Source organism: Cnephaeus nilssonii, assembly GCF_951640355.1.
Source record: "Cnephaeus nilssonii genome assembly, chromosome: 13".
Taxonomy (NCBI): domain Eukaryota; kingdom Metazoa; phylum Chordata; class Mammalia; order Chiroptera; family Vespertilionidae; genus Cnephaeus; species Cnephaeus nilssonii.
Window position 1 is genome coordinate 5,141,281 of NC_137084.1, and position 55,915 is coordinate 5,197,195.

Genomic DNA, 55,915 nt, shown 5'->3' on the forward strand with positions numbered 1-55,915 from the left:
AAGCCTGTTTAGGACTTGTAGGTGGGAGGCACAAGGGCTCAGATGACAGAATTGGATCAAAAGCCAAAGTGGAAAGCTTGGCCTTGAAAAAAGGGACCTGCTTTCCTCTGGGTGAGGCAAGGAGATAGAAGGGAGGTGTGGGGAGGCTGTAAAAACTGAAGAATTGAAAGGTCTTGGTTCGCTCCGTCTAGGAGGCAAGGACAAATGTAGAGACCTGACAAGACTGGTTTGTGCCACCCACGTGCAAACGCATGGATACCTGACTAGTTCCCCAGGGGCTTCTGCACCAGGCTGGGCCGGCGTGAGGAGCGGGCTCCTGGGGACGGGGGACAGGGAAACAAGGGCTTGGCTCAGGATGGGAGGGTTTGTTCCCAGGCTCTGGACTAGGGGTCCTCAAACTTTTTAAACAGGGGCCAGTTCACTGTCCCTCAGACCGTTGGAGGGCCGGACTATAGTTTAAAAAAAACAACTATGAACGAATTCCTATGCACACTGCACATATTTTGAAGTAAAAAAACAAAACGGCAAAAACACGCACATGTGGCCCGTAGTTTGAGGACGCCTGGTCTGGACGAAGCTTTTAGCAGCCTTATCCTGGAACTCCCGTTGAGGCAGGTAGCCCAGCCTTGGAAGAATGGTGTGAGCAACTGGATAGAAAGATATGGGGGATGGGGTCAACCCTGTGACACAGCCCAAAGGCTTAGCTTCCTGGGCCTCACACCCTCAGCTCTGCCTTTGACCCAATGAAAGAAACACAATCTCGGAACAGACAAATTCTTCAACCAGGTTTATTTAAAAAAAAAAAAAAAAATTCCCTTAAACTCCACATTCTTAGTTTTTCAGGGAGAGAAGTTTGCAGCAATAACATCAACATCATCTGGCTACTCCTGATTCTACAGGACTAAAACAATTCTCAGGAGTCCTGCCCACCAGCCAGTGAGGAGGTTTCTTCAGGTGTGGCCCAGAGCTCAAGGACATCTGGCCCACCTTGACAAAGGGCTTGCTTGTAAGACCTGACAAAGCACAAAGCGTGGAACAGGTAGTCTGGGACTCCCGGGCCTTGTGAAGAGCTTCATCAATGCCGTGCAGGTAACTGAACAAGCATACCTTCCCTGACACTCTGCTATCCACTAGCCTCTACTTCCACAAACCTGTAAGTGTGCAAAGGTTCAACACGTGGGGGATGGAGCAGTGTGGTTGGGCAGCCTTTGAAAGCACACCTTTTACCAGCATGAGAAGAGAAATGGCGGGAGCGGGGTTCCTTGAAGACAGGAAGATGATCTTTCTCTGCCCCCTAGCTCAACTCCTAGCACCTGCCTCAGGCAGTGTCCTCCTGTGGCAGGGCACTAAGGAAGCTAAAGGTTAACACTGCTATCGACCCCTGCCCCTTCTGGAACGCGAGAAAAGCTTCCTAGAACTTTACATGTGTAGCCGCAAAATGCCAGCGGGACTAGGACTGCTTAACCTATATGTGTAGCTACAAAATGCCAGCGGGACTAGGACTGCTTAACCTATGTTTTTGTTCTAGAGCTGAATAGACTGTGAACTTTAGTTTGTAAGAAACAGATGTGCATGACAAGAGGGGTCACCTCCTGCCATGGGCCCCTTCCCAGCCGAGCCTCAGGTTCTATAGAGGCTGGAACCTGTGGTACCTGGTGCCACACCCCCAAATTCACCCTTTGCCCTACGTGGCCAGCACTCCAGCGGCCTTGTTTTTAACCGAATACCTCAACAGCAGAACACAGAAATATGAAATACAGCTTCTAAGGAGTAAACGCCTATGGTCCGAAGCCAACTAAGGCTTTCCCACTCTCCTTCTAAACCCGATTCTACTGCCTGAGTGTCCAGCTTCTTCCTCAGATAGAACTGTCCCAAATCCACAAATTCTCTCCTGGACCATCTAGAGAATCTAAGAAAACCCAAGCCTTTTTACATAGATGGAACCAGGCCGCCAACAGAAGGCAGCTCAGGAGAGAAAGCCTGCGGCCACTCTGGCTGCGGGTGCCTGTTTCTTTTCTTTTTAAATATACTTTTATTGACTTCAGAGAGAAAAGGAGAGGTAGAGAGAGAGATAGAAACATCAATGGTGAGAATCATTGATCGGCTGCCTCCTGCACGCCCCACTGGAAATTGAACACGCAACCCAGATATGTGCCTCGACCAGGAATCAAACCGTGTCCTCCTGGTTCATAGGTCGATGCTCAACCACTGAACCACACGGGCTGGGCTGGGGATGCATTTCTGTTGGGGCTGGCACAGGGCAGCCACATTCCGCAACAACAGTAGAGATGCTCTCACCCACAATCCTCAGCCCTGTAACCTCCTCCTGCTGGGCCAGTGACTCTCCCTCCCAAGTCTGTAGCCCAACTGGAAACTGGCCAGGACACTGCAGGAAGTAGGGAGGAGATGGGGGGTCACTGACTATAGCCAGGACACCGGCCAGGCGAACCCTATTTCCTACAGCTGCCACCGCACAAACACTCAAGGGCAGACCTCACGTGCAGCAACAGCACATGCACAGGTAACAAGGCCAGGGAAGGGAACCCCAAGTGTCTGTTGCACAGGAAGAAGAGGCTATGTACAGGGGGAAGGAAGTCTGGCTAGGTGCACCCCAGTTCCATCTCATTCAACCAGGAGATCAAACTGCTCAGCAGCTTCAAACTCAGCATTCATGGCTGCAGCCCACTCATCCAGCTCCGATTTCTGAGGGAAGAGAAATGGGAGGCAGGTGAGTGGGGAAGAGGACATGTTGTCTGGAGCATGTCTACCCACACCCTGCACGCAGGTGCTATCTTTCCCCCAAACAACCAGAACTGAGCCCCAGCCCTTCACGTGTCCTGGCATCTCCCAGTATGTCTGCATGACCGCAGAGGCAGGCCCCTGCCCCACTCACCAGGATCTCTGGCACCTTCTTCTTCTTCTTTTTCTCTTTCACGGGTGGGGAAATTCCAGGGAGAGTCGTGTCTGGGACCCAAGGATTCCCAGGGACCCTGGGGACCTCGGTTAACTTTGAACACACCAAAGGTGAGACTCCAGACAGGTCTTCTGTCCCCAGCAGCCTCTCGAAGCCAAAGCAGGATGGGCGGCCTGGGGTGGAGGTGGAGGCACAGTGAAGGGGGTCCAGCCGGCTGTAGGATCGCCTGACTTTCTTGGACATGTCCAAGTCTCTGGTGTCCAGGTCTCCATCACTGGAGTTTGGTTCAACATCTGGGGTGTGCACAGGAGTGGCAGGGACACTAAATTTCTTGAAGAGGTCCTCCTTAGTAGGCTCCTTGGTAGGAGGATTGTTTTCTTTTTCCAAGGAAAACGCAATCTACCAGGACAGAAGAGAGAATGCCTCCCTGTTACTCGGCTATATTACTTCCAGGAAGCCGGAGGAGATTTAGGGTGGAAGGAAAGATCCACTGGACATACATGTTTAAAAGGAAAAGAGGAGACAGGTTGGGTGAGAAATCAGACTAAGATAGACATGGGGAAGGGGAGAAAAGAACAATTGGGCATTGCTTCTGAGGAGTGTGGTTTTGTGCCTCTTTTAAAAAGACTCACCACCGCCTACCGGTGCGGCCAGCTCTGTCTCCAAAATGTGACCAGGGAGTAAAACAGAGCAGCAGGGAATAAAACAGAAAATCCCTGTCTCCATGGAGCATTCTAGTGGAGGAAAACAGATAATACGTGGGGGAGGTGGGTGGGTGGGTGGGAAGAGAGCAACCAAAGATCTTGTATGCATAACCCATGGACACAGACAATAGAGTTGTGAAGGCCTAGGTGGGGGGTGGGGGTGGGCTAGAAGGAAAATGGCAGAGGATACCAGGGTATCAAGACCTAGTAAGTCTACAGGAGGAAGCAAGATTGGCAATGCATACAGATATGGAAAGACAAACTTTCAAAATACTGCAAACAGCACCCTAAGCAGATGTGAGCAGACACCATGCCCCTTCCCAGCTCTAGAATGTCCTGGATTCCACGCAGCAAAGCAGATGAAAATGAACTCACCCTAGGGCTCCTTCGAGGCGAGTGCACAGATGGGATCTGTGGAGACAACACTAATTGATCACATAGCCAGCCCCCAATTTTGCTCCCCACCCACAACCCCTCTCTCAGCCCTCACCTTTACAGTATGAGCCACAATCTTCTTCAAGACGATGGGCTTTCTGACTGGAGTCGCACGAGGTGCCTGGAGAGGAGGGGGTGACCATGAGCTCTATCCTAGCCCAGGGGCCTCCTGGGAAGGAGGCGCCTCTGTGGAAGGAGGCGCCTCTGTGGAAGGACCTGAGGAATCCCGGGCTCACCTTCGGGCAGATTTCAGGGAGGATGTTGGGAAGATCGGAGCCTGATTTCCGCTGAGACCTCCGCAGAGACTGAGTAGGAGGTGAGGCCCTCGGCCCTGGAAAAGAGACACAAGGTTCCCAAACAGGCCCGTCGGGGGCGCCTTCCCGGTCCGAGCCTCTTCTGGCGGTTGGGGGAGGGCCTCCCTCACGAAACTGCGTCCCCCAAACACTTGGGCCCCATCTCTCCCGCGCGCCCTCCGCTCACCGGAGCCCTGGGCGGCCCCGCCGGACCGCGTTCGCCTCTCGGACATATCTTGGCCTCGACCTTCGCCGCGCCGCCACCGCGGGTGGTGGGGCTCGCGCCAACCGCAAGGCTCCTTCGAAGCAGAAACGTTCGAACTACCCGCCTCACCCGTGAGGAAGCGGAAGTGACGCAAGGCGGGAGGGGGAAAGAGGGTCCGCTCTCCACCCGGCACCACGTAAAGCGTCTCGGGGGCGGGGCCAGTGGCGTGCTTGCGTCATCGGCACGCGCCGCACCCGGAAGAGACGTGGCAGCGGAGGGATAGTCGGGGCGGCCGGAGCTGGAAAGAGCTGAGCCGGAGGTCGACGGGGCGCGGTGTCTACCCCTCGGACCAGCGCTCCCGCTCATCGGGACCGGTGCCGCGGTGCATCAGTAACACTGAGAGTGGGGTCTGTGGAGAAAGTGGGGGCGGGGCTTGGAGGGGTGGGACCCAGGAGGGGCCCCTGGGGGCGGGGCCGGTGGTATCTGAGGGACGCTGATGGTGGAGCCTGGCCGGGGCGGGATTCAGGAGGAATGAGGGGGGGTCTTCGGAGGAGGGATTTATGCTGGGGGCGTGGTCCGGAGTGAAGAGGGGCGCTGGGCCGACAATTGGGGCTGGCACCAATACAAGAGTGTCTAGGGGAGTAGAAACGAACTTGGCTGGTGAGTGCCTAGTGGCGGCCACCAGAACCTGGCTCCCTACCAACTCAGGCCCCTTCTTCAGGGTGGACCATGGGGCTTTGCAAGTGCCCCAAGAGGAAGGTGACAAACCTATTCTGCTTCGAACACCGGGTCAACGTCTGCGAGCACTGCCTGGTAGCCAATCACGCCAAGGTGGGGCCTTCAAAAGAGCGGCTGAGCAGGGCACTGGGAGGGCAGGTAGTATTGGCTGCTTCCAAATCCATGAAGGGCCAGGCGCTAGAATGGAAGCTCCACGAGGGCCAGGACTTCATTTATTTGATTCGTTGCTATACCCCTAGCCCTTAAGATATAATCTGGCACACAGTATGTGCTCAGTAAATGTTTATTGATTGAACAAATGTGAGAAGTCTTTGCGATGAGAGATAGACCATTGGGTCTTGGGTAGCTGGGTTGTGGAGCCCCTGCTCAGTTGTGACCTCTCTCTCCCACTCCAGTGCATCGTACAGTCTTACCTGCAGTGGCTCCAAGATAGCGACTACAGCTCCAATTGCCGCCTGTGCAACACACCCCTGGCCTCGCGGGAGACGACCCGCCTTGTCTGTTATGGTGAGTCCTGGGGGTTTCAGGACAGGCCCGTCTTGGTGGCTGGTTTCCACGCCCTCCGAAAACAGCAGGACAGTGAGTCTGCCTAGCTAAGGAGGTTGGAGCCCGAGTTCCCAGTCTTGCTAGGTTACATACATGTTGTGTTAACTCAGGCAAGTCATTTTCCCTTCCTAGGCCTCAGTGTCTTTCCCTAAAAATTAAAGCTGCTAGCCCTCCAATCTTGAGGGTTGAGGGAAAATCAGTCAAACGTGTGGGTGTGTTTGTGTCTGTGAGCAGTAGCTGGCCAGACCAGGCATGAGCTGAAAGCATGGGGCTTTCAGGCATTCAAGATTCATTACTGAGCCCTGGCCATTTTTGCTCAGTGATTAGAGTGTTGGTTTGAGAACTGAAGGATCTTGGGTTCGATTCCCAGTCAAGGGCACGTACCTTGGTTGCAGGTTTGATCCCAGACCCTGGTTGGGGTGCATGCGGGAGGCAACCAATCAATGTGTCTCTTTTTTAAAAATATGTATATGTATTTATTGATTTCAGAGAGGAAGGGAGAGGGAAAGAGCGATAGAAACATCAATGATGAGAGAGGATCATTGATTGGCTGCCTCCTGCACGCCCCCTACTGGGGATCAAGCCCACAGCCCCAGGCATGTGCCCTTGACTGGAATTGAACCTGGGACCCTTCGTCCACAGGCCAACGCTCTATCCACTGAGCCAAACCAGCTAGGGCTCAATGTGTCTCTTTCACATCAATGTTTCTCTCTCTCTCCCCCCCCCCTCCTCCCTCCCTTTCACTCTCTTAAAAATCCTCAGGTGGGGATTAAAAAAAAAAAGATTCATTGCTGATTCCAAGATTGAATAGAGAAGAAAGGAGTTTCCCACAGTAAAGTCTGCTGAAAGAAGTCAGCAGACATGTCATGACATTGACCTGACTCTGGTCTAAGAGTCTTAGTTTCACTTTTTTTGTTGTTAATCCTCATCCAAGGATTTTTTTCCATTGATTTTTAGAGAGTGGAGGGGGAGAGACACAGAGAGAGAAACATCAATGTGAGAGAGACACATCAATTGGTCTTAGTTCCACTTTTTGAAGGAGCTAGTGCAAAAGAGTGAGCTCCACTAAGTTTTTCAGTGTCAGGATGTGGATATATGTGCATGAATTTTATGTGCATGTGTCTTTACATAAGTGTTAGTGTGTTCATTAGTACTTATAGGTGAGTGGGTCAATGTGTGTGAACATGACTACAAGTGTGTTGTGGGGTTGCAGGGAGAATGTGTGGGTGAGGGTGCTCAAGTGTTAGCAAACAAGTGCATGTATAGATGTGTATGTGTGAGTTGGCATTTGTGTTTGATTATGTATATGTAAGCCTATGTATATTTGTGCCCATAGGTGTGTACAAGCACACATGTGCCTCTGTGTGTGTCTAGGAAGCTTTTCTGAAACTGTTCTTGATTGGCAAATTCTTCCCACCCACCCCCACCCCCCAGTGGGCTGGCGAGCTTTGTAGCATCTGTTTTGACTTAGTGAGATGGTGGTAGCCAATAAGGCTGAAGGCTTAGAGAACACTGATGAAATGGACCTAGGGTGAGGATGGGAAGGAGGCGGCTCTGGGCTACACATATGTGTGTGTAGATCCCTGCAGTGTGCTGGGGGCTGTTGCTGGGCGAGAGGCCTAAGTGCCTTCTTCCTCATGCCTCTTCTCTGCTGTTTCCTGGGCCTTAAGATCTCTTCCATTGGGCCTGCCTCAATGAACGTGCTGCCCAGCTACCCCGAAATACAGCACCTGCTGGCTACCAGTGTCCCAGCTGCAGTGGCCCCATCTTCCCCCCAAGCAACCTGGTGGGTCCTGTGGCCTCTGTGCTGAGAGAGAAGCTGACCACGGTCAACTGGGCCCGGGCAGGACTGGGCCTTCCTCTGGTGAGAGTCCCTCTGTGTGTCTGTCCATCTGTCTTGGGCCAAATAAGTGAGTGGGGACAGCACTGAGCAGCTGGTGAGACAGGTTCCTTCCTCCAGATCGATGAGGTGGTGAGCCCGGAGCCCGAGCCCCTCAACACTTCGGACTTCTCTGACTGGTCCAGCTTTAATGGTGAGTGGTGGTCTCCACCTACTGTTGGGGCCCTGGCCTCCCTGCTCTGCTGACAGCTGTCTTCCTGCCACAGCCAGTACCCCTGCACCAGAAGAGATAGCCAGCACTTCTACTGCCCCAGCCTTCTACAGCCAAGCCCCCCGGCCCCCCGCGACCCCCAACCGACCTGAGCAGCACACAGTGATCCACATGGGCAGTTCTGAGCCCTTGACTCACGGTGAGCCAGGGGATTGCCCGGGCCAGGGGAGTGGAGTGGGGTGGAGGGAGCTCAGGGCCCCAGAGACCCACCGGAGGGACCCTTCCTCACTCCAAGCACAGACGTTACCTACCCACAATTCTGAGACATAATGTCAGGCTTCGAAGGGCCAGGATCTCCTCCTCTCCCCTCCCCCCCTGCTGTGGGGCAGTTTCCCTGAGCCTGTGAATGCTCGTGGCTCTGCCCTTGCAGCCTCGGCCCCAAGGAAGGTGTATGACACACGGGATGATGATCGGGCGCCAGGCCTCCACAGGGATTGCGATGATGACAAGTACCGTCGCCGGCCTGCCCTGGGCTGGCTGGCCCAGCTGCTCAGGTACACAGGGTTATGATGCCAGGAAGGGGGAGGAAAGGAAGTGAGAGCCAGAGGCCCCGGGCACAACGATTTCGTGACAAAAGGGGCCTGACCTGGGTACCCAGGTGTTGGGCTGTGTAGAGGCTTCAGCTTGACAAGGAAAGTCTTCTGTCTGCCCCCTCAGGCTGTCCCTTGGCCTTACATATGAGGTTTGGACTCGGGCTCTTTGAGGTCCCTTCCTGCTTCCACACCATCCAATCTATGACTGTCCCCATGCCTGACACATTCCCGTTTCCAGAACAGTCACTGCCTCAGCTGGTTCAAGCTGCACAGTCACCCTTGTAGCGGGCAGGGACAGGGATGATCTTCCCCATGGCACACTTGAGGAACTGAGTGAGGCTCAGGAATGGTGGCGCTGGGGCCAGAAGATGAGTGTCATGATCAGGGCTCTTCTCCAGGCCACAGGGCCACCAGGGACTGGGGGCCTGATCTGACTTTCCCCTCGTCCCCCCAGGAGCCGGGACGGGTCTCGTAAACGGCCGCTGACCCTGCTCCAGCGGGCGGGGCTGCTGCTGCTGCTGGGACTGCTGGGCTTCCTGGCCCTTCTTGCCCTCATGTCTCGCCTGGGCCGGGCTGCAGCTGACAATGATCCCAACCTGGACCCCCTCATGAACCCTCACATCCGTGTGGGTCCCTCCTGAGCCCTTGTTGTGGCTGGGCCAGCCTAGGACCTGGGGCCCTGAAAAGCGGAGATGGGCAGGTCTGCGGGCCCTTTCGCTGCTCCTCTTTCTCAAGTCTGAGACACTAAGATCCCAGACCCAAAGCCGAGTCCACTAGAGTGGCTGTAGGCTGGGCCTGGGGTCCCTGCAGATCAGGTGTCTGTCTTGACCTGCTTCCCCTGGGTCTCTGGCCTCCCACCCCCAACCCATGAAGGAGCTGACAGGTGGAAATAAATGGCAGACTTTATTAAAATTCCCAAAGCCTCCTTTTCCTTCCCCCTTCTCAACCCAATCCCCAAGCCTCAGTGGCTCTCCTCCCGGTACTGCATGGCCAGAAACTCCAGGGACAGGCGGTTGAAGAACATGGCTGTGTTGAGCACTGAGCGGAGGAGAGAGCCCCCATCAGCCTTCCCTGCCACTTTTCAGGGTTCCAAAGGTCCCCATTCCCTCACTCACTCAGGATGACCAGGGCAAAGCACCGAGCAATCTTGTAATCTTCCATCTCAGCGTAGAGTGACCCCATGGCGGCCCAGCAGATGCTGATCACCTTGGAGAACTGTAGGCCCCATCCAGTGGGAGAGTGACCCTCTGGCACAACTGGGGTTTCCATCAGTCCCTGGGCTTCCCCCAACCAGCCCCTGCCCTCACCTACCATCAGGACAACTGTGTAGCGGAAGCTCATGCGGTCGTAGTGGTAGGTGAAGCAGAAGTTGTACACGTCGCTGGCAAAGATGAGCAGGTGTATAAAGAAGAGCAGCATTGCAGCCATGGTGAGCACCATGCCTTTCGGGAAGAAGAGCATCGCAATACGGTCCCGCCACCGCATCCTGGTAGCAGCACAGACGGAGGTCAGTAGAGCTTGAGCGAGCAGACAACACCCAGGAAGAGCAGCTGACCCCTCTGCTGCTAGAGTGCGCTGTGTCAAATAGCAGTGGGATTCTAGAACCAGGAGGACATTTAGGAGACAAGATTCTAGAACACAGGCTGGTTCCAGCCAATAGAGGAGTGTTTCAGGGGTGGCCAGGGGAGCTCTGAATTGTGGAGGGGTGGTGGGCTGAAGGTACAGATCAGTAGGTCTTGTGTTGAAGGGACAGCGTCTCCACATCATCCCACCTCGATACTTGGCATGTCTTCTCACCGAGTCCTCTCAACAGTTCCACTGAGGAGTTAGTGTGGGCATACTACAGATGAAGAACTGCAGCTCAGGAAAGTGTGTGGGGGTGTCCCAATGAGGGGAGGCCTGGGCTCACAAGCTCCAGGTATTTGCTTCAACACCTACCAGAAGAACTAAGGGAAGGGGAGGGACCCGGGACCTTCCCCATGCCCTCCTTAGATGTGGCCCTACGAAAAACTGGCTTTTCAATCCTCTCCCCAGATGTTCAAGGACATGATCTGACCAGCTTCCCCCTCTGCCACCTTCCTGTGCTCGGAGCATTTTCACACCCATTGTCTCTCATTCCAAGAGTCCCATGAGAAAGCTGGGGCTGATGGCATAAATCCTATTTTACACAGGAATCCGGGGTACAGGGAGGGATTGTCAGCTCAAGCTTTCACAGCCAATGAGTGAGAGAGTCAGTACTGAGACCAAGATCTAATTCTACCTGTGGCTGTGGAATGAGAAGGGACAGTTAGAAGCCAAGAAGAAAACATTTCCTCCCTACATGTAAGAGAAAAAAACTCACCTGACCAGCGTGGCTCAGTGGTTGAGCATCGGCCTAGGAACCAGGAAGTCAAGGGTTCGATTCCACATATGCCTGGGTTGTGGGCTCAGCCCCTAGTGGGGGAGTGCAGGCGGCAGCCAATCAATGATTCTCTCTTATTGATGTTTCTGTCTCTTCCTCTCCCTTCCTCTCTGAAATCAATAAAAATATTTTTTAAAAAAACCTCCAAGCCCTAACCAGTTTGGCTCAGTGGATAGAGCGTCGGCCTGCAGACTGTAAGGTCCCAGGTTCGGTTCCAGTCAAGGGCATGTACCTTGGTTGCGGGCACATCCCCAGTAGGAGGTGTGCAGGAGGCAGCTGATCGATGTTTCTCTCTCATTGATGTTTCTCTCTATCCCTCTCTCTTCCTCTCTGTAAAAAACCAATAAAATATATTTCTAAAAAACACACACAAAACTCCAAGACTGTCAATAAAATAAGCCTGAAAAATGGCCAGAAATGGTGTAAAGGGACATGTAAGTTCCCAGCAACTAAAGTTGAAAAGGAAGGATTTAATGTTGAACTTGTCCACCCCCATTGCCACCTGCCTGTCTGCCTGGGACATTAGGACCCAGGTCAGGTCATGGCCCAAAGTCTTCCGCCTCCAATGGGTAGGGTTAGAGCCTGACCTGACCATCCATGCTTGCCGCCCAGACTCATTAATCACAACAGCCCCTCAGAGCTCCCTCCTGACACATTAAAGGGGTGATGTCCCAATGCCCAGCCATGGTCCCACTGTTGAAACAATTGTTTGCACCTCAGTTCTCCTTTGACTACAAATAAACATTTATATATTAGGGCTCCTAGCTCAATGCCATTTAAAGTATAAATCTGCTTTTGTTTATTTTAGAGAGAGAGAGGAACATCAATTGGCTGCCTCTTTCATGTTCCCTACTGGGGATCAAGCCGGAAAACTGGACATATGTGCTGACTGGGAATTGAACCTACAGCCTCTCAGTGCATGGGATGATGCTATACCAACAGAGCGTCCTCCCCTGCACCAAAAGGTCACCAGTTCCATTCAAACTCAGCATGTCTCAATTTGAACTCCTAGTCATCCCCTGTCCTCTTGAGCTCTTCATCTTGGTGAACCGGCACCTTTACCCAAGTCAGAAACCTGAGAATTATGGTCAAGTCTCCACTCAACCCCTCAGCACATCCTATCAGTCACTTAGGATCTGCTGAGTGTGTCTTCTAAACACGGTATATTTAAGTGCACCAGAACTCCTTGGGGACTTTTTAAAAAGGAGCTAGGTCTGGGGGAAGCCCAGTCTTAAAACACACCACAGGGAATTCTGATGCACGCCAGAGAACCAGGCTTCCAGAGGCTGCACTAGAGGCACCGTGTGGCGTACGGTATGTGCATTTAATTCTCACAACTCCCCTGTGAAGAATGTACCCCAATTTTAGGAATAGGGGTGGCAATGGAACCCAGGCAGTGGCAGGAGGCCAGGCACAAGCTCTCTGATTCTACAGAAAGCAGGTCCTTGTCTTCGGGGTGCGGGGGAGCAGGGTTAGGAGCCACTACCTGCCTTCCCTCCACCTGAGAAGCTGGCGGAACCAAGAGCTCTCGGAACCTCTTCGCTCGAGGAGGAAAGAGGCGGGGGAACTCTAATCTCGAAGGACCCAGGACGGCGGAGGAACGTTTCTCCTGAAGGACTACCTCGTTTCAACAACTTTATGATTCCCGGAAGTGCCTCCTCCCAGCCTCACTCCGGTGGGCTGCAGTTGGCGCGATGGCGGCTGCAGCCGCAGGGCCTGGCCCGGGGTCTGGCCCTGGGGACTCCCCGGAGGGGCCCGAGGCCGAGGCTCCGGAGCGTCGCAGGAAGGCGCACGGGATGCTGAAGCTTTACTATGGCCTCTCGGAGGGGGAGGCGGCGGGGCGCACCCCGGGGTCGGACCCCCTGGACCCGACAGATCTCAACGGGGCGCACTTCGACCCGGAAGTGTATCTGGACAAGGTAAGTTTATGCGGGGCGGGCGGGGGGGAAGGGGGAGGGAACCAGGCCCCGATATATTGCACCCCCAGAACATGCCCCCGACTCTGTTACGGAGGTGAAAGAAGCAGGGGCTCGTAAAGGGAAGACGACCCTCGGCCAGGCAGCTGGGACAAAGCTGGAGTCTAAGGGGGCGTGGGCGGGTTCGGCCTGGAGTCTGAGGTCCCCTGATGTTTTGACAGGCCCCGGGTAGTGGGCGTGGCCCCGCCGCTGACAGGCTCTGGACTGGGCCTTGGATGCGTCTGAGGATTTCAAAAGCTGACAAACCCCAAATGTGTTTCCCCAAACCTAGTAACTCCTGAGCTATGCCACTTGTAGACTCCATTTCGGATTCCTGATAGGGATGGGAAAAGGGTTTTCTTGCACCGAAAGCCTTCCAGTTAGGGGCAAGGGTTGGGGACACGAGTACCCTCTGACCTGAGCACTAAACACCCCGTTTCCTCCAGTTGCGTAGAGAGTGCCCCCTGGCTCAGCTGATGGACAGTGAGACGGACATGGTGCGGCAGATCCGGGCTCTAGACAGCGACATGCAGACCCTGGTCTATGAGAACTACAACAAATTCATCTCAGCCACAGGTGATTCCCACTGGGACACGCCCCTCTCCGTCCCACCTCCCCCAGTTCCTTCCCTGAGTTGGAGAGCTAGCAGGGGATTTAGAAGGAGGAGATCCAAATTCCAGCTCTGCCCTGATACTAACCCACTCTCACCTCTCTCTGTCAGAGCTTCTGTGGTCAGATGACTGTAGAGGTAATAGCTGCTCTCAGAGTGTTGTTTTGAGGACCAAAGGGGGAGGAAGGAGAAAATGACGTTAATTTATCTGATGTACTTGGAATACCTGGCACTAAGGATGCCTTAGTAAGGGTTCGTTCCTTTCATTAGTGGTAGCTTTCTTCTCTGGTTCCGGTCTGTCTTGAGGATGGGCTTGCCTCTACCTTCCTTCCTTCCTTCTTTCCTTCATCCCTTCCTTAATTCCAAGAAAGGAAGGGAGAGGGATAGAGAGATAGAAACATTGATGAGAGAGGAACATCATCAATCGGCTGCCTCCTGCATGGCCCCGACTGGGGAAACCAGGAATCAAAGCGGCAACCTCTTGGTTCCTGGGTCAATGTTCAACCACTGAGTCACACCGGCCAGGGCCCTTTCATCTTTTTAATTAAGCAAAGAAACAGAAAATGTATGATATTAAGGGACACAAAGATGCCATGGCTGGCTAGCTCTGTTGGTTAGAGTGTCTTTCCAATATGCCAAGGTTGCATGGCCAATCCCTGGTCAGGGGAGGCAGTTCTTGCTGAGGACAAGGGGAGGGTGGCACAGATGAGGCAGAATGGATGGCATTGAGGCGGTCAGAGAACAGAGACTCAAGGATGTCCCCCAGGCTCACCTATAGGGGTGTTTGAGTCCACAAGGAGGTGACTGATCAGGGACCGAGAGGCATGGAAAGAGGACACAGGGACAGCAACGGGGGAGGGGGATAGTTTGATGGCGTGGTCTTCAAAGAAGCAGGGGTCTTGCAGGGAGGAGGAGTGGAACCTGTCTGGAAGCGTTAAGGGGCCAGGCCCTGAGGTGCCTGGGTGTGAAGGCCGAACAGCCTCCTTGGCCAGGTTTCTGTCGGACAAAAGGGAAAGACCCTTCTGAAAAGATTGGCCGTGTTCTGGAAGGCGGGTAAGAGGGTTTGGGAAGTCTGAAGGAGATAAAGCTGAACAGGCATTTATTGTCTCCCCAGTGCCAGGCAGTGCACTGGGCACAGAGGATGCCCCTGGGGAACAGCAGACAGGTCTCTGCAGGTGCCCTGTGCCCTCCTTTGGCTCTGGGCATCTCCCGAGGGCAGAAACTGAGCTGCCTTCCCACTGCCCCAGGGCTAGGGACACACACGGGGTGCCGGAAAACACCTGCTGCGCTGGCATAATACCCCTCCCCCACTCACTGGGACCCAGCACCATCGCAGCCCTCGGTGCCTCAGGGCAGTGTGGGCTCAGGCCTTTGGGAAGAGGGCGTGTGAGAGCACCTGTGCTGTGTCCTCAGGCTGAGTGCTGCCTGGCACTGCGCCCCTCCATCTCCTTTTCCCTCTTCTGCGCCCTGGCCCTCGCAGACACCATCCGGAAGATGAAGAATGATTTCCGGAAGATGGAGGATGAGATGGACCGGCTGGCCACCAACATGGCGGTGATCACAGACTTCAGCGCGCGCATCAGTGCCACACTGCAGGACCGCCACGAGCGCATCACCAAGCTGGCAGGTGGGCCCTGCCCCAGTGAAGGTGCTAAAGTGGGCCGCCCTTGGGGCTCTGAGGCTGACACCACCTGCCCTCGCCCCCAGGGGTCCACGCTCTGCTTCGGAAGCTGCAGTTCCTCTTCGAGCTGCCCTCGCGCCTCACCAAGTGCGTGGAGCTGGGCGCCTATGGGCAGGCGGTGCGCTACCAGGGCCGTGCGCGAGCCGTGCTGCAGCAGTACCAGCACCTGCCCTCGTTCCGTGCCATCCAGGATGACTGCCAGGTCATCACAGCTCGCCTGGCCCAGCAGCTACGGCAGCGCTTCAGGTGTGGCCTCTGGGTCCCCCTCCTACCCCTGCCCTGCACTTTCTCTTCTCCCCCAGCCCCCCCCCCCCCCCCAAATTCTGACTTCTTGCTCTACCCTGCCATCTTCCTCCCGGTAGGGAGGGCGGCTCCGGTGCCCCTGAGCAGGCGGAGTGCGTGGAGCTGCTGCTGGCCCTGGGCGAGCCCGCAGAGGAGCTGTGTGAGGAGTTCCTGGCACATGCCCGAGGGCGGCTGGAGGAAGAGCTGAGGAGCCTGGAGGCAGAGCTGGGGCCCTCCCCTCCTGCCCCTGATGTGTTAGAATTTACCGACCGTGGAGGCAGCGGCTTTGTGGGGGGCCTCTGCCAGGTGGCCGCAGCTTATCAGGAGCTGTTTGCGGCCCAGGGCCCAGCAGGTGCGGAGAAGCTGGCCGCCTTTGCCCAGGAGCTGGGCGGCTGCTACTTTGCCCTGGTGGAGAGGCGGCTGGCGCAGGAGCAAGGTGGCAGCGACAACTCGCTGCTGGTGCGGGCACTAGACCGCTTCCACCGGCGCTTGCGAGCACCTGGGGCTCTGCTTGCTGCTGCTGGGCTGGCCGACGCTGCCACGGAGATCGTGGAGCGTGTGGCCCGGGAGCGCCTGGGCCACCACTTGCAGGGCCTGCGTGCGGCCTTCCTGGGCTGCCTAACCGATGTGCGGCAGGCGCTGGCTGCACCTCGCTTGGCTGGGAAGGAAGGCCCTGGCCTGGCCGAGTTGCTGGCCAATGTGGCCAGCTCCATCCTGAGCCACATCAAGGCCTCGCTGGCTGCTGTTCACCTCTTCACCGCCAAGGAGGTGTCTTTCTCCAACAAGCCCTACTTCCGGGTATGGCCTGCCCCTGGGCACTTTCTTTTTTTTTCCTGGGCATTCTTTTATTCATTCTGCAGAGTGGTAGCTACCCAGGCACTCTAGATGTGGTTTCAGGCTGTCATGAGGAATACTGGCAGAGCCTGGAGGGATGGGGAAGGGTGTGAGGGCATCTGCAAGCTGGGTCCCCAGTGCTGGTCCCTTCCCTAAGCAGAGCAGCTGCTCTGGGCACTGGAATGCAGGATGAAGCAGTCCCTTGGTGAAGGGCCAGGGCATTTAAGGTTCCAGCAGAGGATCACTAGCAGCGCCTGCCTGGAAGAGGGGACCTGCTGTATGTCCGCCCTTCCTCCTCACAGGGCGAGTTCTGCAGCCAGGGTGTCCGTGAGGGCCTCATTGTGGGTTTCATCCGGTCCATGTGCCAGACGGCTCAGAGCTTCTGTGACAGCCCTGGGGAGAAGGGGGGTGCCACGCCGCCCGCCCTGCTCCTGCTCCTCTCCCGCCTCTGCCTGGACTATGAGACGGCCACCATCTCCTACATTCTCACCCTCACTGATGAACAGTTTCTGGTGCAGGTGAACTCCCAGCTCATGGCAGGGTAGGGGATGGTGGTGCTGGGAAAGCAGGAGGCTAGGCAGTGCCGTCATGGTCAGGCCAGCTGCCTGTGCCCAACCCAACCTCCCCCATGCCCAGCCTGTGCCCAGCTCCTGGTTGGCAGTGCCCCCTGAGCTTCCCCCAGCACCCACTACCTTTTTGTCCTCTGCATCCCTGGCTCAGGACCAGTCTCCAGTGACACCTGTGAGCACACTGTGTGCAGAGGCCAGGGAGACGGCACGACGGCTGCTGACCCACTATGTGAAGGTGCAGGGCCTGGTCATATCACAGATGTTGCGCAAGAGCGTGGAGACGCGGGACTGGCTCAGTACCCTGGAGCCCCGGAACGTGCGCGCTGTCATGAAGCGGGTGGTGGAGGACACGACGGCTATTGACGTGCAGGTGCTGGCAGGGGAGCGCCGAAGGTGCAGGGCGAGGGGGTGCTGGGAAACACCCTCCGAGGGTGAGACTGCAGGGGCCAGGCAGTGCCTGCATCCATGGCCTCATTCCTCCTCAGCCCAGGAGGCATCATCACCCCCATTCCTTCCAAGAGGCCGAGTCACCCAGAAAATAAGGGCCTCAGTATCGTTGTGTCCACCTTTACCCCACTCCACTACCGTAAATAGTGACTGGGTAACAGTGAGGTTCCAAGCCTGGACTACCTGTGATTCTTGTAACAAATGTGACTTATAGTAAATTAGTGTGTAGCTTAGGGCATCCTTAGCCCTTGCCCAGGGCACCTGGTGAGCTGGAGGTCCCCTGTACTCTGGCCTCTTTGCAGTGTCTCCTTCCACCACCAGGTGGGGCTCCTGTACGAAGAGGGTGTTCGCAAGGCCCAGAGCAGTGACTCGAGCAAGAGGACCTTCTCGGTGTACAGCAGCTCCCGGCAGCAGGGACGCTATGCACCCAGCTATACACCCAGGTCTGCTGGTCAGACTAGCCCCTTGGGGGATGGACAGAGGTTAACGGGTGCAGGGTGGGCTCTGAATGCTTGTCCCCCCCACCCCCATCCAGTGCCCCAATGGACACCAACCTCTTGAGCAACATCCAGAAGCTGTTCTCTGAGCGTATTGATGTGTTCAGCCCTGTTGAGTTCAACAAGGTTTGAAGTCACCAGTGAACCCCCCTTCCAGGGTCCCCACACTGGCTCAGGGAGCCCTTAGCATTCTGTCCCCCCAGTTTTTATCCGAGGGGTGTTTCCGGGAATGAGTATCCAGAGCCTCACCATCCCATGGCCCTTTGCCCCGACCTTGGTGTGCTCCCAGCCGGTGTGTGGGTGCTGATCTAGTGTGTCTGGCTCTTGTGCTGTTTCCCACAGCAGTCCTGGGTCCTCCCCAGGGTTCCTGTTCACACCACGGTCTCAGCCCCGCCCAGCCCACACTCAGGGACATGGTGTTCTTCTGACTCCGTAAACCCCCCTCCCCTTGTCATTGCTGACCCCCATCTCTGCCTGTGATTGCTGGGCACTCCCTGTCCGTTTGCCTCCCTCCCTGGGCTTTCCATGCCATCACAGCCTCTTATTGTCTCCCTGGCCCTAACGGGGGTGCCCTTCCCCAACACCTGCTGTCGGGAGCTGCATCCCCGTGTCCCTTCCCGCAGGTGTCCGTGCTGACGGGCATCATCAAGATCAGCCTGAAGACGCTGCTGGAGTGTGTGCGGCTGCGCACCTTTGGGCGCTTCGGGCTGCAGCAGGTGCAGGTGGACTGCCACTTTCTGCAGCTCTACCTGTGGCGCTTCGTGGCCGACGAGGAGCTTGTGCACCTGCTGCTGGACGAGGTGGTGGCCTCCGCTGCCCTGCGATGCCCGGACCCGGTGCCCATGGAGCCCAGTGTCGTAGAGGTCATCTGCGAGCGCGGCTAGGCCCGGCCATGGTCATGCACCGGCTTGCCAGCTGCCCCAACCCGCGCATCCCTGGACCTCCAGCCCCCCTGGCCCTTCCCCTCTTACTTCAACACCCGCAAAATAAAGATGTGCTGTCTCCTCCCTCTCGCTTGCAGGGGCGGGACTTGAGGGGGTGGAGTTGTGAGGCTGAGGCTTAAGACGGCCTATGGGGTGCTTGCGTCGGACTCGCCCCCAAGAGCCGATTGGCTGATGTGCTGGGCCCAGGATGGGCCGGGGGCGGGCCCGTTTAAAGACCTCAGGATGGACATGCGCTGTGTCCGAGCTCCGCCCGGGACAGGTGCAGGCCACAGGGGACGGATTCCTCGCGTCGCCGAGCCCATCTGGGGGATGGGGTGGAGGGTGTTTCCTTGACGGATTTTCGTGAACCCCACCTCCCGGCGGAGCAGAGACCATGGCTCCTCAGGGCTCCCGGGCCCCGCTGGAATTCGGGGGACCCCTGGGTAATGGAGCAAAGAAGGGGGGAGCTACGAACGGGGGTGGGGTAGAATCTTTGACGGGTATCCGGGGGCAGGGGGATGTGAGGGAGTGTCTGGAGAGGGGGCTGCAGAGCGGGGTCTGTGGAGTGGACAGAGTCGGGGAGCAGGAGGAGGGTGTCCCAGGGAGTCTGGAGGCGGGGACCAAGAAGGAAGTTCGGGAAAGGTGCTGAGGCTGGGAACGGGATGCGGGCCAGGGCGAGGGGGATGCTGACGGGGGTCGGCGGGAGTTGGGGAGCGGACACCTGACGCGATCGGCCCCCTCCCAGGCGCCGCGGCGCTGCTGCTGCTGCTCCCGGCCACCATGTTCCATCTGCTCTTGGCGGCTCGCTCCGGGCCGGCGCGCCTCCTGGGCCTCCCCCCGCACCTGCCGGCCCCCGAGGCGCTGTGGAGCCCGGCGGCGCTGCTGCTGTGGCTCACCTGGCTTGGCCTGCAGGCGGCCCTCTACCTGCTGCCGGCGCGCAAGGTGTGGACCTGCCTCCGGACGCGCGTGGGAGGGGGGCTGAGGGTAGGGCTCAGCGAGGAGAAAGGCACCCTCAACCCTAATCAGAGCCCTTTGTGCCTGCAGATGGCCGAGGGCCAGGAACTGAAGGACAAGAGTCGCCTGCGCTACCCCATTAACGGTGCCTGGGGCTGGGCCCTTTCGCGGGAGTTGCGCGGGTGGGCTGGAGCTCCAGGTCTTGGGGTCTCCCTCTCCTGCACACCCCCATCCCTCCACCCTTTCCTGCAGCATTTGCTGCTGCTCTGCACCTCAGCAGCAGCTGACGTGATCTGAAAGCCAAGGTGTCAGTCTAATGGCTTGGGTCGAGGTCTGTGACCTCTTGGCTTTGAGCAGTGTTTGTGTGTTTCGGGGCGGGGGGGGGGGGGGGGGGGGAGACGGAGAGGGGGGGCGTAGTCCCCAGGACTCACCCTGTGCTGGGGTTCAGGCTTCCAGGCTCTGGTGCTGACAGCCCTGTCGGTGGGCCTGGGGGTGTCAGCTGGGCTGCCCCTGGGAATGCTCACGGAAATGCTCCTGCCCTTGGCGTCGGTGGCCACCCTCACCGCCTTCATCTTCAGCCTCCTTCTGTATCTGAAGGCTCTAATGGCCCCTGCCTCCGCCCTGGCACCCGGAGGGAACTCAGGTGAGAGGGTCCCAGTGGGTACAGATGGAGGCAGCTAGGGGTGCTTGCTTGCAATTTCACTCTCCGTCCTTCTCCAGGCAATCCCATTTACGACTTTTTCTTGGGACGGGAGCTCAACCCACGCATCGGTTCCTTTGACTGCAAATATTTCTGCGAACTGCGGCCTGGCCTCATCGGCTGGGTATGCTGGGCATGCTGGGCAGGGCTAAGTGGGACTTGGGCCAGCAGGAGGGGTGGGACGGATGAGCAGTTCCTGGGCAGGGCAGGTGCAGTATTGCCCAGACATCATTCATTCATCCCACAAATACTTGTGGGATCTAATATGTGTCCTAGGGACTGAGATATAAGAAAAAATTACAGAAAAGGAAAACTGTCCTCATGGAACCTACATTCTCATGGAAAAGACAGACAAAAGAATAAGTATATATAGCATGTCAAGGGATGCTGAGTGCTGTGGAGAAAAGCAAGGCAGGAAAGAAGAGGTGCAATTGTGTTTTTTTTTAATCCTCACCAAGGGTGTTTCTATTGATTTTTAGAGAGAGGAGGGAGAAATACTGATGTGTGAGAGAAACATTGATCCATTACCTCCCATTTGCGCCCCGAACAGGCATGGAAACTGCACTGACCCGGAATTGAAATCCAAACCACCTGAGCCACCCCGCAGGGCGAGGTGCAGTTTTAAATGAAGCAGCCAAGTGCAAAAATCTACTTCGAGACGGGAGGGTGGTCCTCTGTTGCCTGCTAGTCAAAGTAGTGCAGAGCTTAGACCTGAGCACTGCGTTTACAGCCCATCCATCGCTGGTGTCTTTGACTGACACGCCAGCTGTGTTTCTTGGTTATACTCAGTGCTGGACTGTGGTCAGGGTTTCCCCAAGGTCCCTCAGGCCATCCCGGAACCCTCACTCAGGGGCAGGAGGAACGCCAAGTGCCACGCTCTGTCCTGATGTATGGAATGGGATAAAGAGCTTCTTCCTAGGCCCTTGCTGGTTTGGTTCAGTGGATAGAGCGCTGGCCTGCGGACTGAAGGGTCCCAGGTTCAATTCCGGCCAGGGGCACATGCCTGGGTTGTGGGCTTGATCCCCCCAGTAGGGGGCGTGCAGGAGGCAGCCAATCAATGATTTTCATCATTGATGTTTCTATCACTCTCTCCCTCTTCCTTCCTCTCTAAAATCAATAAAATATATTTTTTTTAAAAAGGAGCTTCTTCCTAGGATTATTATGAGGATTCCAAGGGGTAACAGCACCTCGCCTACTGCTCCAGGTGGGGGTGCTCAGTCAGGCTGGCTGCTAGCCACCATTGTGAGCACTTCCTGTGTCACCCATCACTCCCCTGAGTCCTCGGGCAGCTCCGTAATTATCTCCATTTCCCACATGAGGGCTTTAGAGAGGGTAAGCAACTTGCCCAAGTGGGGAAGCTGATTCAAAACCAGATGTGTTTTAACTCTAAAGCCTGCAGCACCCGCCTATGCCCTATGCTGCTCTCCCAAAGGGAACACTACAGGATACGGCGAGAGAAAACAGCTGGGAACACCTCCGTTGCAGGCTCTCTGGGAACAGGGGCTGGGTTCATTTGACAAAGAGCTGGAGAGTTAGTGGCTGACATTTAGATGGGGAGAAGCTGGCCACTGCCCTACCCAGTGCTGCCCACTCAGTGGAGATGGGCTAGGGACAGACTGTCCTGTCTCCTCCCAACCCCCAGGTGCTCATCAACCTGGCTCTGCTGGTACAGGAAGCAGAACTTCGGGGGAGTCCCTCCCTGGCCATGTGGCTGGTCAATGGCTTCCAGTTACTCTATGTGGGTGATGCCCTCTGGCACGAGGTGAGGTTGGACTGCTCAGGGGAAGCAGGGGAGACTGCCTGAGGACCTTGTGGGGACTACAAGTGTGTCTGGGTCCTGTCCCTGCAGGAAGCGGTACTCACCACCATGGACATCACACACGACGGATTTGGCTTCATGCTGGCCTTTGGGGACCTAGCCTGGGTACCCTTCACCTACAGCCTGCAGGCCCAGTTCCTGCTGTACCACCCACAGCCCCTGGAGTTACCCATGGCCTCAGTCATCTGCCTTGTCAATGGTCAGTCAGGAACGGGCAGCAGGCTGGGTGCATGCATTTCTCCCTCCCCTTTCTTATGTTTTATATATTTTTATTGATTTCAGAGAGGCAAGGAGAGGGAGAGAGATAGAAACATCAATGATGAGAATCATTGATTGGCTGCCTCCCGCACGCCCCACACTGGGGATAGAGTCCATAACCTGGGCATGTGCTCTGACCAGGAATGGAACTGTGACCTCCTGGTTCATAGGTTGACACTCAACCACTGAGCCACGCCAGCCGATCTCATTTATTGTTTATTCAGCACCCACTAGGTAGGTGCTAAGCCTCACGCTCTTCTCTGAAGCTGGGGTGGGGCCCTGGGGTCCAGGCAGACTGGGTTTAGGCTGTGGGGATGATCAGGGTCAGGCAGAAGCACGTGGTCCTCAACCCTGACTGCCCGCTCACGCTTCCCCTCAGCTGTTGGTTACTACATCTTCCGTGGAGCCAATTCCCAGAAAAACACCTTCCGGAAGAATCCTTCTGACCCCAGAGTGGCCGGTGAGCTGTGTTTCTAGGTTGCCATGAGTGAGGTGGGGCAGCTGGGCTTCCTGGGGGTCACCCATCCTACCGTCTGTCTTCCCCCAGGCCTGGAGACCATCGCTACAGCCACGGGGAGGCAGCTGTTAGTGTCTGGGTGGTGGGGTATGGTCCGTCATCCCAACTATCTCGGAGACCTCATTATGGCTCTGGCCTGGTCGTTGCCCTGTGGTGAGTAGCTTGGGTAGGTACTGCATGTGTGTGGGGGCAGATGGATTAGAAACCACAGGATACCCAGCCTGGGTGCAGAATGAATAGGGGTGTGCCTCATATGAGGGAGTAGTCAGGGGGCTGGAGATGGACTCAGGATGTGACTGGGACAGACAGCACTGCTGGCACCTTGCTGCAGACCCGGGACCTTTCACTACGGAGCCCTAATGCCCATGAGCTATTAGGTGTGGAAACCTTGGTGAACTGGGGGTCTGGTTGAGTGGTCACAGAGCCCCCTCCCCACAGGGGTGTCCCACCTGCTGCCCTACTTCTACCTCCTCTACTTCACTGCGCTGCTGGTGCACCGTGAGGCCCGGGACGAGCAGCAGTGCCTGCAAAAGTACGGCCTGGCCTGGCGGGAATATTGCCGGCGTGTGCCCTACCGAATTGTGCCCTACATCTACTGAGGTGGCTCCCCCCACCCAAGGTCGCAGCACGTGCCCACCGAGCGGCCAGCACACCCTGCAGCAGGAGCCTGGGCACCTCTAGGACTTAAAAGCCTGCACTCCATCCTGCCGAGCTCCAACAGGCGGGGTGACAGCCTCAGAGCGGTGGTTGGGAGCAAGGAGAAAATGAAGGCAGCACCCAAAAACGAGTGGAGAGGGTGCTCTTACTTCTTGGATAAACATCTGGAACCCTTGGTACCACTTCTCTCCCTTTCTGGGACAGGGGTGTTTAAATATTGGCTGGGTCAGCCCTGATTAGGGAGAAGCTGAGGTTTGTGGACCCAAGAATCGGGGAAGTGTGTGTGTGTGTGGGGAACAACAGCTGTGTCTCAGAAATGGGCACTCCCAGCAGGCCAGACCATTCACAGGTTTATTGGTGACCAGGAGCCCACACTTCAGCCAGGGAGTTCCTCAATGAGAGTCCTCGGGGCAGGTGGTAGGGGGCCTCCCCAAAGCCGCTCCAGCTCCCCAGTGAGGGCTGCCACCTCTCCCGCTGCTACGGTGTGAGCTCGGTGGGCCCTGGCACAGTCCAGAGCCAGGGCTGGGAGGGCCACCTCATTTTCGTTGGTCCAAGCCATCAGGAACTGGCACTTCTTTCGGGCCCGGTAGAGGCGGTCTCGCACTTCAGTAGCCTCGGCCTGTTTGCGGGCCCGGCCCAGAGTCTGCACCAAGTGCCCCAGTGCTGCCAGCGTGTAGCCCTTCTGGTTGGCAGGGCCCTCGCCCAGCAGGATGCGGGCGGCCTCGCGCATGGCACCCCGTGTGCCGAGGGGCCCGGGTGGATGCTCGCCCGCTTCCAGCACGTGGGCTGCGGCCTGCAGGGCCTCTTCGGCAGAGGCAAAGACCTGCTGGGCACCCAGGGCTCCCGAAACGCCGAGCAGCGTGGCGCAGAAGTCGGAGAGCAGCGCATCGTCGCCGCCATGATACAGGACAAGCGTGTGCGCATAGGCGAACAGCACGTTGGGCAGCTGGAAGCGTACGAGCGGCGAGACCCTGCCGCGGCTCAGGCTGCCCAGCGTGGGGATCCGGGTGGGCACAGCGGGCGTGCAGACCCCCGGGGCGTCTCCAAGAACCGCCTCCTCGGCGGCCGGGGACTCCGCGGCAGCGGCATCCCTCCCGGGTTCTGGCGGCGCCTTCGCAGGGTCGGGCTCCAGCTCCGCGGCCTCACCGCCCGGGGTATCATCCAGCTCCTCCAGAAGTCGTGGCCCGGTCCCGCTACCCCACCACCACGGCCGCCACGGGGGCAGCAGCCGCCCGGCCTCGCCACGGTTCAGCAGCTGCTCGAAGGCCGCCTTCTCGGCCGGGGCCAGCCGCTCCCAGAGTCCTAAGAGGCCGCCCGGCGCCGGGCCAGGCCTGAGGCCTGCGTCCTGCGGCTCGTCCTCGGTCTCGCGTTGCTGACGCAGCCGGCGGAGGGCGCTGGCCAGGCGGCTGGGAGAGGCGCTGCGGCCGCGGAGCTCTCCCAGCACCTGGTCCCGGTAGAAGTCTTCGGCGCAGGTGCCATGCGCCCGGTAGCAGCGCAGCGAGCAGTAGGGCACGTTACAGCGGGGGCAGGTGTAGCGCGCCGGCTGGGCCTCCGCGGCCGGGCAGAAACCACAGGGCCCGGCCGGCTCCATGGCAACTGGCGCCGCGTGCCACCCGCGAACGCAGAGGCCGCAGCTCGGCAACCTCCGGCGCTCCTCGGCTACTTCCGCCTCTCTGTGGGGCCCACCGAGCGCCTCGTGAAAGCTCCCGAAGATTCTCGGCAACTTCCGCCCTCACTCGGAATCCAAGCCCCGCCCTCACGTCGCGGTCGGGCAGGCGCAGAGGCGGTGGTGAGGTAGGAGCCCCGCCCGCGCAGGGTGAGGTGGGAAGGCGGTACCAGCCCCAGCGCGACTGCTGGGCGCTGCAACGCGCAGGGGCAGAAGTAGGTCTTTGCCAAGCACCCCCTCTGGGCCGTTAATTGTGCCGGGTCCCTGCGCCGTAGGGAAAGCCATTATACTAGAGGACAAAGGGGAGAGAGTGGAAAGGCCAAGGTGGGGTACCTCGCCTAGACTGGGTGTGTGTTGGCGGCCTGTTCCCTCTTCAAAACAAAGCAACATTTAACAAACATCTGAGCTCCTGTTCGATTTCCTCCTCCAAACCTATCGTTCATCCACCTATAAAGTGGACCGCCTTGAGCAGAGATGCGGCCCTATCATAATGGAGCTTACAGTTTGTGGTAGATGAGGATGGTCCATGGCACCCCTGCTAGTAAGCTCTGGTTCTTTAGTCCCTCACCTCTCACATCCAACCCCACCTACAGTCAGTCCTGCCTTCAAAACACCTTGCACTTATTTCAATATCAATCATAGATTTCTCTACCAAGATCTAGATGGGTGTGATGACCTTCAAGTCTGTTTCAAGTGAGTTGAAGAGTGAAGCAGTGAGACAATCAAGTCTGTTCATTTTTTTACATCTCCACCACCACTGGTGCTCCTTGTTCCAGGTCTTCAGAGACCTTTCCTAGGATGGTATGAGTTTACCCAACCCCTGCATTACATACCCTACACTTACTTTCTTTAAGGCTATTAACAATCTAGTTTCCTCACTTTCTCCACATGAATCTAAATTCCTAGAAGTGAGGGCGCCAGGTGTAACTTCAGAGACAAAAACAGCCAATATATTTGTACTTACTATGTGGCAAGTGCTGATCCAAGCACTTTCCAGCCTTTATTTAATCCTCACAGCAACTGTCAAGAGATGATAGCAGATGCCCTGGCCAGTGTAGACCAATAGTTAGACCACCAGCCCTCAGTTCAGTATCCTGTTTGATTTTTGGTCAAGGGTACATTGTACCCTGGCTTGGGATTCATTCCCCAGTCCTGGTTGGAGCAGTTCGAGAGGCAAGCAATTGATGTGTCTCTCTCTCCCCATCTCTAAAAATCAATGGACAAAAAATATCCTCGGTGAGAATATTGGCTTCTTCAGAGATAACGGCAGAAATTAGTTTAAAAATATATATGTATTTTGCCCTGGCTGGTTTGGCTCAGGGGATGGAGCGTTGGCCTGCGAACTGAAAGGTCCCAGATTTGATTACACCTCACACTGGGGATCAAGTCCATACCCCTGGCATGTGCCCTAAATGGGAATTGAACCACTGAACCATGCAGGCTGGGCAATTAGGCTTTTTTAAACTGATTTTAGCGAGTAAGGGAGAAACATTTGATTTGTTGCTCCACATGTTTATGCATTTATTGGTTGATTGCATGTGTCCTGACCAGCGATCAAACCTGCAACCTTGGCATATTGGGCCAATATCTTCCATATCCCATACGATGCAGTGTATGGCTAATTTGCCTACAAACATCAGGTGGTCATAATAATCTGGCCACTCATGTTTTAATTACAAATGGAGCAAGGATCGAAACTCAAGGCAGTCTAAGTCTAGAGCCCAAGGTCTCTTTACCCTGTGGGCTTTATTCTAAGCAGCAGCATGTTCAAAAACCTTAGAATAAACGTGTGGGTATGCATGTGTTGCTAGCAGGGAACCTTAAATCAGTTCCAGAGAACTCAACTTTTGGGAACAGTGAACCAACCAGCTGACCAGCCCAAGTTCTGATTAGATTAGCAAGACCAGTCATGCAATCAGAAGCACAAACAAGGTCCCCACAGCGCCAATATCATCAGTGGTACTTTCCAAAGCTGGGCAAACGGAATTTCTGCACTGAGCCCCACTAAGGCCACAGCTGGTCCAAGTTCAGGAAAAGGCCAGATTGGCATTCCCTGACATTTTTTTCTCCTAGAATTCCTCCCTTCCATTGCTGCCTCTATAAAACACCCACAACAATGACTCCTATCTTCTGTTTAAAAGAATAAGAACAAAACAAACAAACAAACAAAAAGAAAGGATTTGGGGGAATTATCAAGTTATTTGAGATCAGAAATTTCCCTAACTCTACATTTGAAGCAAGAACTGGCACCTGTTTTCACGGGAAGCCTTTTCTTGTAGTTTACCACCTCCCTCTCACCCTCTGCCCATCAAGGGCCTCTGTCTCACTTGGCAATACCAAGACACCAAAATGAGACCTCACTGTTCTAGTGGACATACCACCAGCCCTAGAAGCCTTCTCTCACCCCGAGGCCCTGCAAATTAACATGAAACGAGGTGACTGGGCTACGTGGCTTTATTGGAGAAAACCAGGTTACAAAGGGCTTTAGGAGTTGGCATTGGGGCCCTTCTTCTTGCCAAAGGTGGGCACAACGTTGACAAAACGCCGGTTGTACTGCATCCGTCGCTTGGCCCGACCAGTCTTCTTCTTCTTCTTCTCCTGTTTGGCCACCTGGGAGAAGGGAAGGCAGATCAGACCCTGGTGGACATCTTCCACCTCTTCCCTCAGGCTCATTCCCAGGAAGGGAGAAGACTGGTCAAAAGCCAAGGGTCTTAGCTTATCTGTGATAGTAAAAAACGAAGTCCAAAGACACCAGTAATACTCTCACTTACCTTGGGGGTCTGACCTCTGACTTTCCCAGCACGGGCCAGAGAGCCATGGACTTTACCTGTGGTGGGAAAGGATGGCAAGCGCTTAGGAGAGCAAGGCCCCACCCAGCAGAATTCTCTCCCTCAACTCAAGCCTTTAAAGGTGAGCTGGGCTCAACAGGAAATGAGAACAAAATTGCAGAGATTTGACATCTGACCAGGAATGTTAGTCTAGCATGTTCTAGGTTTCACTTCAGGATTTTCTAGCCCCTGGACTTTAAATAAGAACTGAAGGGGGTCTGGTCTAACCTCCTAATTTTAATGAGGAAACTGGGAAATAGGCAAGGATCTAGTAAGTGACTGAAATACAACTACACTCTAGTTCAGTCTTCCAGGGACCTCTCAAGAGTTAATTCTGCCAAAGGACAGAAAATAAGGAGGTGGGGACATGTGCTGGGGGGGAGGGGAGCAGGCAGGGAGAGGTCAATGGGGGGGGGGGGGAGACATGTGTAATACTTTCAACAGTAATTTTTAAAAAATAGATTTTTATTGATTTCAGAGAGGAAGGAAGAGGGAGAGAGAGATAGAAACATCAATGATGAGAGAGAATTATTGATTGGCTGCCTCCTGAATCGAGCCCACAACCCAGGCATGTGCCCTTTACTGGAATCAAACCCGGGACCCTTCAGTCTGCAGGCCGACACTCTATCCACTAAGCCAAATCAGCTAGGGCAACAACAATAAGAATTTTTAAAAAGAGTTAATTCTGCCCTGGCTGGCGTGCTCGGTGGTTAGAGCGCCAAGCCCGCACACAAAAGGGTTACTGGTTCAATTCCTGGTCAAGAGCATGTACCTGGGTTGCAGATTCCATACTGCGGATATGGGAGGCAACCAATCCATGTGTCTTTCTCACATCAATGTTTCTCTCTTTCTCCCCCTCCCCACCTCCCTCCCACTCTCCTGAAAACCAATGGAAAAAATATCCTCGGGTGAGGATAACAAAACAAAGAGAGTTAATTCTGAGGTAAACCGGAAGGCCCACCCTGGATTAAGGACACTGATCTCCACTCGTTATGTGCTTACAGGCAGTTCTAAGGACAGTCCTCCCCAACTCACCTCCAAGCATGCGGGCGGCTACTTCCAGCGTGGTCAGAGCCTCCACCCCACACTGGCCCAGGGTAGCCTCATCCTCCAGGGGTGTGCCTGCCAGGAGCACGACTTGATCTTCTGGAGCGATGCCCTCCAGCGAGGCGACATGACCCTACACGCAAAAATGAGGCTCGTTAGCGTTCCCGCAGGGAGCGAGGTTCTAGAGCACAACAGTACGGTGCCCGGGGTGCACACGCAGCCTTACCTTGATCTGGGAGACAGTCTCCCCGCCGGTCACCTCGAGGGTGTGTAGCTCCTGGGCGCGGACAAAAAGCTGCATGGCGGCGACTGAGGAAAAGGAATGCTTGTAAGAGAAGAAATACTCTGGGAGAGAGGGCGTCGGTGGCGGGCCGGGTGCGATCGCAGGGCTCACGTGGGTAAGACAGGGCCGGCCGGCCAGGGAGGTCGGGTGGGGACAAGAACCCGGCCCACACAGCAACCCCTCTCCCTCTCTTTTTCCCGCGCCCTCTGCCCTCGCAGCCAAGCTCCTACGAAGCCCTCCGGATTCAGCCGAGCCCCCAACTCTACCTGAACTGCGGCCTGTGCCGCTACCGCGAAGATGGAGTCGAGAAAGAGGAAGGAAGAGGAGCGTACGCGTCCTAAGCGCTTGCTGCGTCTAACGTCACTGCTGCGCGCCGACCATAACCTCGGCTATTTGTACCGCCCACGGCATCGTGACTCCGCCCCCTGGCGCTGCGCGTAGGCGTTCGTTCGGTCTCGCGGGGCGTGAGCAGGAAGCGTGGGACTAGGCGGGTTGCGCGCGCAGAAAGCTAAAGTTGGGGGAGTTCAAGATGGCTGCGGCCCTGCTCCCGGCCGTGCTGCGGCGCTGGAGGATCGGCGTCCAGCCGGGCTGCGCGCTACGGCGGCTGGTGAGAGTACTGAGCATGGAGAGGCGGGCAGAGGGCTGGGTGCGAGGCTCACAGTTATTCCTTTTAGCCCTGAAAATCGCATTCCCGTTTGGGCCTTAGTTTTCCCGTCCGATCCGGGAGACCTTTTCTGTAGCTGAGATACAAGATTGAGAAGGGAGGTGACAGGACCTGGTGCGCGCTTCGGGGTGTGGGGGTTAGAACCTGATTGGAGGACAACCTCGCTGAGTCAGCACTGGGAGGGGCTACACACGATTCTCGCTGCCTAACTTTTTGGAGGGGAAACCAACGGGTCCACAGATCGACCCGGTCATTGGCGACACTGCTGGGAACTTCGAGCTCATGACATACAGGCCACTTCATCCTGCCTCCCTGTTCTCAGTGTCACGCCGGCGCCTATCAGGACTCCGTGGTATCTGTCGGGATAAGGGTTCAAAAAGGATCTTAAAGCTGCAGGATGGGAGGACAGAATTTGGAGTGTGACTTTAGGGTAGATTGCTGAATGTCTTGATCTTCCTTGGATTAAAAATGGGTGTGATAAAAAAATGGGTGTGATAAAATACGCCGCATTATAAGAATTAAATGAAAACAATACCTGTAGAGCACTTAGTATGATGCCTGGCCGTGTGCGTATGAGGCTGAAACCTTCCAGGTAAAGGAGGATCACGTGGGATGAGTGTGAGTGGAAAACGATCAGGGTTGTTGAAAGTGCCTAACCCAGAACTAGAATATTTCAGTAGAATATTTAAAAGAAACTTTCGATACTGAATTATGCCATATTGCTCAGATTTCCAGTTAATTGTCTTGTTATTTGAGTCCAAGGAGGGACTGAGAGGTAGGAGAGGCAGACCTTCAGAATGCTTGAATTTCTTTTCCAGTCCCACCTGAACCCTGACAAACTGAAGTCTGGTGCTTTTCTATCTCCAGCCAGTTATTTATACCATTCTCTCCACCTGTAATGTTTCCTTTCACTACTTATTAAAGTTGTGTTGTGTTGGGTGGGTGGTGAGTACGCTGATGGTTGTTTTTTTTTCCCCCCTCAGAGCCAGACCCAAGGGCCTCCCAATTATCCCAGCTTCGTGGAGTCTGTAGATGAATACCAGTTTGTGGAACGCCTATTACCCCCCACCCGCGTTCCAGAGCCCCCGAAGCATGAACATTATCCTACTCCTAGTGGCTGGCAGCCCCCCAGAGGTGAGCTAGATAATGGGCATGGCTTGAAGGCTACAGGGAAGTACCCCTCCTTGGTGGGTGGCCTGCCCCAGCTGACACGGAACTCAGTGGTTTCAGGACTTGTTTTGACATCTCACAGGATCAGTACCTGTTTCATGTTCAAGGAAGGGCCCAGGAATGGAGCCCTGTTTTACAAGTAACCATCCATCCACACTACTGGGATAAGGTCTCCCCATGCAGGAAAAGAAGCATAGAGAGAAGACCCAAGGGCTTGGACTCCTTCTCTCCCCACCCCCACCCCCAGTAGTCCGTGTACCATAATTGAGAACTCAGCTTCTCCCAACCTCAGTCTCAGTAAAATGGAGATAATCTGCTTGGCACCATAAAGCACTTAGTGCATTGCCCAGCATGTGGTGGGTGTTCAGTACTTGTAAATCTCCATGCCTTTGTGCAGAGATTCATTCTAGTCTCCCTGACCCAGAGGAGAAGAGCAAGAATTGGTCCCACAGGGGGACCCGAATATCCAGGGAGGCTTGGCCCTCACTTAATTTCTTCTTAAGCATCTTCTTGAGGCACCTGTCTGGGCCTTGGGCTACTAGTGCCCTGGCTCTAAACTTAGGGAAAGAGCAGGTCTCCTGATTGAAGTCTGGAGGTGGCTTTGCCGTAGACTTCTGCAGACTCTGTAGGAGAAAGGCCTTGGCTGAGGTGGGATGAAGCCTGGGAAGATTGGGCTTATCACCATCCCTTCCTGTCCCAGACCCTCCACCCAACCTGCCTTACTTTGTGCGGCGCTCTCGGATGCACAACCTCCCTGTCTATACAGACATCACACATGGCAACCGTCAGATGACTGTGATCCGGAAGGTGGAGGGAGACATTTGGGTAAGTGTGTGGGTGGGTCAGGGTCTGATGGTGGTCTTTTCAGGGCCGAAGGGATGGGAATCCTCTAGAGGAGACGGGTCTCCTGACCAGGCCTGATTTGTCATCTTCCCCCAGGCCCTGCAGAAGGATGTGGAAGACTTTCTGAGCCCACTGCTGGGGAAGACTCCTATCACCCAGGTCAATGAGGTGACAGGTACCCTGCGGATCAAGGGCTACTTTGACCAGCAACTAAAAACCTGGCTCTTAGAGAAGGGCTTCTGAGGCCTAGCTGAGCAGCCTGCATGACAGCATCCCCCACAGACTGGAGTCCAGGGGACCTCAGGAAGGAGGCGGTGTTGAAGCAACTAGGATTGGGGTACAGACTAGGGTGAGGGCTTGGGCAAAGTAGAGTGAGGGCTAAAGGGCGTTGGAGCAGACCTTGCTTGCATAAAGGGGGAAACAGGACCATCTGCTCAGATGCCAGCACTGAGGGAGGGCTCTTAACATTGGAGACCCACTAGAAACAGCTGAGCTAGTGGGGGCATTAGTTGCTGCCCCCCCCCGCCCCTGATTTTGGTCTATTCTTGCTTTTTCTTCATTGGAGCTCCTTGGGTCAGTTATTCAAATTCTGGAGGCTGTTGGCTGCCCCTCTGGTGTTGAGGGGAGGGTAGCACAGGACAGAACCATTGGGAACTTTCCTTCCTTGGTCCTTAGACTTACTGCTGCGAACATTCCCAAGCTCTTCCTCTAGCCAGACCTGGCTTGTGGAGGCTGCAGAGAACACCGATGACTGACATGGGTCCTGGAAGCCTTCAATTACATGTGCAGTGCTGGGCATGGGGCACAGCGTGCCCTTGTCAGCCGGAGCTCATCTTTCCTACCCATGGTGAGGCAGAAGGCGCACTCGCCTCTGCTCTATTCCAGACCAGAGTTACGCCTGATTGGGTTTCCAGCTGCAGTAATTAGATTCGCTGTAGCCGATTTGCCCACAAGGGGGTGCTTGGGAGCTCTTAGCAGCCCAGCACATGGCATGCTTCCCAGCTTGATGACCTGGTATCAATCAAGGCTGGACAGGGGGTTTGCAGGCATGAAGATGCTGGCCTTTTGCCCCTGCCATCGCCATCCAGTGAACCTTCACACTTGTCCTGTAATGAGGGCCGAAAACCCACCCCCACCCCGGTATCAGACTGGCTAAGTCAGGGTTCAGAGCCTAGCTCCCTCTGGGCTGAGGCAGGGCACTCAACCTGTTTGGAGCTGTTTTTTCTGATGTAATGTGGGTATATCTTCCTAATAGTTTAATAACAATGCGCCAAGGACAGTGCTGGGTTGTATAAATAAACCCTCATCCCTGAAGAGTCCAGGCCACTCTCAAGTCTACAGCCTGAGCAAGAAAATGGAGCCCAGCTCACTGATGCTTTGACACCGTATCTACCAATTGTTAATGCAAGCTTTTATTTGGCTGTATATACAATTCAAGCTATTAAAATTTGTACAATATTTACAAATTAAATAATCATCTGAAACTCTCCAGCAACTCACTTAACACAAAACCAAGGGGGAAAAGACAGGGACAGGCAGGCCGTGGCTCCCGTTCCCTGCCTGCCCAGAGCCTTTTCTGAACTGGGAAGACCAGGAGCCTGGCACTCCTGCTCCTCTTCCCTGGGGTCAAGCATTCAAATCCAAAGACAAATTTTAAGCCCAAGAAAATACAAGGAAGTCACTCCAATTCTTTAAACGTCAGACAAGTTCTGCAAGTTGAGAAGTGGCCTTCCGAAGAGTCTGGGGCTTGCAGTGGTTCCGGAGCAGACACAAGCCCTCAGCCTGGAGTGAGGCTGGGCAGTGGCTGCTGGGTCAGAGCAGGGACAGTCTCGCTTTAGACAAGCTACAGGGAGAGGGGCCTTGCAGGCAGTGTCCCTCGGTGCTGCCCTCCTGCTTCTCTGCCCCCAGGCACTCCTTTCCCTGAGTTGTGTGGTTGCCAGTAAGACATGGAAATGTCACAGGGCATAAGGGACACAGCCACCACCAGGGCTTCCAGGGAGTTTAGGGTAAAAAATGGACACCGGTACCAGTCTTGGTGGGCCAGGGAGCAAGTTCCTGGCCTGCCCCCAGACCCGTGAGTCCACACTTAGAAATGGGAGCTAATACTGTTCGGCACTGCAGTGTGACTCCACACACGCAAGTGGGGCTCAGAGGGCTTCTCAGAGGCTGTGCTGTTCTGCCTTCGTGGCCCCAGCAGAACACAGGGCTGCAGGCTTGGAGAAGGCTGGAACTGACTCAAGATCCCCTTGGCTGCCCAAGGACTGTAAGGGCTGGAGTCAGCTGGGGCCTTAGGCCTCTTTCCACTTGGCCTAGGGCATGCCACCTCCTTTGTCTCAGATGTGGGGGTTACTGCTCCCTGGTACAGAGAGGAGCTGGCACTTGGTGGCAGGACATGTTCCAGCAAGGGCTGCTCGAGAGGGAGCAGGGGCCAGGACTGGAGCAGTCAATGGGCAACAGGGGACTCCAACTTCTGCAGGCGGCGGCGGCGGAGCTCGGCTGCATCGGGCTCCCCGTCCTCAGGCAGCTCCTCGGTGCCCACTGACTCAGGAGCTGGGGACAGAGAGGTCAGAAGTGCAACACAGAGAAACCCCTTACCCCGCGCCCCTGTAGGCTGACCACAACTACCTGGAGGCTTTTCAGGTTCTGGGGCGGGTGGGGAAGCTCCTGGGGATGGGGTGGTGGCTTCAGAGCTGGGGATGCTGGTGGAGGAGGCAGCAGCAGCGACTGTAGGGGCAGCCTCCTCAGTGGGGTTGACGGAGGTGGCAGGCCGGGGGGGCCTAGGAAGAGAAGGGACAAGAGGTAAGCCCAGCTTTGGCATCCTGGTATGACTGGGCAGATTCTCCTGTCCTTGGCAAGCCTTGCAAAACAGAGTCCAGCACTGCCCTAGCCGGTTTGGCTCAGTGGATAGAGGGTCGGCCTGCGGACTGAAGGGTCCTGGGTTCGATTCTGGTCAAGGGCACATGCCTGGGTCGTGGGCTCAATCCCCAGTGGGGGGCTTCCAGGAGGCAGCCGATCAATGGTTCTCTCTTATCATTGCTGTTTCTATCCCTCCCTCTTCCTTCCTCTCTGAAATCACTAAAAATATATAAAATAAAATAGAGTACAGCACTGACGTGCCTCTGCAGCTCAGTGACCACCAGACACGAGTGAACGCAAGCAGGAATTCTTGTGACTACCTCACAGAGTAACGGAAGCCACTTGCAGGCAGGGACTGCAGGCCTATTCACTTACACTGCAGTCTCCACCCTGGGTACCTTATAAGGTACCAACTAAGACATCCCACTGAATACAATGGAGCACTGGGGTCTCGGCTCCCCTCCACACCTGTGCTGTCATTGTTGGGTGCCAGGCACTTTGTGCATAGGACCTGTGAACAGGAATGAGATCCTCTTCCATTCAAATACGGTAACGGTGGCCACAAAGCACCTGAGTGTTGGCACCAGGACTTGAACTCGAGCCAGGCTGCCTCCAAGTGACTAACTTTATTTGCCGTCTCAGGTCAGGGACACTGATTCCCAATCAGTGTCACCATATGTCAGGAGGGTGCAGGGGATGAACTAAAACACTGAGAATTATAAGGAATTTGACTTGAGGAAAAGATAAAGTAACAAGATGCAAAGTCAGCTCTCTAATAATCCACACTTCTACTGTACTGAGATCCAGACAGGCCTTCTGCAGTAGAGGATAACAAGGCACCAAGAGTTCCTACAGATAAGTGGCCTGAATCAACAGGTAGCTCAGGATGGCACGAGAAAAAGGGCAAGAACCACCCCTGGGAGCCTTCTGGCAGCTCCGTGCCTCTGCTGCCCCCCCGGCTCCCTGTGCAGACGTACCCCAAGGAGGCGAGAACAGTGAGGTACTGGTTGATCTGCAGCATGGCAGCATCTAGCAGCGTGTGGATGTTGCGCAGGCTCTGCAGCCGAGCCTCCAGGTGCTGCCGCTCGTGGCCTTCCAGAGCCCGCAGCTCCTCTGGGGTCAGCCCAGCAAAGCCGGCAGGGGGCACAGGCATTGGGGGGAAGGCTGGAGAGAGGGAGAGGCTCAGCCTGGGTTGCCTGGGCCTGACACCCCTCACCCACCAGAACCACCCCGAGAGTCCCTGTTTACCAAAGGGTGGCGGCAGCGGCATACCCATCCAGGGAGGGGGGAAGGGGAAGCCCGGGGTGGGAGCAGCCTCGGAGGTGGGGGCAGAGCCAGGTGCCGGGACAGAGGCAGCAGAAGCAGCTGTGGTTGTGGCTGCTCCACTGGGCCGAGAAAGGGCTGCTAAAGAGCAAGAACAGGAAGTCGGTGAGTGTTGAGGGGCCTCTGCTTCCACTACTCCCGCCCCCCGGTTGTCGCGGTACCCAAAGGCTCACCTGCGCTGGTGGACGGCGGGGCCGCAGCCTCCCCTGAGCTGGGGGGAGGTGGGACGGGTGGAAAGGGGCCCATAGGGGGCCACAGCGGGAACATGCCTGGTGGGAAGGGAGGCAGGAGGCCCTGGGGGACTGCAGAGAGGACGGGGTAATGAGAAAAAGTCCCAATCACAGGCAAGGGGCTGCTTGTTGGGAGCTATGTCCTCTGCTCCCACAGGTCCTCTCTGAGCTCAGACCTGACTACACATGACAGCAACCATCTATGTCTCCTCCCATGACCTCCCATATCCACACCAGACTAAGCTAGTGGGCAGGGACTCTGATTTCCCATACCCAGCCCAAGGCAAGTACTAGACAGTGTCAGATGGCCAAACGAGGGGTCACTCACAGTTGGGGGGCTGGGGCAGGAGTGGTGGGGGGTGGGGGGCAGGTGGTGGTCCCTGGTCCGCAGGTTCAGGGGGTGGTGGTGACTGGGTTGGCAGCGATGCACGAAGGACATCCATACGGCAAGTAGGGCAGGTCTGCTGCCGCTGGAACCAGGAGCGCAGGCAGCTGGGGGTGAACACCGGGCAATGATGAGCAGGCCCCTAGGGACCTGCCCCAGAGCCTGTCCCCTGATGCGCAGACTCCCCAGGCTCCTCCCACCTGGTATGGAAAATGTGGTTGCAGGGCAGTTTCTTGGCACCAGTCACCATCTCTTCTCGACAGATGATGCATACATTGTCCATTGCCTGGAGTTCCTCTGGGGTGGCATCTGGGTACCTGGTTAGAACAGGCCAAGGACATGTCAAGACCAGAGCTGGGGCAGAGCTTAGGAGAGCACCGAGGCCAGGCCCACTTACAGTGTGTTCATGTTGCGGATAGCTCGGCGAGACATGATGGCGTCTGTCACAGCTTTCTTGAATTGCCTGAAAGGACAGTTTCAGTGAAAGTTGGGAGAGGAAGGGGAGGGATCAAATAGGGGTTAGGGGTGTGGCAGGGCCCGGCTCAGCTGGGCTCACCTCATGGCCAGGTACATAGGCCGGATGGCAAACAGAGGGAAGGTATGCACCTTGATCATGATGGTCATGAAAGCCAGATAGAGCAGAACCTTGATGAAGCCTGCGGAGAAAGGTGTACAGAGAGCAGCAGGTCACAGGGTCTGGGAGGCAGAGCTGGGGATACTAGTCCAGGTCAGGGGAGGCCCAGGCTCCTGTCACCTGTAAACAGCTCTGTGTAGAGCATGTACACGGCCTTATTGTCCCAGGGGTTTTCGCTTTGAAGGTCCACGGAGTGCAGCACGTATTTGATGAAGATGGTGAGCACCATAGTCATCAGGATGGCGTACTGGAGGGAGAAGAGAGGGGGACGCATAAGCATGCAGCCCCTGCTTGCTCCAGCCACACTGCTGTCCCAGGCCTCTGTACAGCAGGTACAAGAGTACAAGCACAGGCTTGGACACAGCCGGGGTCTTCCCAGCCCCTCCACTCACTAGCTGGTCTGGCTTTTGGCAACCCATAGACCTCTCTGAACTACAGTCTGCTTGTCTGTAAAGTGACAGAATTAGCTGTTCCTTTATAACAATGTTACTTTGCTAATTAAAAGAGATGCAGGTCAAGTGCTCAGCACAGGGCCTGGCACGCAATAAACATTCAACAAAGGGAGCTGTTGTCAATGAACACATTTTTCCTCTGCCAGGGACACACCTCCCCAGGTGTCCATCAAGCTAACTCCTTTTGTCCATCAACAGCCAGCTCTTCTGGCATCAGCTTCCAGGGAGCCTTCCCTGAGCACCAGGTCAGGACCCTCCTCCACACGCGCCTCTTTCTGTGCTTTCCCCTCTCCCAGGAGCTAGGACTGACTGCAGGCTGCTCCTTGGTGGCCCGCCTGGGGCTGGCCACAGAGCAGGTGCTCAGTGAAGTTTGTTGGGTTATTCAAGGCACATGCAGTGCCACCTCAGGCTTGTCCTCCCAACTTCCCGAGCCAGTTTACCTCAAAGCCAAACACCAGCTGCACAGAGGCCCCACGGGTCAGGATGCTGTGATAGGCATGGCTGACGAAGAGGAAGTCCAGGATACCCAGGAGGAACATAAGGGCTGTGGGGACCCCCACATGGGGGGGTGGAGGGGTCAGCCCAGGGCCTGGCAGCCATCTCATGCTCTAAGACAGCTCCCACCCTCAAGCCCATAATGGATGGCCCCAGCCTCTAGTCAGGTGGGCACATACCACTGAACCTGGCCCCCTGGGAACGCCAGTTCTGCCTAGTGGGGCCCTGGGGCAGCCCAAGCTCCAGGTGAGGAGGCAAAGAGCTAAGGGGCCAGGCAGCTGAGAAGCTCTGGAGTGGAACAGGGCAGAGACGATGCAAATTAATTTCCTAAATTATCTTTCCTGTACAGCTGGGCAGCCTGTGCTCTAGAGTACAGGTCCTGGCGCCTCTTCCCCCCTCGCCCCTCGCGTGGGTCTCACTCACAGACAATGCGGCAGTGAAAGAGCCAGGAGATATTGGGGCTGCGTTCCATCTGAGGCAGAGCAGAGAGGGGTCCTGTCAGGAAGGCTGGGACTCACCCCATCCCCCCAACCCAGCCCCCCTCAGCCCACAAGCCTGCCCACCGGCCACTCTCTGGCTTCTGTCTGCTCCAGAGAACCCCTGACCCTACTCACAAAATCCACACGGTCCTCAGCCAGCCAGTGAAAACACTTGAGGAAGAGAAGGAGAGTGAAGAGCGCAACAAAGCGGGGGCTGAAGTCATCCCGAAAGACAGTGAAGGCCAGACAAGTCTCCGTGACCGCATACCAGGAACGTTCCAGAAGGTGCTGGGGGTTGGGCAGGGCATGATGTAGAACTCAGACACTCTTCTTGCCCAGCTCCCTGGCCCTCGCCTTTGGGGCCACAACCATCTTACCTCCATCTCTGCTGCCCTCAGCTGTCCGAAGAACACCTTGCCCATCACCTTGCCCAAAAGGAAGACAAGAACGAAGGCCTGGATGTACAGGACCTAGGAGTAGAAAGAGGCAATGGTTTGAGGTCACTTTTGGCTTTGCTCTGCCTGACACTCATCATTCAGGAACACCCCACATCCCCATCACAACTTATTCAAAGTTAGGCAGCTGGTGGCTACTTCACTTCTCTCTTACCTCTAGCCCCGCCTCTGTCTCAAGCAACCTCCTCCTCCCCTCCCAGGAGTTCCTCCCTCCCTGAGCCCTCAACTCACTGCCATGCTGGGGCTGGACTTGGTCAAGTACACCACCGTGGGGTAGAACTGGTGCTTGAGGTAGTAGGCATGAGCCACCACTGCTCCGGTCAGCGCCAGGCTGGCCGCCATCATCACTGCGGTGCGGAACATTGCCCTGGCCTGGACACCTGCAGGCGGAAAGGAAAGAATAACGTGTGTGATGCCCATACGGTGCAATCTAGCCAGTGCCTGGGACGCCCCGTCAGTACATAGAGAGAAAATAAAAACTCATTCCGCCCTTCCAATCATCACATCAAGAATAGCATATATTCCCCCATTTTACAAACAGAAAACTGAGGCTCAAAGTGGTTGGGTCAGTCTTGTTTCAAATCTAGGGCTCTTTCTGCCTGCCAAGCCGCCGCCCCTAGGGAGGAAGGAGGACCAGCATCAACGTGGAGGGGGGCGAACTGCTCCCACTGACTCTAAAGTGAAGCTGACACGGAGGGGTGCAGAAGACAAGGATCTCCAGCAGCCGGAACGGGCGGCGGGGCTGGGAGAAGCCAAGGCGCTGGGGGGCGCAGCCGGGCCGGTGACAGCTCGGCCAGGGTGGGCAGCTCCGACACGCGCCCCGCGGGAGCGGGCGGGTCCGTCAGTCTGGAACCCTGGTGCCCCCCAACCCTCGGGGCAGTGTCCACTCGGGGCACCTGAGAAACGGCCGACCGACAGGATGCAGTGGCGAGACGGAGGGGGGACCCGGGTCGCCCCGCGATCGCGCACCTGTAAGCGCCCGAAGCTGCGAGCGTCGCAGGCGGGCCCGGCCTCAGCGAGAGCGGCCGCGCGGGCGCCCGAGGTCTGCCGGCGGCTGACAGACCGAAAGCGGGCGGCGGGCTGAGGGGCGCCCGACCCCGGAGACCTCCGGGGAAGGTCCAGGTCCCGACTCCAACCACACCCCGGCCCGGCCCCGGCGCACTCACCAGGAGCCCACCGCCGCGAGCCCGCTCAAACCCCGCGACTGCGGAGGCGTCCCGGTTAACAACACTCCTCCACCCCCTGCGAGCCGGAACTTCGAGGGTGAGACACCTCACTTCCGGAAGCGCGGGGCGCGGCGTGGGCCGTACCAAGTGCACCCTTCTCTCGTCCGCATCGCGCGCCTTCCTTGGTGCCGGGAGCCGTCGTCCCACCAGCATGTCTGGGGTTCGTGCCCGTGGTTCGAGCAAGAGATGCAATAGGTGGCCGGTGCGGAATAGGGCACCCCTGGGGGTGGTTAAAGTCCCCCTATTTATTAGTCACAGATGGTATCGTCTCTGCCGCTGAGTGGCCTCTACCTAGCGGGGGACTCGGGCTCTCCGAGTGGCTGGGAGGTGGAGCATTACGGGGGCCGTGCCCCTGGGAGTGGGGAGTCGGCAAGGGACAGACAGGCCTAGGACATGACATGTTTCGAAACTACTTCCAGGGGGAGTCACAATAGTTTGACAAGTAAGATGCTTTCTGGGAAAACTGGATTCAGAAAAGGAAAAACTCGTCTCCTCCAAGATCACCCCAAATTGTGTGGGAGTAAGTTGCCTCCCCGTGGCTGCTACTGATTGGTCGAGATGTAGTTACGCGGACCAATAAAAAAAAGAAGGGAAATGTGCTGGCCTATAGGAAGAGAAAAGCAGGTGAGCGGTTGCTAGGGGCGGAAGGCAGCGTTGCCTAGGACTAGGTCCAACCCCAGCGGGTGGAGAGTGGGGAAGGCGCTCTCGGGGGGCGGGTGGGGATGAGTGTCTGCCTTGGGGGGACATTTGCTGCACTTTGTGGGAGAGGGCAGTCAGGTGTGCCACGGACTGAGGAGAAGGCCGACCTTCAGTGCCGGGTGGGAATGTCCCGTTAAAAGGCTTGACTTCAATGCTGCATTCCCGCGCCTGCAGCTTTCCTGTCCTGGTGGTGTCCAGTTCTGGGCCTGGGGCACAGCTCCCTCTCGTCTCGTGCTGCCCGGTATTTCAGTTTGTGCCAACCCAGTCTGTTCATTGGCAGAATGAAGCTAATGCACCCACTTTGTGCCTTGCAATTTTGTCATCTCACTTAACTATCATTAAAGTTTATGAGCTAGGTGGTGCTATCTTCATTTTATACGTGAGACAATTGAGGTCCAGAGATTTAACGAGACCTGTCCTGGGGTTGGCATTGAGTCCCGTCCTGTTGCCTCAGCCACCTTCACCACCACCTGTTGACCTGGATTGAAGTACTGCTACATGCTACAACATTGACCTAGTCAGTTTTGCTTGTGAACTGTCACTTAGTTGATTCCCCATGAAGCCATCTATGACTTTCTAGCAACTATTAGAGTTAATAAACAAGTCCAGTAAGGTTGCAGGATAGAAGATTAATATGCAAAATTCAATTGTATTTTTATACAGTAGTAATGAACAGTCCAAAAATGAAATCAAGGAAACATTTCCATTTACAATGCACACACAAAATGCTTATGATAAATTTAGCAAAAGAAGTATAAGATTGGTACACTGAATATTACAAAACATAATTGAAGTAAATTAAAGACCTAAATAAATAACTCATATACATAGATTCTAAGACTTAACATTGTTTGATAGCAATATTCCCCAAATTTGATCTAAAAATTCAACAGTCCCTATCAAAATCCCAGCTGCCTTTATTGCAAAAATTGACAAGGTGATCCTAAAATTCACATTGACTGCTCGATTCAGCAGCACATATACTAAAATTGGAAGGATACAAAGAAGATTATCGTGATCCCTGTGCAAAGATGACATGCAAATTCGAGAAGCATTCCATAAAATTCATATTGAAATACACAAGATTCAGAATAGAGAAAACAGTTTTGGAATAAATAAAGTTATAGTATTCATACTTTTTTATTTGAAAACTTACTACAAATCCACACTAATTAACATAGACAAATAAATCAATGGAATAAAATTAAGAGTCCAGAAATAAATACACATTTATGGTCAATTGCTTTTCTTTCTTTCTTTCTTTCTTTCTTTCTTTCTTTCTTTCTCTCTCTTCTCTTCTCTTCTCTTCTCTTCTCTTCTCTTCTCTTCTCTTCTCTTCTCTTCTCTTCTCTTCTCTTCTCTTCTCTCTCTTTCTTTTCTTTCTCCTCACCCAAGGATGTTTTTTCATTGATTTTTAGAGAGAGGGAAAGACAGAGAAATATTGATGTGAGAGAAACACATCGACTGGTTGCCTCCTGCACGAGCCCCGACCAGGGCCCAGACCAGGGAGGAGCCTGCAACCGAGGTACGTGCCCTTGACCAGAATCAAACCTGGGATCCTTTGGGCCACAGGCCAACGCTCTATCCACTGAACCAAACTAGCCAGTGCAGTCAATTGATTTTCAACAAGGTTGCTACAACAATGCAATGGAGGAAAGAATAGTCTTGTCAACAAATGCTGCTGGGGCATCTACCTTACACCACACACAAAAATTAACTCAAAATGGATCAGAGACCTAAATGTAAGACCTAACATTATGAAAGTATTAGCAGAAAACTTAAGCATAAATCTTCATGAGCTTGGGCTAGATAATGGTTTCTTTCATATGACACCAAAAGCACAACAACAAAAGGAAAACTAGATACATTGGATTTTATCAAAATTTTAAAATGTTGTACTTCAAAGGACACCATTCAGAAAGTGAAAAGACAACCCACAGGATGGGAGAAAATATTTGCAAATCATATATTTGGCAAGGAACTTGTATCTATAAAATATAAGGAACTCTTATAACTCTCATAAAAAGACAAGTAACCCAATTTTATGGGCAAAGGATTTGAATAGAAACTTATTCAAAGGAGATATAAAAATGGCCAACAGGCACATCGTGGTTATGCAAATCAAAACCACAATGAGATACCACTTCAGACCCACTAGGATATTATAACTAAACACAATAACAAGTTTTAGGAAGAATGCTGAGCAATTGGTACACTCATACATTTCTGGTAAAATAGTACAGATGCTTTGGAAAACAGTTTGGCAGTTTCTCAAGAAGTTAAGCATACACTTACCATATGACCCAGATATTCCACTCGTAGATACATATCTAAGAGATTTGAAAACATCTGTTCATACAAACACTTGTACATGAATGTTCATATCAGCCAAGCAAGCTTTCAGGTGCCTGCAGCCCTGGCCAACATCTTGACTGCATGCAACCTCATGAATGACTGTGAGTCTCTCCCAGATAAGTTGCTCTTGAATTCCTGACCCACAGAACAGCGAGATAACAAATTGTGTGTTTTTTAATTTAAATCACAAAGTTCTGAAGTAATTTTTACACAATAGACAACTAATACATCTCTTTGACAGAGGAGAACAACTGGAGGTCAAGCTCCCACCTGATTATTGGAGAACCCAGGCTCTTTCTATCTTGTGGCTCTGCCATTTCCTAGGGGCCCTTGGAGTTCCAGGGAGATCTGCATTTGGCTGGAAGTCAGGGATATAAAAAGTGAGGTAGATCATAAGAGAGGGAGGTTTTTAAAGGCCACACCTGGCAATCCTACCTAATAAAAGAGTAATATGCAAATTGACCGTACCCTCACTACACCCACCAGCCACGCCCACCAGCCAATCAGAGCGAGTATGCAAATAAACCCAACCAAGATGGCTACAGCCACAGAGAGCAGGAGGGAGGCTTGGGTTTCCCAGGCAATGGAGGAAGCCAAGCTTTCCACCAGCCCTTGCTGGCCTAAGCCTCCACTCAAGGCTACAAAGTTTCAATTATAGAAGGTAAACAAATCCAAACAGAAATGGCGGCAGCCACGGAGTGGAGAGAGCAGGCTAGGGTTGCCCCCGGCAATGGAGGAAGTCAAGCTTTCCACCTGCCTTGGCCGGCCTAGGCCTCCACTCCAGGCTACAAAGTTTCAATTATAGAAGGTGAATTAACCCCAACAGAAATGGCTGCCGCCACACCTCGGAGCAAGCAGAAGGCTTGACTCCGCTCCAGGCTACAAAGTTTCAATTGTAGAAGGTAAATAAATTCCAGATACCAGGGCCTCCACTTGGGTTGCCAGGGAGCGTGGCTGGCCTGCAAACCACCACAGGCCCCTCGCTCAGGCCACCCCACGCCCCAAGGGAACCCCCACCCTGATCCGGGACACCCTCCAGGGCAAACCAGCTGGCCCCCACCCGTGCACCAGGCCTCTATCCTATCTAATAAAAGAGTAATATGCAGATTTTCCATCACTCCAACACACAATATGGCTGCCCCCATGTGGTCAAAGATCCTGCCCCCATGTGGACACAAGATGGCCACCACAAGATGGCCAGCAGGGGAGGGCAGTTGGGAGGCACCAGGCCTGCAAGGGAGGGCAGTTGAGAGGGACCAGGCCTGCAGTTAAGGGTGATCAGGCCGGCAGAGGAGCGAAGTTGGGGGCAAACAGGCTGGCAGGGGAGCAGTTAGGCATCAATCAGGCTGGCATGGGAGTGGTTAGGGGGTGATCAGGCTGGCAGGCAGAAGCGGTTAGGGGCAATCAGGAAGGCAGGCAGGCGAGCAGTTGGGAGCCAGCAGTCCTGAATTGTGAGAGGGCAGTCGGACATCCCTCGAGGGGTACCAGATTGAAGAGGGTGCAGGCTGGGCTGAGGAACACCCCCACCCCTCTGTGCACAAATTTCATGCACCGGGCCTCTGGTGAAGAATAAAAAAAAAAGCCCTAATCAGTTTGGCTCAGTGGCTAGAGTGTCGGCCTGTAGACTGAAGTGTCCCAGGTTCAATTCTGGTCAAGGGCCTGTACCTTGGTTGCAGGCACATCCCCAGTAGGGAGTGTGCCGGAGGCAGCTGATCGATGTTTCTCTCTCATCAATGTTTCTAACTCTCTATCCCTCTCCCTTTCTCTATGTAAAAAAATCAATAAAATATATATTTTAAAAAATAATAAAAGTGGGATGATGAAGTGACATTTTAGATGAAACCATAAGATGATTAGAGGGTAGGGTGGGTGGAAGGGAGAAAGGAATAGGATCAGTCATCGGGAAGACCCTCTGGCCTGAATGGAAAGTCTAGGTGTCTATTAGGAAGCAAAGAGAATCCCAGGGGGACTGAAGCTTGGTGAGTGAGGCTGGGAATGGCAGAAAATGAGTCTGAAGAGATGGGTGAGCCAGATCCACTGGCCCATGAAAACAGCCTCTTAATGACTTTGGGGTTTACACTAGGGTCAGTGGAAAGGTACTGCCATGGGCTAAGCAGGAGATGGCTGAGCATATCTGCGTTGGGAGATATTAACCTTGGCCTCGGTAGAGTGGGGGACTGAAGGAGGGAGGGGAGTGCCAGTTGGAGCAGGAGGAATGGTCAGGAAGCTGATGCAGCGGCTCATGTAGGGATAAAGACAGCCTGCGCTGGGCTGGACAGGGTGGACGACAGAGGTGCCGAAGGTGTGCAGGGCCAGAATTCAGTATCCGGTTAAGCGTAGGGGAGAGGGAAAGGGAGAAGCAGAGTGGCCCTGTGTGGAAGATGAAGTCTATATCTATAAAAGGTTAAGTGACCTGCCAACTGGCCGACTGGCCCACTGGCTGACTGGCTGACTGGCTGACCAGCCAGTAGGTATGACACGCACTGACCACCAGGGGGCAGACATTCAACGTAGGAGCTGCCGAGTGACAGCAACTTTGCAGAGTGCCCTCTCCCATTCCCAGACGGACCCCTCAGGGATGTTGGACTGCAGGCCAGGCTGAGGGACCCCACCTACTGGAGGGACCGGGCTCACTCTGCAGATGGCTTTCGAGCCCTGGCGCTGCCCCAGGTGCGGCTGGCCTGGGAGAGACTGCGGGAGGTTGGCTCCAGGGCATGTCCAGCACATCTCACCCAGTCCTGCCCCACCAGCCACCTTCTAATTAATTTCCTTTGAATGTGCACGAATCCGTGCACTGGACCTCTAGTTATTCTATAAGAGCCCTAACCGGTTTGGCTCAGTGGATAGAGCGTCAGCCTGTGGACTCAAGGATCCCAGGTTCGATTCCGGACAAGGGCATGTACCTTGGTTGCGGGCACATCCCCAGTAGGGAGTGTGCAGGAGGCAGCTGATCAATGTTTCTCTCTCATCGATGTTTCTAACTCTCTCTCCCTCTCCCTTCCTCTCTGTAAAAAATCAATAAAATATATTTGACCCTGGTTGATTTGGCTCAGTGGATAGAGTGTTAACCTGTGGACTGAAGGGTCCCAGGTTCAATTCTGGTCAAGGGCATGTACCTTGGTTGCAGGCACATCCCCAGTGGGAGGTGTGCAGGAGGCAGTTGATCGATGTTTCTCACTCTCTATCCCTCTCCCTTCCTCTCTGTAAAAAAATAAATAAAATATATTTTAAAATATATATATATTTGAAAAAGAAATTATTCTGTAAGATGGAGAATCCCAGAGATAGCAGGGATGGAGGCAGCATGTTGAGTTAACTTTTTAAAATTATGACCCATGTGCCGAAACCGGTTTGGCTCAGTGGATAGAGCGTCGGCCTGCGGACTGAAAGGTCCCAGGTTCGATTCCGGTCAAGGGCATGTACCTTGGTTGCAGGCACATCCCCAGTAAGGGGTGTGCAGGAGGCAGCTGATCGATGTCTCTCTCTCATCGATGTTTCTAACTCTCTATCCCTCTCCCTTCCTCTCTGTAAGAAATCAATAAAATATATTTAAAAAAAATTATGACCCATGTGATATGTACAAAGTAATTGATGTCAATTATACATAAACTAGAGTCCCAATGCATGAAATTCATGCAAGAGTAAGCCATCCTTTCCCCAGCTGCTGGCACTGGCTTCCCTCCAGCACCCCGGACCCAGGCTTGCTTCCCTCCAGCTGCCAGCAGGCACCTAGGACCCAGGCTTGCTTCCCTCGAGCCACTGGCAGGCACCTGGGACCTGGGCTGGCTTCCCTCCAGATGGCCGCAGGAACCTGAGACCAGGGCTTCCCTCCAGCCCAGGCTTCACTGGAAGAACATCTGGAAGGATGTCCTGTCTAATTAGCATATTACCTTTTTATTATTATAGATAGTGGAATGAATAATTAAATAAGCCCCCAATTTGACAAACAGAACATTAACAGTATCACAAAGTTTCCCTATTTCCTCCTCCCCATCACATCTCTCTGTCTCCCACCCCAAGATACCACACCCCCAATTTTATATTTCTCAATTCATTACCTTACTTTCCTTTTTCTCATAAACTCAGTGGTTATTTCATTATAACTATGCTTATAAAAATGTTCCAGTTCAGAATGGAAAGGATTTGATATTTCAGCGCCAAATGGCACTGCAGGGAAAGCTGCCAGTATCTAGACCCCATTTCAACAACTGGCTCAAACTTTCTGCCCAGCCACGGCCTCTCCTCTTGCTCTTAGCCACCTGTCCCCTACCGGTGTGATGTGCCCTTTGGGTCTGTCTGTCTCACTGGGCATGGCAACATGCACCCTGGATTCAGTGAGGTGGTACACCTTTTCTCCTCTGACCTGTTAAAGGGGTAAATTGCATTCATTACATTTCTCATCTCTAACCTCGCATTTTTAGAATAAATCCCACTTGGGCACAGTGTGTTATTTATTTTATACATTACTAGATTCAGTTTAGCGATCATCTGTTTAGGATATTTATAACTACGTTTATGAGCCTGCAGTATTTCTTTCTCACGCAGTCCTTATTTTTAAAAATATACATATTTTTATTGATTTCAGAGAGGAAGGGAGAGGGAGAGAGATAGAAACAGTGATGAGAGAGAATCATTGATCGGTTGCCTCCTGCACGCCTGCAACCTGGACCTGTGCCCTGACTGGGAATCCAACCGTGACCTCCTTGTTCAGAGGCAGTCCTTGTTAGCTTTTGGTGTCAAGCATGCTACCTTTATGACGTGTAGGGGAAGTTGGAAGGATCTGTATAAGATAGCAGTATTTGTTCTTTGAATGTTTGGGTAATCTCACTGGTGGAGCCATATGGGCCTGGAGTTTTTTTTGTGGTAAGTTTTTTGTCTACTGATTCAGTTTGTTTAATATTATAGGACTAACCAGGGTTTCTATTTCTACTTGTTTTAGTTTTGCTGAATTACATTTTTCTATAGAGACTTGTCTATTTTCATATAACCTTAAATATAAACATATAAAATTAATGAATATTTTACATATCCTATATAATAAAAGGCTGATATGCAAATTGTCCCCTCAACTGGGAGTTCGATTTGGAGTTTGACCAGGGGGTGGGGCCAGCTGGCCAACTGCCCCACAGCCCCTCCCCCACACCAGCCTGGTCTGATTAACCCCAATTGGGGTGGGCCGGCCAGACCCCACCTGTGCACGATTTCGTGCACCGGGCCTCTAGTAAAATCATAATAATAAAAGGCCAAGAGGTGTCATGACCAAAACGATCAAACGACGGGTCACCATGAGGTGCATGGAGCACCTCTCGGGCCCTCCCCCATGGCCCACAGGCTCTGATCGCAGCAAGGCTGGCAGCTGGCGGGTGGGCAGGTAGGCGCAGCAAGGTGGGCGGATGGGGCTGCAAGCGCAGCAATGGGCAGGTAGGCAGGCCTGGGAGCTCGGCGGGGCGGTGGGTGGGTAGGTGGGCAGGGTCACCTGATATCGCGCGCTGGGCCTCTAGTATAAATATAAAGTTGGCAGAGGTTTTTCATAATATCTTCATATATTTTATTGTCTAACAGGTATAGTTTTATCTTCCCTTTCATTCTTTTTTTAAAAATATATTTTTATTGATTTCAGAGAGGAAGGAGAGAGAGAGAGAGAGAGAGAGAAACATCAATGATGAGAGAGAATTATTGATTGGCCGCCTCCCACATGCCCCTCACTGGGGATTGGTCCCACATTGGGGATCGGGCCCACAACCCTGGCCTGTGCCCCTGATTGGAGTCGAACCTGGGACCCTTCAGTCGAAGGCTGATGCTCTATCCACCAAGCCAAACCAGCTAGGGCTTTCATTCCTGTTATTGTTAATTTGTGCCTTCTTTTTAAAAAATTATATCTGAATCCATGTTGCTAGAGATTTGTCAATTTTATTGGTATTATCGAAGAAACATTTTTACTTTTTAAATTCTTTCCATTAGCCCTAACCGGTTTGGCTCAGTGGATAGAGCATCGATCGGCCTGCGGACTCAAGGGTCCCAGGTTCGATTCCTGTCAAGAGCATGTACCTTGGTTGCGGGCACATCCCGAGTGGGGAGTGTTCAGAAGGCAGCTGAATCTCAATGTTTCTAACTCTCTATCCCTCTCCCTTCCTCTCTGTAAAAAAATCAATAATATATATATATTTTTAAAAATTCTTTCCATTATATGTTTTCTAATTTGTTAATTTCTGCTCTTTATTCTTTTATTCCTTCTACTTTCATTAGGTATATTTTTCTGTTCTTTGTAAAATATTTATTTATTTATTTATTTATTTATTTATTTAGAAATAATTTAGATTTACAAAAAATTGCAAAAACTTTGCAGAGTCCCTGTACTCCCTTCACCAAACATTTCTCAATGCTAACATCTTACACAACCACAAGACAGTTTTAAAACCAGGAAATTAACATTGCTATAATACTGTTAGCTAACCTACAGACCTTATTTTGACTGTGCCAATGGTCCCACTAACATTTATTTCCTGGTCCAGGATCCAATGTAGAATTCCAAATTGCACGTAACTGCTATATTATTCATTCACTGTTGTGTCACAAATACCCTAAAACTTAGAAGCTTAACACAACAAACATTTATTATCTCATAGTTTCTGTGGGTCAGGAATTTGGGAGCTGCTTCGCTGAGTAGATCTTGCTCAGGGTCTCTGGTGAGGTTGCATTCATGACATCAGCTAGGCCTGTGGTCATCTGACCTCTTAAGACTGGGGAATCTGCTTTCAAGGAGACATAACGGCAGGGGGCCTCAGTTCCTCCCCACATGGGTCTCCCCAGACTGCTGCTTGAATGGCTTCATGACATGGCAGCTGGCTTCTCCCAGAGATAGCAAGGTTGAAGTTGCAAAGTCTTTTAGGACTCGCTTCCGAAATCAGTGTCATTTCCACAACATCCTGTTGGTACTCAGGTCGGCCCTATTCCAGGAATGCAGGGTCCCTGGGAGACCATCATGGAGGCTGGCTCTTCAGTTGTCATATCTCCTTGGTCTCCTCCAAGGGGGATAGTTTCTCAGATTTTTTTTCCATGAACTTGACATTTATGAAGAGTACTGTCCAATTATTTTGTAGACTATCTCTGCCGATATGGATTTATTTGATGTTTTATAATGATTATTTTGCACTTACTCATTTGGGGCAAGGATAGTAAGGAAGTGATGTGTTCTCAGAGCATATTACATGGTACATGATGTTGGTATGTCTTCATCTGGTCATATGAACTTTGATCACCTGGATAAGATGGTATATGCCGGGTTTCTCTACTATAAAATTACTCTCTTTTTTTGTGACTAGTAAACATCTTGTGGGGAGATACATTGAGTTTATGCAAATAAACAAGTAATAGATTTTGAGGTACAGTTTAGATTTATAGAATAATTGAGTAGATACTACAGAGTTCTATATCCCTTCCCCCACATCTCCACCTCTGATTACAGTTTCTTCTATTATTTTTTAAACTAATTTTGTTCAATATTGGCACTTTTTTTAACATGAAGATTTATCCTTTTTAATATCTACACTAATGAAAGAGTAAGATGCAAATTGACTGTACCTTCATGATGCCCACCAGCTAATCAGGAGTGAGTATGCAAATTAACCCAACAAAGATTGCAGGTTAATTTGCATACTCAGGTGCCAAGCATCTGGGTGCCTCTGGGAAGCCTGGGAAGGCGGAAAGGCGGCTCCAGGCCAGAGTGAAGGTGGTGCTGGCAGCCAGGGAGAGAAAGGCCCATTCTTGCACGAATCTTCATGCATCGGGCCTCTAGTATATGTGTGTGTGTGTGTGTGTGTGTGTGTGTGTGTGTGTGTATGTGTGTATACATACAGAAGGGAGAGGGAGAGATAGAAATATCGATGATGAGAAAGAACCATTGATTGGCTGGCTCCCGCACACCCCACACTGGGGATCGAGCCCACAACCTGGGCATGTGCCCTGACCCCTGGTTCATAGGTCAATGCTCAACCACTGAGTTGTGCCAGGTGGGCTTGGTTGATTGTTGTATGTGTCCTGACGGGGATCAAACCCGCAACCTTGGTGTACCAGGATGATGCTCTAACCCAGTGGTTGGCAAAGGCATTAGTCAACAGAGCCAAATATCAACAGTACAACGATTGAAATTTCTTTTGAGAGCCAAATTTTTTAAACTTAAACTTCTTCTAATGCCACTTCTTTAAAATAGACTCGCCCAGGCCGTGGTATTTTGTGGAAGAGCCACACTCAAGGGGCCAAAGAGCCTCATGTGGCTCGCAAGCCGCAGTTTGCCGACCACTGCTCTAACCAACTGAGCTACCCAGGCTGGGCTTTTTTGTTTTGTTTTGTTTTTAATCATAGCTTCTGTTAATTTTCTTCTTGTTCATTTGTGTGATATTGGGGCATTTTACAATATTCCTAGTTCAATAGCACACTCTTTTTTTTTTTTTTTTCAATAGCACACTCATGTCAATATAGCAAAGTCCAGGTATTTTAGTGGATTTTTGTTTATTTGGTGGGAGGAGGGATTTGTGTCTTCTACTCTTTTTGTTTCTCTTTTGTCTGGCAAGACCCTACATTTCTCTCTTTTTTTTTCCCTCCCTTCATCACTCAATTGCCTAAGTGCAACTCTCTCTCTCCGTCTCTCTCTCTCTCTTCTGGCCTTTATCCCCTATCCCAGAACCTATGCATTTTAAAGACTAACCCTTCAAATCCCACATGCCTTCTCTTAGTCTAAGCTTTTCCTGGTATTCTAAGACTGCGGAGGGATGCAGGTTCTAGATCAGATCAACCTTGGGCCGAGCTGCCGCCTTTCCTGTTTCCTCTTCCGGTTTTCCTGGCACAAAGCCTGTGGCAGGTGGAGGTGCGGACAGGGCCTCGCTGTTGCCCAGGCTGGAGGGCAGTGGCTGTTCCCAGGTGCGATCCCACTACTGATCAGCACGGGGGCTTTGACCTGCTCCGTTTCCGACCTGGGCCGGTTCACCCCTCCTTAGGCAACCTGGTGCCCCCGGCCCTGCTCCCGGGAGGTCACCTTATTGATGCCCAACTTGGTGCGGACACCCGATGGGCATAGCGCACTACAGCCCAGAACTCCTGGGCTCCAGCGATCCTCCAGCCTCAGCCTCCCGAGTAGCTGGGACTACAGGCGCCCGGCCGGCGTTTCTTTTTATTTACACTTGTTATTCTGCGCTTTGCACGGTCTCTGCTTTCAAGGTGCCGAGGCTGTGTTTTCGGCAGACTTTCTTTCCCATTCTTGTCCTGATTTGTTTTGGAAGGAAACACGGAGATGGAGACTTAGGCAGCCGCTATGGCCCTCAGCTACTTGAGGCCCTCAGCTCCTATTTTGTGACTTTTTAAGACAGAGCTTAGCTCATTAGCTTGAATTATCTTTTTTATTATCCAATATTGTATGCATTTGAGGTAACAAATTCCTCTCTAAGAACTGTTAGCTGTGTCTCCCAACTTTGACATTCAATATTTTCATTATGATTGCAAGCTAAAACACCACAAATCTATTATCTACTTTCTTTTTAAAAAATATATTTTTAATTGATTTCAGAGAGGAAAGGAGAGGGAGAAAAAGATAGAAACATCAATGATGAGAGAGAATTATGGATGGGCAGCCTCTTGCACACCCCACACTGGGGATGGAGCCCACATCCTGGGCATGTGCCCTGACCAGGAATTGCACTGTGATCTCCTGGTTCATAGGTCGATGCTCAACCACTGAGCCATGCCGGCCGGGCGTCTACTTTCTACCTTATGTTGTGTGTTTTTTTACCTTGATGCAGGATTCCCCCTTCCCCACCCTAACCCCTAACTTACCTGTTGGTTGTCAATGTTTGACTTAATTGTCTTGTGGTAAAAAACAAACAAACACCACACAGACTGAATGATTTTAATTTTTTGAAATTAGTTAAGAGACTTTATGGTTTAGAATTTGAGACTTTATTGGAAAATGTTTTGCATGTATGCTTTTCTGCATGTTGGATACACTGCTTCTGATTTGTCCACTAGGTCATATTTGTTAACCATATTCTTCATGCCTTTTAAATCCTTGCTATTTTCCCTGACTGAGTAGCTCAGTTGGTTAGAGCATCCACCAGATACGTAAGATTGGGAGTTTAATCCCTGGTTAGGGTCCATACAAGAATCAACTAGTGAATGAATCAAATCCACAACTTTTTGGTGTATGAGACGATGCTCCAACCAACTGAGCCACCTGGCCAGGAATAAATACATATTTTAAGTCACCTCTCACTACCTCATACTTGTTAGGATAGCTACTATCAACAAAACAGGAAATAACAACTGTTGGCAAGAATGTGGAGAAATAAGAACCCTGTGCATTGTTTGTGGAACGTAAAATGGTTCAAACACTATGGAAAACAATTTGATGTTTCCTCAAAAATCAAAAATAGAATTACCAAACGATGCAGCAATTCCACATCTGGGTATATAACCCACAGTATTGAAAGCAGAGTCTCAAACAAAATGTGGCATAAACATAGAATCAATATTATTTAGTCTTAAAAAAGGAAGACAATTCTGACAAAGGCTACAGCATGGATGAACCAACAGACAGTATGCTAAGTGAAATAAGCCAGTCACGAAAAGACAGATGTCGTATGACTCCACTTACATGCGGTATCTAGAGTAGTTGAATCCATAGGGACAGAAAATGAAACGGGGGCCCTGGCCGGTAGCTCAGTTGGTTAGAATGTCATCCAAATATCAAGGTTTCAGGTTCAATCCCTGGTCAGGGCACATACGAGAATGAACCAATGAATGCATAAATGAGTGGAACAACAAATCGATGTCTCTCTCGTTCCCTCTCTTCCTTTCCTTCCTCTCTTTCTCCAAAATAAATAAATTAAAATTAAAAAGAAAGAAATTCTTTTATTTTTTTTATTTTTTATTTTTTTTTTAAGAAATTCTTTTAAAAAGACAAGAAGAGAAAATAGAAAGGTGGCACCAGGGGCTGGGGGGTTAATGTTTCCTGGGCAGGGAAATCCAGTTTGCAAGGTGAGGAGTTCTGGAGATGAATAGTGCGTGTTGATTTCACACCAAGAGGAATGTACTTAAAACCAATAAACTTAAAAACCATTAAGGTAGTCAATTTTGTAATGTATATTCTACCACACACACAAAAAGGAAAAAAAATCACCTGTCAAATGTGGAAAGTGATGTAGGAGCTGATTGTAGGTGGGATTGTCGAAGGTAAAGGAGCCGGTGAAGACCTGAAGCCCAAGGGCCTAATGCTGCTGGCCCCAGGGGGTGGGGTGGGGTGGGGTGGGGTCAGCAGGGCAGCGGTAGCTTAGTGATTTTGGTTTTTGTTTTTTAATCCTCACTGAGGATATTTTTTCAGTTGATTTCCAGAGAAAATGGGAGGGGAAGAGGGGAGAGAGAGAGAGAGAGAGAGAGAGAGAGAGAGAGAGAGAGACATCGATTGGTTGCCTCCCACACTCGGCCCTATCAGGGCTGGAAACCGAACCCGTGACCCTTCAATCCGGGGGCAGAAGCTCTAACCACTGCGCGACGGGTCAGGGTGGCTTAGTGGTTTGGGGTAAAGCCTTCCTTTACCAACTCTGAGCCATCGGTCAGGCTCTCCCGCCCTCCCTCAAAGGACCTTGGGAAGGGAATGTAGCCTCTTGGGGAGTCTCACGCCAGGATCATCTTTCTGGCTCCCAGGTTTTGGGATTCCTGGATCTGAAGAAAACACAGACACACACTCCGCGACCCTGCCCCGGCGACCCTGCCCCGGCGAGGCACAATCGGTGAACTTTAACTCACACGTCAGTCATGGCCTCATCCCCTGCACCTGGCTCTGCATTGGTAAAGAGGTGGGGAGGGGTCACCTCTGCAGGTGATGAGGCTTTGGAGAAGTTGGTATCTTGGGCAGCTGGGGAGGCGAGCGGGGGAGGCCGGATTTACTCCTGAGAGAGGTAGGTAGGTGGGGCTGGCCCAAGTCCCCACTCCCAGGAAGGGGCGGGCTGGCAGCGAGCTGTGGGCGGGCAGCTCTGAGGCTATTTAAATGCAGTCACTGGAGGCTGCTGGCTACGCTGTAGGTCATCCCTGAGCTCAGGTGAGGCTTCTGGAGAGCAGAGGAGGCTGGGCTGCTTGTGGGGTCCTAGACGGAGGCTCCCAGGTTGACCTCGGGGCGGTGGGCGGCACCTTCTCCTGAGTCCTTTAGGTGGCGTCTCTCTCCAGAACTTGATAAGTTTGAGGTGGTCCCAACTCAA

At 53.3% G+C, this 55,915-nt stretch overlaps 9 protein-coding genes across 13 annotated transcripts; 4 read left to right on the top strand and 5 right to left on the bottom strand.

Annotated features, from left to right (window-relative positions):
- Positions 1–772: 772 nt before the first annotated feature.
- CDCA5 (cell division cycle associated 5) lies at positions 773–4,679 on the bottom strand. The gene is made up of 7 exons (XM_079787006.1): positions 4,534–4,679; positions 4,290–4,384; positions 4,109–4,174; positions 3,994–4,029; positions 2,894–3,313; positions 1,512–2,703; positions 773–1,465 (listed from the first exon to the last, which is right to left on the bottom strand). Exons 1-6 carry the CDS (start codon positions 4,577–4,579, stop codon positions 2,623–2,625), a joined length of 744 nt encoding a protein of 247 aa, XP_079643132.1. The 5' UTR covers positions 4,580–4,679; the 3' UTR covers positions 773–1,465; positions 1,512–2,622.
- Positions 4,680–4,818: 139 nt separating this feature from the next.
- On the top strand, positions 4,819–9,267 carry ZFPL1 (zinc finger protein like 1). The gene is made up of 8 exons (XM_079788248.1): positions 4,819–4,958; positions 5,273–5,382; positions 5,685–5,796; positions 7,506–7,699; positions 7,796–7,868; positions 7,942–8,085; positions 8,317–8,440; positions 8,934–9,267. Exons 2-8 carry the CDS (start codon positions 5,281–5,283, stop codon positions 9,118–9,120), a joined length of 936 nt encoding a protein of 311 aa, XP_079644374.1. The 5' UTR covers positions 4,819–4,958; positions 5,273–5,280; the 3' UTR covers positions 9,121–9,267.
- Positions 9,253–11,967, bottom strand: TMEM262 (transmembrane protein 262; the record flags this gene model as incomplete). 2 transcript variants are annotated; one of them, XM_079788252.1, is made up of 3 exons in its annotated part: positions 9,791–11,967; positions 9,618–9,694; positions 9,253–9,517 (listed from the first exon to the last, which is right to left on the bottom strand). In XM_079788252.1, the coding sequence occupies exons 1-3, from the start codon at positions 10,244–10,246 to the stop codon at positions 9,253–9,255; spliced, it is 798 nt and encodes a 265-aa protein (XP_079644378.1). In that variant the 5' UTR covers positions 10,247–11,967. The 2 variants fall into 2 exon arrangements, with proteins under 2 accessions (XP_079644378.1, XP_079644377.1); XM_079788251.1 differs by having other exon boundaries at positions 9,291–9,517; positions 9,595–9,694.
- A 526-nt stretch (positions 11,968–12,493) lies between these two features.
- Positions 12,494–19,074, top strand: VPS51 (VPS51 subunit of GARP complex). Its single transcript, XM_079788247.1, has 10 exons — positions 12,494–12,799; positions 13,282–13,411; positions 14,926–15,072; positions 15,153–15,372; positions 15,489–16,206; positions 16,545–16,760; positions 16,963–17,181; positions 17,580–17,701; positions 17,794–17,881; positions 18,379–19,074. Exons 1-10 carry the CDS (start codon positions 12,575–12,577, stop codon positions 18,637–18,639), a joined length of 2,346 nt encoding a protein of 781 aa, XP_079644373.1. The 5' UTR covers positions 12,494–12,574; the 3' UTR covers positions 18,640–19,074.
- Positions 19,058–23,536, top strand: TM7SF2 (transmembrane 7 superfamily member 2). Its single transcript, XM_079788250.1, has 10 exons — positions 19,058–19,121; positions 19,424–19,620; positions 19,723–19,777; positions 20,081–20,275; positions 20,353–20,456; positions 21,975–22,094; positions 22,182–22,350; positions 22,789–22,869; positions 22,957–23,079; positions 23,365–23,536. Exons 1-10 carry the CDS (start codon positions 19,073–19,075, stop codon positions 23,523–23,525), a joined length of 1,254 nt encoding a protein of 417 aa, XP_079644376.1. The 5' UTR covers positions 19,058–19,072; the 3' UTR covers positions 23,526–23,536.
- A 413-nt stretch (positions 23,537–23,949) lies between these two features.
- Positions 23,950–25,490, bottom strand: ZNHIT2 (zinc finger HIT-type containing 2). Its single transcript, XM_079788249.1, has one exon. The coding sequence runs from the start codon at positions 25,172–25,174 to the stop codon at positions 23,960–23,962; it is 1,215 nt and encodes a 404-aa protein (XP_079644375.1). The 5' UTR covers positions 25,175–25,490; the 3' UTR covers positions 23,950–23,959.
- A 2,195-nt stretch (positions 25,491–27,685) lies between these two features.
- On the bottom strand, positions 27,686–29,811 carry FAU (FAU ubiquitin like and ribosomal protein S30 fusion). Its single transcript, XM_079789036.1, has 5 exons — positions 29,674–29,811; positions 29,351–29,433; positions 29,113–29,257; positions 28,021–28,076; positions 27,686–27,859 (listed from the first exon to the last, which is right to left on the bottom strand). Exons 2-5 carry the CDS (start codon positions 29,423–29,425, stop codon positions 27,734–27,736), a joined length of 402 nt encoding a protein of 133 aa, XP_079645162.1. The 5' UTR covers positions 29,426–29,433; positions 29,674–29,811; the 3' UTR covers positions 27,686–27,733.
- A 67-nt stretch (positions 29,812–29,878) lies between these two features.
- Positions 29,879–33,316, top strand: MRPL49 (mitochondrial ribosomal protein L49). The gene is made up of 4 exons (XM_079789034.1): positions 29,879–30,014; positions 31,055–31,205; positions 31,942–32,066; positions 32,181–33,316. Exons 1-4 carry the CDS (start codon positions 29,937–29,939, stop codon positions 32,325–32,327), a joined length of 501 nt encoding a protein of 166 aa, XP_079645160.1. The 5' UTR covers positions 29,879–29,936; the 3' UTR covers positions 32,328–33,316.
- A 141-nt stretch (positions 33,317–33,457) lies between these two features.
- On the bottom strand, positions 33,458–40,646 carry SYVN1 (synoviolin 1). Of its 4 annotated transcripts, none has more exons than XM_079789033.1 (16): positions 40,560–40,646; positions 39,625–39,773; positions 39,316–39,408; positions 39,074–39,226; positions 38,883–38,931; positions 38,405–38,508; positions 37,633–37,759; positions 37,435–37,534; positions 37,276–37,341; positions 37,079–37,195; positions 36,822–36,985; positions 36,437–36,565; positions 36,189–36,341; positions 35,918–36,104; positions 34,710–34,861; positions 33,458–34,634 (listed from the first exon to the last, which is right to left on the bottom strand). In XM_079789033.1, the coding sequence occupies exons 2-16, from the start codon at positions 39,754–39,756 to the stop codon at positions 34,528–34,530; spliced, it is 1,833 nt and encodes a 610-aa protein (XP_079645159.1). In that variant the 5' UTR covers positions 39,757–39,773; positions 40,560–40,646; the 3' UTR covers positions 33,458–34,527. The 4 variants fall into 4 exon arrangements, with proteins under 4 accessions (XP_079645159.1, XP_079645158.1, XP_079645156.1 ...); XM_079789032.1 differs by having other exon boundaries at positions 36,189–36,344; XM_079789030.1 differs by having other exon boundaries at positions 35,918–36,344.
- Between the last annotated feature and the right edge of the window lie 15,269 nt (positions 40,647–55,915).

What these genes read in the sequence shown, in the direction of transcription:
- CDCA5 (XM_079787006.1), bottom strand. Translation starts at nt 4,579, where the DNA reads ATGTCCGAGAGGCGAACGCGGTCCGGCGGGGCCGCCCAGGGCTCCG. An exon ending in CGGGGCCGCCCAGGGCTCCG is followed by an intron (nt 4,385 to 4,533) that starts GTGAGCGGAGGG and finishes TCTCTTTTCCAG; the next exon opens with GGCCGAGGGCCTCACCTCCT. An exon ending in AGAAGGTGCCAGAGATCCTG is followed by an intron (nt 2,704 to 2,893) that starts GTGAGTGGGGCA and finishes CTCTTCCCTCAG; the next exon opens with AAATCGGAGCTGGATGAGTG.
- ZFPL1 (XM_079788248.1), top strand. Translation starts at nt 5,281, where the DNA reads ATGGGGCTTTGCAAGTGCCCCAAGAGGAAGGTGACAAACCTATTCTGC. An exon ending in TGACTGGTCCAGCTTTAATG is followed by an intron (nt 7,869 to 7,941) that starts GTGAGTGGTGGT and finishes TTCCTGCCACAG; the next exon opens with CCAGTACCCCTGCACCAGAA. An exon ending in TGGCTGGCCCAGCTGCTCAG is followed by an intron (nt 8,441 to 8,933) that starts GTACACAGGGTT and finishes TCGTCCCCCCAG; the next exon opens with GAGCCGGGACGGGTCTCGTA.
- VPS51 (XM_079788247.1), top strand. Translation starts at nt 12,575, where the DNA reads ATGGCGGCTGCAGCCGCAGGGCCTGGCCCGGGGTCTGGCCCTGGGGAC. An exon ending in CAGCTACGGCAGCGCTTCAG is followed by an intron (nt 15,373 to 15,488) that starts GTGTGGCCTCTG and finishes TCCTCCCGGTAG; the next exon opens with GGAGGGCGGCTCCGGTGCCC. An exon ending in GCACCCAGCTATACACCCAG is followed by an intron (nt 17,702 to 17,793) that starts GTCTGCTGGTCA and finishes ACCCCCATCCAG; the next exon opens with TGCCCCAATGGACACCAACC.
- TM7SF2 (XM_079788250.1), top strand. Translation starts at nt 19,073, where the DNA reads ATGGCTCCTCAGGGCTCCCGGGCCCCGCTGGAATTCGGGGGACCCCTG. An exon ending in CCTGCGCTACCCCATTAACG is followed by an intron (nt 19,778 to 20,080) that starts GTGCCTGGGGCT and finishes GCTGGGGTTCAG; the next exon opens with GCTTCCAGGCTCTGGTGCTG. An exon ending in GTGATGCCCTCTGGCACGAG is followed by an intron (nt 22,095 to 22,181) that starts GTGAGGTTGGAC and finishes CTGTCCCTGCAG; the next exon opens with GAAGCGGTACTCACCACCAT.
- ZNHIT2 (XM_079788249.1), bottom strand. Translation starts at nt 25,174, where the DNA reads ATGGAGCCGGCCGGGCCCTGTGGTTTCTGCCCGGCCGCGGAGGCCCAG.
- FAU (XM_079789036.1), bottom strand. Translation starts at nt 29,425, where the DNA reads ATGCAGCTTTTTGTCCGCGCCCAGGAGCTACACACCCTCGAGGTGACC. An exon ending in AGACTGTCTCCCAGATCAAG is followed by an intron (nt 29,258 to 29,350) that starts GTAAGGCTGCGT and finishes TTTTGCGTGTAG; the next exon opens with GGTCATGTCGCCTCGCTGGA. An exon ending in AGCCGCCCGCATGCTTGGAG is followed by an intron (nt 28,077 to 29,112) that starts GTGAGTTGGGGA and finishes TTCCCACCACAG; the next exon opens with GTAAAGTCCATGGCTCTCTG.
- MRPL49 (XM_079789034.1), top strand. Translation starts at nt 29,937, where the DNA reads ATGGCTGCGGCCCTGCTCCCGGCCGTGCTGCGGCGCTGGAGGATCGGC. An exon ending in GCTGCGCGCTACGGCGGCTG is followed by an intron (nt 30,015 to 31,054) that starts GTGAGAGTACTG and finishes TTCCCCCCTCAG; the next exon opens with AGCCAGACCCAAGGGCCTCC. An exon ending in TGGCTGGCAGCCCCCCAGAG is followed by an intron (nt 31,206 to 31,941) that starts GTGAGCTAGATA and finishes TTCCTGTCCCAG; the next exon opens with ACCCTCCACCCAACCTGCCT.
- SYVN1 (XM_079789030.1), bottom strand. Translation starts at nt 39,756, where the DNA reads ATGTTCCGCACCGCAGTGATGATGGCGGCCAGCCTGGCGCTGACCGGA. An exon ending in ATCCGCAACATGAACACACT is followed by an intron (nt 37,196 to 37,275) that starts GTAAGTGGGCCT and finishes TGTTCTAACCAG; the next exon opens with GTACCCAGATGCCACCCCAG. An exon ending in ACTGTTCTCGCCTCCTTGGG is followed by an intron (nt 34,862 to 35,917) that starts GTACGTCTGCAC and finishes TTCTCTTCCTAG; the next exon opens with GCCCCCCCGGCCTGCCACCT.